At 36.4% G+C, this 72089-nt stretch overlaps 2 protein-coding genes across 5 annotated transcripts in view; both read right to left on the bottom strand.

Annotated features, from left to right (window-relative positions):
• Window positions 1–15053: 15053 nt before the first annotated feature.
• LOC131162252 (protein PIGMENT DEFECTIVE 338, chloroplastic) lies at window positions 15054–45563 on the bottom strand. Of its 4 annotated transcripts, XM_058118552.1 has the most exons (8): window positions 44500–45563; window positions 44090–44164; window positions 43916–43987; window positions 28137–28217; window positions 27915–28012; window positions 22503–22628; window positions 15623–15671; window positions 15054–15518 (listed from the first exon to the last, which is right to left on the bottom strand). In XM_058118552.1, the coding sequence occupies exons 1-8, from the start codon at window positions 45397–45399 to the stop codon at window positions 15342–15344; spliced, it is 1578 nt and encodes a 525-aa protein (XP_057974535.1). In that variant the 5' UTR covers window positions 45400–45563; the 3' UTR covers window positions 15054–15341. The 4 variants fall into 4 exon arrangements, with proteins under 4 accessions (XP_057974535.1, XP_057974534.1, XP_057974538.1 ...); XM_058118551.1 differs by having other exon boundaries at window positions 15054–15671; window positions 44500–45557; XM_058118555.1 differs by lacking the exons at window positions 43916–43987; window positions 44090–44164 and having other exon boundaries at window positions 44500–45557.
• Window positions 45564–63941: 18378 nt separating this feature from the next.
• The window catches only part of LOC131162595 (uncharacterized), a 12063-nt gene continuing 3915 nt past the window's right edge, over window positions 63942–72089 (bottom strand). The window contains exons 4-7 of the mRNA XM_058119209.1: window positions 71261–71667; window positions 69386–69465; window positions 69151–69209; window positions 63942–64823 (exon numbers count right to left, since the gene is read on the bottom strand). Coding sequence (XP_057975192.1) covers window positions 64519–64823; window positions 69151–69209; window positions 69386–69465; window positions 71261–71667 — 851 coding nt within the window. The 3' untranslated portion in view covers window positions 63942–64518. The remainder of the gene's footprint in view (window positions 64824–69150; window positions 69210–69385; window positions 69466–71260; window positions 71668–72089) is intronic.

Below are 72089 nucleotides of genomic sequence, written 5' to 3'. Positions count from 1 at the left end.
TTAATTCAATTAAAAGAATATGGTTCCCTTTACCAATATTTCTCTTTTAAAGAATCTGTCAGCAACCTGACACGCCGATGGGGAGGAAGATACTAATATCATCTCATAAAATTATTCACATCACCTATAAACTAGTGATGGAAACTATGGGATTTATATGTAATCAATTCCCACACCCACTTAGTTATTTAATTCATGAAGGATGCAAATTTGCATGTGTTTAATATTCTAATAAATTTAATATTCTAATATTGGTAACTAAAATACACACAACAAAATAAAATTCCAAATTCCATTTATTTATTTAAAAAAAATTGTATAACTTGGGAATTAATTTTATTCTCTAGTTGCACATGCACAAACCAATATTAAAATATTAAATCTTACATACTAATGACATAACATGAGAACAAAAAACAAGCCAAGCAAACATATATAAACAAGAAATGTCATGCCCCGACCCCGAAAATAGGACTCGGGGGTGAAAATGTAATCTAACATGTCCCTGTATCCAATAAAACATCCAAAGATACAGTACAAAGGATAAGGGTCCGACCCCATGGGGTTCCCAGGCACACTAAACACATCCAAACACAATCATATACGCAGCGGAAAAAGGTCATTCTGTATATACATATGCAGTATCATACCAAAGTCTATACAAGAGCAGAACACGGCTCTATCAAAAACGTACAAACGAGTGCCCAAATACATCTCAAAATGGCAACCCACCAAAAATACAGTCCTAGCACTTACCCAAGTGCTAACCGCAATACACCGGTCACTACGCTCCCTACACTAGGACGCTAGTTCCGATTACTTGAAGGGCCTATAAAAATGTACGTACAACAGGAGTGAGACACCTCTCAGTAAGGAAAAACACAAGTTATATCGGTGTGTGGCGTTTGAGTGTTATCATCATGCAATATACACTCAGTTAAATGCAGTCCAATACTAGTTTATACAGTGCATACACTCACACATACACATGATCAGTAATCCCGGTGTCGTCACACCCATAGGCCCAAAGCCAGCCCGCGACATACGGCGTTGGCCCGTAGCCAACTCGCGAACACGGCGCCACCGACACATGGGTAGTTCCCAACTCCCATGGCATTGTACCAGCGCTAACTGGTGGATCCACACCCTTCAACCTGATCTGCCGGTATAGGCTCACGCCCTCGGATAAAGAGCCGAACACTCTTGCCTATGTGGCAGGCGATAACACACGCCCTCGGATATAGAGTTGGACACTCTCAGTACCTGGAACAATTCGGAACCCCGTTCCTATTAGCCATTTAACCAATCACACACACATGCATGCTCATATAACCAAACAAACCGTACCCATTTGGTAATTTAAATAATGGTTTTCCAAACAAATACAGTTTAAACAAGTCAAGGCACGACCATCCCAATAACACAGTATAAATCACCATATACGTTCGGTTTTCAACAAAACTAGGGATGCAGCCCGTCGCCCCCTTTTTCCCAAAACTGTAATAATGAAAAACTCATAGTTTTCCCTCTTAGATTCCCCCAAATGAGTAGCCAAAACACACATTACCGTGAACCACAGTTCCACCAAGTCCGATTTCAAAAATAACCAATATAAACACAGTTCCCCTTACCTTTTCCCCGAAGAGCAAATCCCGAACTCCAAGGTCTCTAAACAGCGAACCGAGTTCCAAAACCTACAAATCATAGTACAGAATATACTCACAAGATAGTTTCCTACAAAACTACCGGATCAGAAATGAAATCCGAGCCTTACCTCGATTTTACGCCGAAACCCGAAAATCTCCGAAACGGGATTTCGATCTGTAGAACTTGTAGAGAATCCTTCCACGATCCTCGTGGTAACTTCAGATTTTCGATTCCAACAATGATCGGCGAAGAAATCTAGAAAGAGAGAGAGTAAGGAGAGAGAGAGAGAGAGAGAGAGAGAGAGAGAGAGAGAGAGAGAGAGACAGAGACAGAGACAGAGAGAATTTGAGTTTCTTAATGAAAAAGTAAAGGAAAATGATATTTATAGCCCTTTGACCCGAGCAAACTCATCGACAAAATGGTGTCCTCGTCGACGAGACTCTATAGTCCTCTCATCGATGAGACGGGGAATTCGTCGACGAATCCTGATATTCTCGATTTCTGAAACTGCTCGGCTTCTCCTCGTCGACGAGTCTCTGAATTTCGTTGACGAGAAATGCATTACCTTCGTCGACGAACTCTAACTTCGTCGACAAAACTTGTTCAAATACCAATTTTACCCCTCTCTTATTATTTAAGCTTATTTACCACAGTTCGGGTTCTTACAATCTCCCCTCCTTACAAAAATTTTGTCCTCGAAATTTGTCGTCTCTCATTCACAAACTCATATATACAATCAAACACATATATACCACTCTAGAAAAAAACTGGCGACCACTACATCGTAGCCCCATCATACTCATACACATACATACCCTCACTTATGGTGGAGGAACACCGTGGTTACATACACAACTATCCTAGGAGTTCACAATACACACACACTCCCGACAACTAACCACCTATCCCAACCCATAGTAGGATCATGTACAAGTGCTCAAAACAACTGTGGATACTTCCGGCGTATTTCTGTTTCCAGTTCCCAAGAAACTTCCTCAACCTCATGGTTTCGCCACAATACCTTCACTAACGGTATCTCTTTGGTACGAAGCTTCTAAACTTTACGGTCCAGAACCTGAACAGGTATCTCCTCATACGCTAAAGTATCCCCAATTTCCAACTCATCATAACTAATAACATGTGAAGGATCCAACACGTACCTCCTCAACATGGATACGTGAAACACATCGTGGACCCTCAAAAGTGCTGGAGGTAATGCAATCATGTAGGCTACCGGACTCACTCGCTCAAGTACCTCAAATGGTTTGATATACCTCGGGTTTAGCTTGCTCTTCCTCCCAAATCTCATCACTCCTTTCATTGGAGCAATACACATAAATACCTTACCTCCCACTTCGAACTCCAACTCACGGCAGTGAACATCCATGTAACTCTTCTGCCGACTCTGAGCTGATCTAATCCTCTCCCGAATCAAACCCACCTTCTTATACGCCTGCTACACGAGTTCAAGTCCTAACATCTGACGTTCACCAACCTCATCCCTCACAAAGGAGATCGACACATCCGACCATACAAAGCCTCGAACGGTGCCATCTCGATACTAAATTGGAAGCTGTTATTATAAGCGAACTCTACAAGTGGCACAAACCATATCCAGCTACCACCAAAGTCTAACACACATGCTCGCAACATATCTTCCAATATCTGTATCGTCCTCTCCGACTGTTCATCAGTCTGGGGGTGGAACGCTACACTAAAAGTAAGTTTCATCCCCAATGCCTCCTACAAGCTCATCTAGAATTGAGAAGTAAACCTTGGATCTCGATCTGACACAATGGACACCGGTACTCCATGTATTCTCACAATCTCATGCACATACAACTCTGCCAGCCTACTTAAAGGATAGCCAACTTTCATCGATATGAAATGTGCAGATTTCGTCAATCTATCCACGATCACCCAAATAGCATTCTGCCTATGAAGCGCTGGTGGCAAATCGGTCACAAAATCTATGGAAATATGCTCCCATTTCCACGCCGGAATAGGCAAAGGATGCAACGGCTCTGCTGGCCTCTAATGTTCAGCTTTCACATGCTGACACGTCAGACATTGCTCCATGAACTGAGCAATCTACCTCTTCCTACCAGACCACCACAAGGTCTCGCGCAAGTACCAATACATCTTTGTACTACCAGGATATACCGTATACATCGAACGATGCACCTCCTCTAGAATCGTCCTTCTGATCTCATCATCATTCGGAACACATAGTCTGGTCCCAAACCTCAACACACCTCCCTCAGAGATGTTAAACTTCGTAGCCAGTCCCTGCTGTACCTTTTCCATAACCTCTGCCAACTCTGCATCACTAGTCTACGCGGCTTTTATAAGCTCAAATAAGGTTGGTTGGATCACCAAGCTAGCAATGAAAGTCTGATGGTCACCAGACACTAACTCCATGCCAAGGCTTTCCAGGTCTTGTCTGATATGATGTTGAGCTACAACCATAAATACAACTGCAGGTCCTGACTTCCAACTTAACGCATCAGCTACCACATTAGCCTTCCTCGGGTGATAACTGATCGTGCAATCGTAATCCTTGATCAACTCTAGCCACCGTCTCTGCCTCATATTCAACTCCTTTTGGGTGAAGAAATACCTGAGGCTCTTATGGCCTATGAAGATCTCACACTGCACACCATACAGATAGTGTCGCCAGATCTTCAGTGCATATACAACAGCAGCCAACTTCAAATCATGCGTAGGGTAGTTCTTCTCATATTCCTTCAGTTGCCGAGAGGCATAAGCTACTATCTTACCTTGCTGCATAAGCACACATCCCACGAATTTCAGAGACACATCCCTATAAATCACAAACCCACCATCCCTCGAAGGAATGGTCAACACTGGAGCAGTAACTAGTCGGTGCTTCAACTCCTGAATGCACTGCTCGCAATCACTGGTCCACTCAAACTGGACTCCCTTCCTGGTCAATCGTGTCAGAGGTCTAGACAGTTTAGAGAAACCCTCTACGAACCGACGATAGAAACCCGCCAGTCCCAGAAAACTCCGAACTTCCTACACATTCTTCGGCCTTACCCAGTCGACCACAGCTTCAATCTTGCTAGGATCAACTGATATACCATCCCTAGTAACTATATGGCCTAAGAATGCAATCTGACTCAACCAGAATTCACACTTCTTCAATTTAGCATACAGCTTCTTCTCCCACAGAATCTGTAACACTAACCTCAAATGTTCCATGCGCTCTTCCGTACCCCTCGAGTATACCAAAATGTCGTCAATAAATACCACTACAAATCGATCTAGGTACTCATGGATAACCCTATTCATCAGATCCATGAACACCTCCGGAGCATTCGTCAACCCAAATGGCATGACCAAGAACTCATAGTGGCCATATCTGGTTCGGAAAGCTGTCTTCACTACATCCTCAGCTCTAACCCTCACCAGATGATATCCTGACCGCAAGTCAATCTTCGAAAAGACCCGCGTTCCCTGCAAATGGTCAAAGAGATAATTCATACAAGGTAAAGGATAGCGATTTTTCAGAGTCGCCTTGTTAATCTCACAGTAATCAATGCACATCCGTATCGACCTGTCCTTCTTCTTCACAAATAATACTGGAGCTCCCCAGGATGAAACACTAGGTCGAATGAATCCCCTATCCAGTAATTCCTGCAACTGCTCCTTCAACTCCCGAATTTTTACTGGAGCTATCTGATACAGAGCTTTAGAGATCGGTGTCTTGCCAGGCAGCAACTCTATCGTAAACTCCATCTCACGATCTAGAGGTAAATCGAGTAAATCATCTGGAAACACATTCGGGAACTCGTTGACTACCCGAATGTCCTCGAGCCTCAACTCATTCCGCGACGGTTCCTGCACACAAGCTAGGTACCCCTGACATCCGTCCAAGAGTAGCCTCCTCGTATGTGGTACTGAAAAAATCTGTGGCGCTGAACGCACACACGATCCCATGAATTCGTACTCCTGTTCCTTAGGAGGTTTGAAAACTACCACCTTCCTACGACAGTCGATCACTGCATAACTGGAAAACAACCAATCCATCCCTAGAATGACATTGAACCTCGACATGTCATATACAACAAGATTTACCAGTAGCATCTTTCCCTAAATTTCCATTGGGCAGTCTACCAACATCTTCCTACAGAAAGATACACTCCCACATGGCGTAGTAACAGATAACACCTCATTCCTATCTTGGGTTTCAGTCCCAAAGAATGGGTTGTACCCGAATCAAATAAAACAGAAGCCTTATTTGAAAGTATAAAACTCACAGATAAAAAAGAATGGGTTATACCCGAATCAAATAAAACAGAAGCCTTATTTGAAAGTAATAATAAGGTACATGTCACCACGATCCCTGCATGCTCAGCGTCCACTGGAGTAAGAGAATATACTCCGACCGGAGCTGTATTCATCTGAACGGTTCCCCGAGGTATCTGATTGCTCCCTCGGTTCCCACTGAATGCAGGCACATCTCGCTTCGGTGCATGACAATCACGAGCCATGTGACCAGGCTAACCACAGTTATAGCAGTTACCTTCAAAAGACCGACACTCACCCTCATGCCGTCTAAGGCACCTGGTACAACGACCACCAGTCTGGCTCCATTGAAAATCCTAGCACTCGGTATTTTGGTGGTAGCCCGAGCCTTTGTTCCTTTTCTTCCACAATCCTTGATGAGATCTTGTCTAAGAACCAGAAGATAATGTCCTCTTCTTTGATTCCTGATCCACCTTGTCCTCTCGGATACCGGTCTCAATCACTGTGGCTTTATCCACCAACACCGAGAACTCATGGATTTGAAGCATACCCACCAATCTACGAATATCCTTCCTCATGCCCTTCTTGAACCTCCGAGTCTTCTCATGTTCGCTCGAGATCAAGCATGGTGCAAAGCGGGACAGCTCCATGTATTGAGCCACATACCCCTGCACCGTCAAACTCCCCTGAGTCAAAGCATAAAACTCATCTGCCTTCGCATCACGTACAGAAGCCGGAAAGTATCTGTCAAAAAACACCTCCTTGAAACGACTCCACATCATTTCCTTTGAACCAGCTCTCTGCTTCTCCAGCAAACTCACCGCAGTCCACCATCAATCCGCTTCCCCAAAGAGCTGAAAAGTAGCATAGAGGACTCGCTGCCTATCCGTGCATTGTGGTACTTCCAGAATCCTCTCAGTCTTCTCCATCCAGTCCTTTGTTGTTGTTGGGTTAAGTCCTCCAAAGAACGTCGGAGGATGCATGCGTGTGAACCTCTCAATGGTGCACCTTGCAGCAGTAGGAGAGCGCTCGCGTCTCCTCACACTCTGCCCGATCTCCTGTAACATCTGCCTCGTCAAACCTCAAGGCATGGAAGGAGACTCATCACTCGCAGTCTCCTTAGAGCCACTTTCCAAGTCATTATCCTTATGCTCCATTCTACAGCACAATAGGAATCTATCAATATCCCTATAGCACATACAGTTGACACCCGGATCTACACTAATCGTGTCAACTACTCCCTACCAGGTCTAGGCCTGTCCTATCACACCGACACGAAAGTCATCAATAATCTGTCCTGCTTTTACTCGAATCATCATCCCAGGAAAAACACAGAATACCGTCAATAAATCCCAGTCTAGCAACCGAACAACCTTCAACCAACTCTACCCATATCCACATCCTATACTCTGGTATGTACACACAACTAAACCAAACCAAGTCTACAAGATCTAGTAACCTGGTTAACTCTGATACCAAGTTGTCACGCCCCGAACCCAGAAATAGGACCCGGGGATGAAAATGTAATCTAACTTGTCCCTGTATCTGATAAAACATCCAAAGATATAGTACAAAGGATGAGGGTCTAGCCCCGTGGGGTTCCCAGGCACCCTAAACACATCCAAACACAATCATATACGCAGCAGAAAAAGGTCATTCTGTATATACATATGTAGTACGATACCAGAGTCTATACAATAGCAGAACACGGCTCTATCAAAAATGTACAAGTGGGTGCCCAAATGCAACTCAAAATGGCAACCCACCAAAAATACAGTCCTAGCACTTACCCAAGCGCTAACCGCAGTACACTGGCCACTACGCTCCCTACACCAGGACGCTAGTTCCTGTTACTTGAAGGACCTATAAAAATGTACGTACAACAGGGGTGAGACACCTCTCAGTAAGGAAAAACACAAGTTATATTGGTGTGTGGCATTTGAGTGTTATCATGATACAACATACACGCAGTTAAATGCAGTCCAGTACTAGTTTATATAGTGCATACACGCACATATACACATGATCAGCAATCCCAATGTCATCACACCCATCGGCCCAAAGCTGGCCCGCGACATACGGCGTTGGCCTCTAGCCAACCTGTGAACATGGCGCCACCGGAACATGGCTAGTCCCCAACTCCCATGGCATTGTACCGACGCTAACTGGTGGATCCACACCCTTCGTCCTGATCTACCAGTATAGACTCACACCCTCGGATATAGAGCCGGACACTCTTGCCTACGTGGCAGGCGATAACACACGCCCTCGGATATAGAGTCAGACACTCTTAGTACCTGGAACAATTCGGAACCCCGTTCCTACTAGCCATTTAACCAATCACACACATATGCATGCTCATATAACCAAACAAACCACGCCCATTTGGTAATCTAAATCATGGTTTTCCAAACAAATACAGTTTAAACAAATCAAGGCACAGTCATCCCAATAACACAGTATAAATCACCATATACGCTCGGTTTTCAACAAAACCAGGGATGCAGCCTGTCGCCCCCTTTTTCCCAAAACTGTAATAATGAAAAACCCATAATTTTTCTCGTTAGATCCCCCCAAATGAGTAGCCAAAACACACACAGGACCATGAACCACAGTTCCACCGAGTCCGATTTCAAAAATAACCAATATAAACAAAGTTCCCCTTACCTTTCCCCCGAATAGCAAATCCCGAACTCCAAGGTCCCTAAACAGCAAACTGAGTTCCAAAACCTACAAATCACAATACAGAATATGCTCACAAGACAGTTTCCTACAAAACTTTCGGATCAAAAATGAAACCCGAGTCTTACCTCGATTTTACGCCGAAACCCAAAAATTTTCGAAACGGGATTCCGATCTGTAGAACTTGTAGAGAATCCTTCCACGATCCTCATGGTAACTTCATATTCCTGATTCCAGCAACGATCGGTGAAGAAATCTAAAGAGAGAGAGAGAGAGAGAGTAGGGAGAGTTCTAGAGAGAGAGAGATAGAATTTGAGTTTCTTAATGAAGAAGTAAAGGAAAATGATATTTATAGCCCTTTGACCCGGGCAAACTCGTCGACGAAATGGTGTCCTCGTCGAAGAGGCTCTATAGTCCTCTCGTTGACTAGACGGGGAATTCGTCGACGAATCCTGATATTCCCGATTTCCGAAACTCCTCGACTTCTCCTCGTCGATGAGTCTCTGAATTTCGCCGACGAGAAATGCATTACCTTCGTCGACGAAACTTATTCAAATACCAATTTTACCACTCTCTTATTATTTAAGCTTATTTTCCATGGTTTGGGTTCTTACAAGAAATATGATATAATAAAAATCCTGGCTATTATGGTCCAGCAGCTCGCATTATAAAACCGTGATTCCTTACTTGCCATTACGGAGAGCCAGTGGTCGATGCGGGTCTAGTCTGTAGAATGTGGCTACAAGTCTATTTATAAACCTTCCATTTAAATTCAAATACAATTTCAGTTTAAAATTCAATTTCAATTTCAATTTCAATTTCAATTTCAGTTTCAATTTTATTTTCAAATTCAAATTCAAATTCAAAATCAAATTCAAATTTAAATCATAACACTGTTCTAGGGTTTTTCTTCTTTTCCGCCACTACTATGGGCTGCCAACGACCATCTGATCACTATTTTGCAACTAGGGTTTCACCAAGTTTTCGCCACTGCTATGCACCACAACTGTGCCTATGTCTCGGATGAACCTGTGACAGATTACAGAATCTTATGCCTCCATAATCGGAGTTCACATACTACAAGTGCCTCCTTCTCGGATGAGGCTACATCAGATTACTAAATCCTATGCCTCCATAATTCGGAGTTCACATGCTACAAATTTTTAAACAATCGCAATAATAAACCATACATTTGTGTGACCATAATAACCGGGCAGAACGCTACAAAACAGAAGTCAGCACATCCACACGTTCTACCCTACGCATGCACTGGTTCGAAAACTGAAGAACATGGTATTATTATCTGTATATAGTATCAGCTGAGGCTCTGATACCAATTGAAGGGGCCTACTGCGGAATAGCCCTAAGATCTAGCTGCAATGCATACGGATAACCCAAAAAAAAAAAACGATCTTGCATAATCGAGTTAAACAAAAATTTGATCTTTCAAACCTAGATCACAATAAAAATTCAATCTTTCAAATCCTATTTACGTGATTAGGATCATACCTGCGAGATCTCTCTGGTTTGATCTCGAATCTACAAGCACGAAGAAGAACTCTTGAATCTACAAGCACGAAGTGGAACTCTTGAATCTGCGAGATCGAAGAAGAACTCTTGATGACGACCAGGGATCTTCTACTGTATTCTTCGAACACGCCTTACTCCTCAGAGAGTGGGCTCGTCAACAGCGGCTAGGGTTGCTTCTCATGAAGACGTCTACCTTTATGTGTGCGTTTTCTTCTAACACTTGCCGCTGAATGGAGCGTGTGTATATAGGCTACAATAGGGTCCTCTAGGCAAATATGACTAGGGCTTTCAACATAATTAAGAATTCCTAATCCGACCCGAATTAATCATTAATTATGTTTATTACAATTCATACCACTAAAAAATTATAATTGCACTCTCTGTCATATTTGAAATTCAATTTCGAGCTCCTATTATTAAATGCTTATTTATCTCCCCATGTAAAGATTACATATACCTGTCAATTAAATTAAATTACTAACAATTTAATTAATTGACTATTAATTCCCTAAGACCTTTCACTTAACTTATTTGATGTGTCAAATTCAAAATGCACCCGCAAGGTTTGACACAATCAAAACTTATAAGCTTCCTCAATGAGGTATCATCAATCCCGATACCGGGACGTGGATTCCATCAATAATTAATGTTCGTCATACACATAAAGTCATTACCCAACTCACTGAATTTATTGACCCATAACGAATCTCACTCTTCTATGAATCAAACTAATAAACACTGCATGCACGTTTCCAATAATCATATCAGGATTAAGAGCATAAGTACTCATAATAATCATGAGGTATTAATTTTTTATATAGTTAGTATAAAAAAAAATTACCCCAAGACTGTTTTTTCAATACACACAAAGCGTACTAGCACAAGGAGTTGGAACTATACCATTCCCCATAGTCAAGACATACCTATTAAAACTTTGTGATACAGTCCTACCAACGATATTTCCAATTCCATTTAAGACTGTGAACAATAAACTTATATTCTATAATAACTGATAATTTAATCTTCTGTGTATAAGTCATACTCTACATACTAGATTGCCTACTATATAGAATAAAAGACACACATACTTAATCATTAAATATATAATTTCAGGCAAACATTGCTCGCAAAGATTCTCATTAAAATAGAATAACTGAAGTTATTAATAAACAATAAAACTGATTACATAAAGCATGTCTTTCAGTATAAATATCTAACAGTCCACTCCTTTGCTGACATGGTGACATGTGGACGACCCCCAAATGTCCACTTTAGTTCATAACTATTTTGTAGGAACCCATAGGATTAATTGAAGACCTTTTGATTTGAAGACCATCTAACTATTTGGATCGAAGATTTTATTATTATGCTGATTTATACTTGCTTGGATATTTTGGATTTGATATTTTGCTCGGATATGCCATTTCAAGGCTAATTCTCAACATTTTCATTTTTCTGCCGCTGAATTGATGTGCAAATTTCTCTACCAAAACCTTCCCATCTTCAAAGAGTTTGAACACAAAAGTTGTGGGAAATTTTGTTAGCTTTCTTGTGATACCAAGATCGCTTTATTTGGAGCTCTATAAAAAAAGTTATGCCCAAATACTAAATGGTGTTCGCGGCTAAAATTGTCCATCCATCAGCAGTTTGCAGATTTTCGTGAGAGTCTTGATCAGGTCGCGACCAAGACACCATGAGGTGTGACTAGGTCGCCTGCACACTGAAAAATTCCTAAGAACTTTGACCAAGAGTGCGACTAGGAGCCTTAGGGGTGCGACCTAGTCAAAAATACCGTCATCTGAGCATTAAAATAAGCAAGTTTGAGACCCATGTGGACCCTAAAAGCTCTTATGGACCCCACACAAATTGAGCCTCCCTTTGACTTTTGTTTAATGTGTAATATTGAAAGACAACCAAGCTTGCTTGCATGTGATAGTGTTAGGAAGTTGAGTTAGCATTTATTGTGTTTAGTAAGTTGGAGTGTTTGTAAGTTATGTTGTATTTACTTATCTTGTCTCCCATGCTTATGTGGGAATTGTTAGTGTGTTTATTGTCTTGTCCCCTATGCTAGCATAGCTAGTTAATGACTTGTCATCCCCTTTCCCTTTGCTAAGTCTATATATGTCCTGTATTATTGCAAGAAAGAAGAGAGTATTGATATTGAATTGAAAAGGGTTTTTCCTTTGCTGAAACTTGTTAAGTTTTGTCCAATCCTTGTGATTGTGTAAAGAGAGACTACATCGTTCTCCCCGAAGATCAAGTGGTGAGAGACCTTTATTCTATCCAGCGACTTCATCTCCACATATCCCACACTCACCCACACAACCATCCCATCATACACATCCATACAGCGAGCACCAACATACACCCACACAGTCACTTTATATACACAAGCTTGTTCCAAGGATTTTCTGGTGGGATCCGAGTTTGTGGTGAATCGTAATAAGTCATCCAACGATTTCATTGGTAAGATTGTTATTTTTCCTTAAGCCTTATCTGATTTTGAACTCTGGTTTGAAGCCCCATAGTCCCAATTGAAATAGCCTTTGAATTCCTGCACTTCATCTCTGCATCTTGCTTAATCTTGTGTTGGATAACCCCCAATCATCCCAAAAATTTTTCTTTGGTAAGGCTATAAACTTTTTAAGCTCTATTTGATTATGAGTCATTACTCTGTCTTGTAAGCCTTCGATTGAAACTTGAAATTCCATATTTGGTAGGCCCTTTAAATTCAAAGATTGCAATATTATTACTTGCTAGCTTAAAATCAATTTTGGGAATATTGTTGTGCTAAATATAGAATTTTCATTCTTGAAATATTGAAATATCATTTTTTCTGCATTTAACTTGATTCCTTTGTGAAAGAACTCTTGGGACTTATTTTCTGGACAGCATCATACACCATTTAAAAATTCAACATGTGAAATGTCTCCTGATTTATGGTGTTTATGAAAGTTAATTGTCTTAATTTAAAGTGCTTTGAGTGTATGTGATTGTGAGGATTGAACCGTAGGACATAGGTCGACCATTCCCGTCCTACATCACCCATCTTTCACACATGTTTGCACAATTTAAATCTAATAAATAAGTTAGGTAGTGCTTGGTAATATGAATTTCGAAATTTAATTTAAATTTATATATTTTTAAATATAATATTAAATTAAATTTAAAAAGGATAAATTATTATACATAAAAAAACAAAAAACGTACATTATAAAAGTGGTCAGATTCGTGAGAAAAATAAATTTTGAAAAGAAAAAAAAAAACACACACACACACACACATATACATGCATTCACAAAGGTGACACATTTCATAACATAATTAAGAAATTAGCTACTAGAATAATTTTTGTAATAGTATTAGTGATGCGTTTGTAATATATTTTTTAGTACACTAATAGTAGACTATTAGTAACAAATCAAAGATGTCACTAATAATGCATTTTTTTTGCGAGAAATAAATGTTAAAACTATTAGTGATGGTTCTATAAACCGTCACTACTAATGAATTTTTTGGCTGCAAAAAAATGCCAAAAATATTAATGATGATTTATAAAAATCGTCACTAATAATAGACTATTAGTGACAGTTTATAGAAATCGCCACTAATAGTAATGTATTAGTGACAGTTGTTAAAAGGCGTCACTACTAGTCACTACAGTTCATAAATACCGTCACTAATACTCGAAAATCGTTGCTAATATTTTCCCACGATATTTTAAGCGAAAATTTTGGTTTTTAGTAAAGAAAGTATTAGTGACGCTTTCACTTTTGTGACTAAAAGAACATTATTAGTGACGGTTTTAAAAACTGTCACTAATACTTAGACTATTAGTGATGAATTTTATTTGTGTCACTAATGACTCATTATTAGTAACGATTTTAGCTCCGTCACTAATAGTTTTGTCCCTAAAAATTAATTTTTTTGTACTGACAACAATAATAGTAGTAGTTGTAGTAGTAATATAATAACAATTACAATAAAAATAAGAACAATAATAGAAGAAATGATAACAAGAACAGCAACAACAATAGTAATAAAAGTAAAAGCCCATGAATCAAACGAAGACAGGTAGTGACCAACCAGAATTTTAGTTACTATATTGAGAATGAAAAAAAAAACTCACTAACAGGTGTCCTACATATTAATTATTAAAACTTCTTTTAAACACTAACAGTGACGTTGAAATGGAGAACAGCACACCAAGTTAGCAAGCTAGCTTAAACACAATACCTAGAAGGCTAAGAATTACATGTTTAAAAAAGAAAAAAAAAACTTGCCCAAGTAAGCATAGATTTCGGATATTAAATTTAAAATTATCCATCAATCATTTGTATAACAAATAAATGCAATAATCTCATTATGTGTGCAATTCAATTTCAACATCTGCTTAATAGTGACTAATTAGACCATGAAATTAGGAGACATTTTTTCCAACATCTGTCAATTCATGTAAGTTGTCAACCTAAGCATCTACACTGTTGCCCACCCACCAATTTTTCCCTTCTAATGATCTCTCCATGTAAGAGACCTTATTAACATGTGGGTGTTTTTGGAATTGAAAGCTTATTTCATTTATCCCACTAAAAAACTGCACCTACAATCTCAATATGACCTATCTGGCCTCACCTCGATTATGAAATTCAAATTTTCAAATTTTAATCTTGAACATCTGTAAACAGCATTGGAATATGATTGTAAGTATTCAATCAGTTACAAGTTCTAAGTGTATAAAATTAAAATAGAAAAGATACACTTTTTTTTAATCATGAGTTACCCTTGAATATTTATAATTTTTAAGGTTGGGATTTGGCAGCACAACACCCACATTTCATTGGGGAAAAAGAGCTAGAAAAAGGTTCAAAACCATAAAATATTTTATGGATTCAGACATTCAGTAGGACTAGACAAACTACGAATACAGACAAGAATATACTCGATTTGAAGGAAAATCAGGTTTGGGCTGTGATCATCGAAAGCCCTGTTTAGGAAAATTTTACACGAGGCTCAATACGCATTATGAACTAAAGGGGGAAAAGGAAGGAAAAAAATATTTCATTTCCAATGATTTATGATATTTTGCATTCGCTGGCTTTTCTCTCCATGTCAAGGCACCACTACCTTAAAGAGGTAGGAATTATAATAGCCTTGCCACTTCCTAGTCCTCCCTTTCTGAACATTATAATATCAAAGAGAAACCATACAAATCAATCTGATGAACTATGCCTCTCGAATTTGAACCATCTCCAATTTGAATACAAATTTGCTTCACTGTCGAAGGATGGAAGTTCGGTTGAAAGAGGTTCTAACACACGAGTCGCCGCAAGGGCTGGCAGTGTTTGCTTGTACTTCTTTGCCATACGTTCAGCATCAGAAAATACTCTCTGCCCACAGTAAAGTTTTGTTTAGTTGAGTACAGGACAAGTATTGACAACTCAAAACTAGAGTGATAGTAAGCCAGTAAGGCATCTTGCAGAAGGGTAAGCACCTCTTTGTTTGATAGAAATAGGCCAGGCTCACTTTCAAGCTCAGCAGTACTGCAACCCATGAAACCAAAAATGATCATTAGTAAAAATTGTATGAGTGACAAATTATTACTTCAAACGAGGGGTAGGTGTGGGATTCTAGTAATAATAACTAGAATCTTCTACTCCATATTCGAGTAACACCATCAGGTAGATGGCCCACATTTAATTCCCTTCACTAGTACTAAAATAAGTTTCATATGACTCAAAATTTTCTTAATGACTAGTGCAGAGTTCCATATTCAAGAGGCTGTTCAGATCATATACTTCTAAATTTAGTTAGAAAAACAAACTTTCCCATGACATTTGAAAATTTTTCTCGCCTCTCATCTGGTACAATAAGTAAACAAAGTTAACTGACTTTTTTCTGACAATTTTTTTCTCTTCTTGTTCTTGTTGCAACCATGGATGCACTTACAAAACAATTCTCACCCAGTCAATCCAATCAGCACAGCGACCCATTTTTCCTATTTCCTTGGCCAAATGGGGAAAGTTTTCTCAGTTCCTCACCCACCACACTCACATCAAGAGGTGAGCATTTGGTTAGGATGGTAAAATGGTTGTTTCATTTTAAGTTTCTGAATTAACCAAAAATTTCAATTAGTAATGTTCATCAACTGAACCCAGCTGAAAACAAGTATATTAACCTTGTTAGGAATTTATACTGAAAGACATGCTTTATGTAATCGGTTTTAGTATTTATTAATAACTTCAATTATTCCATTTTAATGAGAATCTTTGTGAGTAATATTTGTCTAACATTATTTATTTAATGATTATGCATGTGTGTCTTTTATTCTATATAATAGGTGATCTAGTGTGTAGAGTACAGATTATATACAGAAGATTAGATCATCGGTTCTTATAGAATATAAGTTTATTATTCACAGACTTAAATGAAATTGGACACACCATTGGTAGGACTGTAGCACAAGATTTTAATAGGTCTGTCTTGACTATTGGGAAGGTACAGTTCTAACTCCTTGTGCTAGTACACTTTGTGTGCATTGAATTATAATTAACGTAATTAAGGATGAATTCGGGTCAGATTAGGAATTCTTAATTACGTGGGAAGCCCTAGTCATATTTGCCCAAAGGTGCCTGTTATAACCTATATACACACACTCAATTCAGCAGTTAGGGAGAGACAAGCGAACTCTCACAGAGGCAGACATTTTCGTGAGAGAAGAAAACCCTAACAGCCGCTTACGAGCCTATTCTCTCAAGAGCAAAGCATGTTCAAGGAATATAGTAGAAGAGACCTGGTCGTCTTCAAGAGCTCGTTTTCGTACTTGCGATTCAGGATCAAACTAGACAAATCTCGCAGATATAATCCTAATCACGTAATTGGGGTTTGCATAATCAATTTATTTTTTTGTTATCCATATACATTACAACCGGATCTTAGGGCTATTCCGCAAGTCCCTTCAAACCTATCTTCAACTAATCAAAATTTTGTTTGCAATGACTTCAACTAATGAATGCCAACAAAAAGCTTTTAATCATTCAAGAATTGGCTGCAGTAGGCCAAACTTTATTTCGCAAGGAGGGTAAAGGGATTTTTGGAGGCCCATAAGTGAACCATGAGCCCTTGGCCATGTATAGCGAAGTAAAAGGGAAGATGAGGGGTATGAAATTTATAGCCCCACACCCCAACACTTTTCTTCACCCAACCAAAATAACTAAAAAGTAATTAATAACATTAACAAAATAAGGGAACAGCAAATATAAATAAATAAAATGAGAATTAATTTGAATAAAATTGATAAATTTTATATAAATATTATAAGAGTGATGTTGGGAATTAACAACAAATTCCCAAAACCTGTGAGAAACAAAATAGAGAAAGAATACACGTCAAAGAAAAATCAATCACACGCACAAGACAGTATTTACGTGGTTTGGCAATTTTGCCTACGTCCACGGAGTTGCAGAGATTTCACTATTATCAGGAAGAAAAATACAGAGAGTGCGGCGGTACAATGCTCTTTCTCTCGCGAAGTGTGACCGTTTATCCTAATCACCCAAAAACAATCATTTTATATGTTGCACACAGGGTTCCGAATGGGCTACAAAATGGGCCCAAAAAATTTTCCCGCGAACCCCCATGAGTATGGCTTGGGCCACGGCCCAATCCTTCGCTCCATGGACTAAGCCTTAGGATAGAAATCTCTCATTAAAGAAAGGTCCGGGTCATCATCCAAATTTAACGCAACTAGGCTCCACAAAAGCCCAACAAGTGAGTGCCCATAACATTTTAGTTAGGCTGACTATTAACCAAACAAATAATTGAAAATCAAAAATTAAAATATTGTCTACCAAACCAAACCAAATTAATCAGTTATTCGATCTGAATTAATAAATTTATTCAGTTCAATTATTTCACTAAAGAGTTCTTAGCCCTTATTCTTCTCAAGTGCAATCCATTTGAACTCTCACAAGAGTCGGTGGCTCAATGGAAAATACTGGACAACCCAAAGGATTGTCGTTGTAGGTTGATGTTTGAGGGACTAGACTGGAAGTCGCATTTGTGTGAATACTCTTTTTGGTTAGAGAGGCCCTTTAATGTACAATAAGTCAAGAAGGCAGTAATGTATAGGGATAAAACTTCAGGTCCTAATGGTTTTACATTGAGAAGTTCTGCAGCTCAAAGAGGATATTGTTGAGGTTTTTTGGGGAATTTCACCATAATGAGATGGCGGAAATAGCATGAATTCTGCCTCAATAGCCCTAATTCCTAAGGAGGGGTCACTTAGTCTAGTGACTAGTCTTTATAAGGTTTCAACTAAGGTCTTGTCCAACAAGCTTAGAGAGGTTTTGTAGGAATGGCTTTCACTAAATCTGCTTTATTAAAGATAGACAAATTTTAGATGCTGTTTTGGCAGCTAATGAGGTGGTTGAGGATGTTTAAAAAAACAAAAAAAAAGTGGGAGGGGGCAGGAAGGGTGTTCACAAAAACAAAAACAAAAACAAAAAACAAAAAATACGAAAACAAACATACAAACAAAAAAATAGGACATTGTGAGTTGAGGCTTTCGACACAATGATGGTTAATAAGAATTTCGGGCCAGTGTGGAGAAAATGGATAAAGGGCGTTTGAGTTCAACAAATATGTTCGTGGTTGTGATGGACATCCTAGGGAGTGGTTTAAGGCATCTCGGGTTTAAGGGTGATCACGGGCTTATTTTTTGGAAGGGAGGAGGTGAAGGTGTCCCGCCTTCAATTTGCCAATGATACCATATACAGGGCACCACTAGCAAATTCCAAAATAGCCTTAATTTGTCAACAACTTTCGAGAAGATTTCAAATTGAAGATCAACATGTCCATGAGTGGAGTGACCAACATTAGTTTGGATCATACCGACTTAAGAGAAATTCAAGGGTTTAACTTGATGTATTTCTCTGGCTTGGCTTAGTCCTATGGTCTTCCTTTAGGTGGTAACCTTATGTCTGCTTCTTTTTGGGACCATATAATTGAGAGAGTGTTAGGATGTTGGAGAGGTGGTATTCATGTGACTGCTTCTTTTTGGGACCATATAGTTGAGAGAGTGTTAGGATGTTGGAGAGGAGGTATTCATGTGACTCTCATTAGTGCTTCTCTTTCTAACATCCCATATATTTTTTATCACTCCTGGGGTTCCCACAAGTGTAGCCAAGGTTATGAAGAGGCTTATGAAAGATTTCCTTTGATCCGGTACTAGGAGAATAAAAAGGATCATCTTGTTAGCTGGCATGCAATAGAAGACCCAAGTCTAAAGGTTGTTTGGGGCTCGGCAACGTGGTATCTAAACACATCTCTTTCATTGGACAATGGTTATAGAGGTTTCCCTTGGAGGTTCATTCCCTATGGCACAACGTAATTAGAGGCAAGAATGGAGTTCATCAAAATGGATGGGATATCGGGGGAAGTGGCAATGATCCTTATGCAAGTCCTTGGAAGTTTGTTTCCCAGGTTGCTTGCTTGTTCTTTCTTCCTACTTGGTTCAAAGCAGGTAACGATAATAGGATTCAATCTTGAGAGGATTTTGGGTGGGAGAGGTTCATTGGAGCTTTTGATGCCTCGTCTTTTTATCCAATGTTCACAATGCACCAGTTACAACTTCTCTCTCTTCGTAAGAGGTTTTCTTTCTTGGAATTTCCACTTATTTAGAAGTCTCAAAGAAAGAGAGGTTGATGAGCTCACTACTTTACTGAGTATGTTGAATTCTTGTGTTTCCCAAAATGAGGGGATATCTTTGGGTTTGGTTAGGGAATTCTTCAAGTACCTTCGACCTTCAACCCCAAGTTCTTTTCTGTTGTATCATGTCGTTTGAAAGGCTAAGGTTACTCTTAGGATCCGGGTTTTCATCTGGACCTTGACTCTTAATAGGACCAATACAAATAACTTTTTACAACTAACAAGTAAGATGGCCCTATAACGCCAACAACCCAGATATTTGTATGTTGAGTGGAGAGTCAACTTTCTAATGCTTTTTCTCTTGCTCTATAAAGCATGGGTAGCTCCCCAAAATGTGAATGATTTCTACTAGCTAGATTAGAGGAAGTATAAAAAGGAGGGATTTATGGACGCTATGGTATATGCTATTTTTTGCACTTTATGGCTTGAGAGGAGCATGAGAAATTTTTAGGCTCTGACAAATCCAACACCACCACCATCACCCTGGCCGCGGCGTGGGACAAAGTAAACTTTCTTGTTTCTTTTTGGGCGCATGCCTTTGTGATTTTTGAGGGATTTCGCTGCACAATCTTCATAGGGATTAGATGACAACATTATTGTAGCTAGCTGATTTTTGGAGGATGCCTTGTCCTCCACTTATTGTAGTTCAGTTTTATTCAATGGAATTCTTTTTCCTATGCCATATATATATAATACTCTTTTCTCTTGCTCTATGAAGCATGGGTGGCTCCTCAAAATGTGAATGATTTCTGCTAGTGAGATTAGGGGAAGTATAAAAAGGACGACTTTATGGACGTTATGGTATATGCTATTTTTTGCACTTCATGGCTTGAGAGGAGCATGAGAAATTTTTAGGCTCAGACAAGTCCAACAACACCACCACCACCCTGGCCGCAGCGTGGGACAAAGTTAACTTTCTTGTTTCTTTTTGGGCACATGCCTTTGTGATTTTTGAGGGATTCGCTTTCAATTTTATTCAATGGAATTCTTTTTGCCTATGTCATATATATATATATATATATATATATATATAGAGAGAGAGAGAGAGAGAGAACGTGTCAAAAGGGTGTGAGAGATCATAAGGCTGCAACAACACCAATGAATTGCCAGCACCAATTCTACATTCTCTTCTCTTCTCTAGATCCGATCACTCAAGTAAACCCATTCTGGCAATAACACCTCTGTTTTTGCAGTGGCTCACCATAGCCCTCAATTCACCAAGCTCCCAGCCATTGCCATGCAAAACTCTTTATTATCCTACCTAGAACACAACTGCACAACAAAAGAAATAGAAAATCCACTCCAAATATGACTCTAGAACACCCAACATCAGCCACCCAACTTATTCATTGGCTACTTGGTTGGAGAGAATTGCTATAGAATATAAATAGAAAATCTGTTTCTTTTTTTGGAAAATTTCAGGGATGAAATTCAGATGCATGAAAATTTTGATATAGAGAGAGAGAGAGAGAGAGAGAGAGAGAGAGAGAGAGAGAAAGAGAGAACGTGTCAAAAGGGTGTGAGAGATCATAAGGCTGCAACAACACCAATGAATTGCCAGCACCAATTCTACATTCTCTTCTCTTCTCTAGATCCGATCACTCAACTAAACCCATTCTGGCAATAACACCTCTGTTTTTGCAGTGGCTCACCATAGCCCTCAATTCACCAAGCTCCCAGCCATTGCCATGCAAAACTCTTTATTATCCAACCTAGAACACAACTGCACAACAAAAGAAATAGAAAATCCACTCCAAATATGACTCTAGAACACCCAACATCAGCCGCCCAACTTATTCATTGGCTACTTGGTTGGAGAGAATTGCTATAGAATGTAAATAGAAAATCTGTTTCTTTTTTTGGAAAATTTCAGGGACGAAATTCAGATGCATGAAAATTTTGATCAGCTGATTGAATAATCACAGTCCTCAGCATAATGAAGTAGAATCATCGTCATGAACAAGTGGGCTTCTCCAGTTCCATTCCTTCGTGAAGGCCAACCAGGTCGCCAGCAAAGACTGATGGGCAAAGGGAAATTGGTCAAAATTCATATGATTTAGATTCATGGGCAGGCAGCCACTTGGCATTATGCTGTCTCACATCCAAGAAATATGTGCAGATATTATTATTTAAGATCTCATTAAATGTACCTCATATTCATTGTTATCAGAGTAATTAATGGTCCAAAAAACCGTTGGCATCTAGCCTCGTTAGAAGTGAGGGGGAGATTGCTCCTTTGGGGTCTCCATCCAGTCCATTAAGCACAACACCACAGTGCACAAAACTCTAAAGCTTCATTTTCTCCCTCACCAATGAGATGAGGGCTAGTTACATAAAATGTTATTAACTTGCATAGGGAGGTATGTTAAAAAAGCAGACAATGATGATGATATCATATTGCGTCCCTAATCCACCTATAGTCAAATGATGGAAGGATAATAACCAGTAAGTACCAACAAAATTATACCTCAAGGGAAGTGGGTGTAATTTTTCAAATATCAAGGGAGGTTTCTATCTTTTTCAATGGAACTCAAAAAACATTAATGTATTTTGCCCGAAAAATTACCTTCAAATAGAACCTAGACAACATACAAAGCAGAGTGATTTTCATTAATCAAATATCCATTCCCTGAACGTTCAAGACCAAGCGTTTCATTCAAGCTTACCTAAGAGATATTTTTCCAGGAACTGTAGAACTCACTACCAGAACTTTAATCTTCTCACCAACTGTTAGCAAGCCACCAACAGAAGTAATTTTACCCCGAGTGATGTTTCTGAGATGCAGCAGCCCACTGAAAGATGTTCAAAAGATATACGTCATTTCCTCACCAGTGCCCAGCTAAATAAATGATCAAGATAAATTTAACATAAACAGCCAACCTGCAATGTCTAAATATATGCAATTTGATGCAAAATAATAGAAGTGAGGGGATTACAGCTTTAACTAGAGAGAAATTTGGGTATATCTTCCAGTTTAATTTGGAAAGAAGACTTCACAGGATGTTGTTCACTATCAAAGGCCAAATAGATATTTCATATACCTTGTAATTATTTCTTCTAACTTCCGCAAATAAGGTCCAGATTTTAGTATTTTGAAATTCTTCTTCATAATTTTACTAGCATTCAATATAAAATATAAAAGAAGGAAAAAAGAAGCCCTGATAAAAACATTCTTCAATTTGTGTTCAGATTTTTTATTATTCATTTTAACTAAGACAGGACCAGCTTAAATAAAGCTTCATGAGGATTTCTTTGCAGCCAAACTTTCAAGCACTTTTTCTCTTTAAGCAATTTTAAACCTCTTCCTCCCTCATGTTTCTCCCCTACTGCCACATCTAATTTGAGGTATAATGCTTACTAAATAAAGCATCTTTTGAAAGGATCTTGGAGATTTTCTGACTTCTAAAGATGAAATTTTAAAAATAACAATAAAAAGGCAAGCAAACAAACAAAATTTGGGGAAGGAGGTCCATACTTCAGGTGGGAAAATGGCTTCTTCCAGGAATCAACTTCTCAGGTAGTACAGGTTCTGGTGCCTGACAGGGCAGAAAGGAAGAGGTGGTGGTGAAGGAGAATTTAAGATTCACAGTTCTGCAGGGTAGAAGGAAGGAGAAGTTCTGTGCAGGCTCAGGTATGGTTAGGCCATTTTCAACCAGTGACAGGTCCTGTTGGGCATGGATAGTAAAAGATGGTTTAGGTGTTCGGGTGATTATGGATTTGAGCCATCTGCAAATTCAAAGATAAAAGGCCTAAAAAAAGTAGCTGGTGTGGGATTAAGGAGTAGCAGTTGTGGACGGGACTTTCAGGTTTGCAAGGCTCTGAAGGAAAGGAAGGAGTAGGGGCAAGTCACTGATGGGCTCACGACATAGTGTGCGAAGGGCAAAGAGCACGTGGAATCTTCAAATGGACCTCCTCTTAACAGAAGATCATTTTTTTGGGCTTGGCCGAGACTCAGCAGCCACAGTCAGTGTCTATAGCAGCTGGATTGTAATTGCAAATCCATTGACAATGCAGTTGTGTGGATAAAGAGATTAAAGAATTGTAGGTAGGCATGGCGAATGTTTTAGGTGTTTAAAGAATTGGTTTAGGGTGCCTATAATTGCAGAGCACTTGTACAAGTGGGCACTGAGATGCAAAACGTGCTTCAGGAGAGAATAATTCTGATGCGAGAACAACTGAGTCTATAGAGAGGGACAAAGATGTAGCTTCCAATGGAGGTGAAAGTTGTCAAATGAGAAGCATAGGGTAAGGAGCAGATAGAACTTAAAAATAATTGAGGTGATGCTTCTAATGACAACTGTAATTAAATTAGTCAGTCTGCTTGTCACAGTGGCTTGTTACCCTGGGTACAGTTCAGATCCATTGGATGTATTGGGTGAAATTTCCTAGGTGTCTCCAACCAAGTCAGAAGGTCTAGAAGGTATTCCTCCTTGGAGATGAGGGGTTGGGTAAAATAAAGTGAATGATAATAAACAAGATGGTATTTTGCCAACCACAGCATCAACTGTGAAGGAAATTAGTAGAAAGGACGGAAGCTCAATAACTGATGGACAAGATGGAAGTAAGGCAACAAAAGGTCGATGTTAGTTAGCTAAATCAAAATGCTCAGTTAACTATGACTGGAAGGGGTTTTTTGTCTTGAGTGTGTTAGGTTTTCCCTTTCATTTTTTTTCCTGATTTATTTTGGCTGTTTGTGTGAGGACTTCTCGTCCTTGTGATGACCATAGTTTCTCTTTTTCCTCATTATTAAATTTATTTTGTTATCTTTATAATTAAAAAAAAAACATAAAATAAGACAAGATAGGCAAAAAAATCACACTTCTTTATATATTTTAAAATACATTTCGAAAAGAAAAATGTTCATGTTTTTCTAAAGCCATGAAAAGGTATTATGGCAAGATAACGTTTATTTCTTGTATCACCACCATCTCAAACACATCAACATCACCATTCCTACCTTGATTCCATTCCTCCCTTGATTCCTTTTCTGCTTCAATTTCATTCCGCAAACCAAACAAGGGGTTAAGACATTCTGCAAGAAATCAAAGCAAAAAACATATCTAAACAACCTTTCACGCGCCACGCATGGGGCTTCCGATAGCGATGAAACTTCATCACCCCCTAGATTTCTATGGCTATATATGGGGTTGGTTATTCAAAGGTGTTCCTGAGGATTTGAAAGGGCAGCACCGTCTAGGAATTTCTGGCGACTGTTGTGTTTTCCGAAAACTTTAGTACCTGTTTCTAATCTCTAATGTGCGGATGATCGTCCAGTAGAAACAGGTTTGTGTATGATTATTAGGTTTAGGTTTGAATTGGTGGTGTTTATGCAATTAGGGTTTAGGTCAAATCTTGCTTTGATGCCATGTTGAAGTATTGGGTAAATTGAAGATCTAATCACAACGATAGGTAATAAAATATGTCAAGTACATCACAATGACCATAATACCCTTACTAACATTAATAATACTAAATAAATAGTAACAATTTATTTTAATTTCTAATTGTTCTAAAATCAATCACTTTGTTTAATTTACTTTAGTCGAACTAATATTTCCTTGAGAACTAGCCTCAATCTCCATCCTCACACCATTGTTCTCTATTAAGGCTTGATATACATTGTTAGCCCACAACTGTTATCTTAAGATTTTAGGTGAACTGGTAGTCTAACATTCTTAAGCAATAGATTTCTGTCTAACTGAAAAAGGGGGTCACTCTTGAAAATCTATTCACTTATGAAAGTATGCAGAAATTTATCTAGCAAATATTGCTCGTTTTCTTTCCTTGTATTAAGCACAAAGTAAGGGATGGTTCTTGGTTCTATTTATAGGAGGATATTTCAGTGGGAGAGCATAGTTCTTTTGATGCTTTTCCTCCTCTTTTATGCATTACTTTGTACCCAAATGCTCCTATTACTTATTTTCAGATCATCAATGATAGTTATATTTCTAGGGAATTTCATTTTTTTAAATATTGACAATAGGGAGCCTAGGAGCTTTCTATGCTTCTTCATTTGTTGGACTCTTTCAGCCTTCCTATGGAGGGGATTATGTGATTTGGACTTCAGGCAGTGTGTCCTCCGGTAAATATTTTTATTCTATTTGATTCGGTCCTCTAATTCCGGTTATCTTGCCATTTTTTTGTGGAAAGCCAATGATTGTTTAGTTGTGGAAAACATTTCCAATTTCTAATTTTCCAAAAAATATATATATGCAAATTTTTCAGTTTATTGTTTAATTTTTCAAGATTAAAAAAAATTAAAAGCAGGGTAAGGTTGCGTACACTATGATGACCCTACCTCTAACCTCGCAAAGCAAGGAGCTTTGCGACCCTTTGACACTCGTTATTTAATTTTTCGAATTCATATTCAAAGGAAGAAAATAAAGATCTTGTTTAAACGTGCAAAATAGTTTTTATTTTTATTTCTAAATTTCAAAATAACTACAAAAAAGACAACTTGTTTTTCATTTTTTCCAAAAATTATATAAGGAATCATGGATTTTGGGACTTAGATTTAGATTTGCGCGGATTTGAAAGAAACTCAATACGATTTTATACAATATTTTGTCATAACCACAAAAATTCAAAACTTACATAGAAATTTCATGCTCCCAAACATGAAATAGAAATTAGAAATGTAGAAAACAATAGAAAGATGTTTTCCAACTTTTCTATACAAATATAGAAAATTGGAAAACAAGGTGGAATTTTTGTAACTGTTTAAAAAATAGAAAAATGGAAAATAAAACAATTTCCACAAGCAAAATGGTGTCAGCTTTTTATTGTTTTTTGGATCTTATATGCAAATGTTGTAAACCTGAAAACTTAGCTAAGTTTCTTGTAATTCTTTGGAAAACTAAAACAGAAAATGAAAAATATTTTTCACAACTAAATGGGCCCTAAGGTTCCCTTTTGGTTAAGGCCTTTGCATGGATGATCACTCATAATAAGGCTTCACAGGCTTTGTCATGTGATGTTCATATGTTTCTTCGCTGCTTCGTTGCTTGGGGCCTACAGAACCAGCTCTTTGGTTTATTTGGTGAGTATTGGGTATGTCCCAACTCTTTGGAGGCTTTTTTGTTGACTTCTTCTAGAGGTTTTGGGAGGCAAAAGGAAACAAGAAGATGATGGCAGTATGAACTTTTTTCACTATTCTATAGGTGATTTAAGAGACGTACTCGCATTTTCCATTATTGACATAAATCCATTGATTTGGTTTGGGAGATGAGATAATCTTTTTAATCACTATAAGGTCTTCTCATATGATTTTTTTAGGTTATTTGGTTTATTTGATTTTCAGTTGATTCGTTGGCAGTGTAAATTTGACCCTTTTGTACTTTTTTTCTTTTTTGGTTGGTATTGTCTCAGATGATTTCTGGTCCTACTTGTATATACTTCCTTCTCTCAATAAAGTCTTCTTTCCTATCAAGAAAAAGAGGGAACAGAGCCTCTGTAGACATTTTCACAAACAACACCAGCCTCTTAATTTGAAGCCAATTAAGTGAACCAGTCCCATTTAGATAAAGACCTATCAAACACCACTTATGTCATGATTCTAAAATTTTACCAAATAAAATAGGTACTATGGTAAGTTGTACAAAGAGTAAAATGGTAAATATACGTGGTTAACACTAAATTTTTTCACCATTCTCAATTTTGCCAGAACTCAGAACAGTCTTCATTTTTATTTTTTTTTGGCAACCTATCCCCACAAGCACTGAGAAAATAAAAGGTGATGGTAGATGAGAATAAAAAGCTCTCAAGGTGGTACAAATCACCCATTCTTGTGCATTTCTTGTCAGTGCTCTGTATGCTGATTTGTTTTTTCAATTCCTGTAAAATGCATTACATTTCCTTCTTGATTTTCCATTTTATATCACTTTTATGCTATCTCAATCCAAGAAACAGTTTCATTAATTTCCTTGTTTCGCTGTTCTGATTTGTGCTCATTCTACACTTTCACAGCTTCCCTTTTTTCCCCGACTCCTTTTCATTGGCATCCAAGGTCAAAAACAAAAACAGTATATATGCAACGTAGGAGGATAAGTTAGTAAATTACATTGCAGATCATGCCTCACCTTCTGTTAGATTCCCCTATCCTTATCTCAGCTCCAAAAGGGAGAATTTTTCTAACAGTTCCTTCCAAAAGTGTCCCCTCCTGAAGGTGTAAAATCTCCTGCAAGAATAATATAGTAAAAGTCAGTAGGTCTTTTGTTCCCCACTTCAACAAAAAATGGGAAATAGAGAAACAACCTAGAAACCCAAAGAGTTTAGAGAAAAATTCCAAATGACCAACTGACCCAAGCTTCCTTCTCACTGAGAATTACATCATTATTAGGTTCATCTATTCTAGTAATCTTCACATGCATTCTGTGTCCCACCTGCATCAAGAAACAAACTATCTTAGAAATTAGAAGATTATAACATAAGTGAATTCCAAAAAAAAAAAAAAGGCAGAAGAAATGAAAAGACGAGAAAAGAAGAAAGAAAGAAAATTACAGGACTAAATGATCAGAGTGGTCAAAGACTCAAAGGGGATAACCAAGACAATGACCTTGCTTTGACTAAATTAACCTCTGGCCAAGATTTAAATAATAGCTTGGCCATTGACAGCATAACCCAACTGAGCAGCCATGCAACTACCAAAAGAAAGGCTTCTTCAGATCCTTCTATGGAAACTAGTTTTCAAATACATCAAATTCTTGCTTTTTAATATTACTAAATAACATTATATAACTTTGTTTCTTGTCATTCAAAAATAAAAATATTGAAAATTTAAGCTTATTTGTAACAATATCTAAATCAATCAGAAAGAATAAAATCATAAATTTGTTCACATACTATTAATAAAATTTTATTTTAGTCCGTATACTTTTAAAATTTTAGAATTAAAGACCTGTAAATTTAATGCAATTAAAGTCATCGTTCAAAGCAATATAACCAGTGTTTATGAATTTGCTAAGGTATATATAATTTTTTAAATCATTTTATGCTAAGCCGACATCATTTTAAAACTTGAATTCTGGTGCCTGGGATGACAGCTCAGAATCCAACACATGCATGCAGGTTGATCAAAAATGTCAATTAATTAGGTTAAAGCACATTATTCAAATTAATGTCATTAAATTAAATTTGTGCCCGACTGCCATGGTGCACAATCTGGCTCAACTCGATGCTCCTTGACCTGAACTCAAATCCAAACTCCACACAAATCCGAACCAGAACCAGGTCGGGATCCAAATCTAGACTCAACCCAGATCCAAAACGGTATTCTTTTTTTTTCAGTTTTAGAATAAAAAATTTATTATTCTTTCAAGCAGAGGAGGCAGAACATTTTAATGTTCTGTAGATTCCTCCATTCCCACCTTCATAGCCCATCTCTCCATGCACGAAATTGGCAGATCATTTATTAAAATCCTTAACTTTCTTATCCCATGTTTAGAAATCCCTAACCAGACATTGTGAGTGTGCTTCTTCACTAGCCAGTAATACTCACATTTTTTGCTACAACCACTAACATTTGGATCCATCTTTATTTCATGATTGTATGACAGAATCCCACCATCATGAACATTGAACTATTTGCTGGTAAGATGTTTGAGTGCCCCTTTACTAGCAATGAGAAGCCACACTCACTTCACAGCTAAAACTTGTTTTTCTTTTCTTAAGGCTAGGCTCCTAGCAAAAAAATGGCAATACAACGTAGTGCCAACTCAGCATTATATGTACATCTCAGCAAGTTCCACTGAGATCATTAAACTTAATTAGATGACGAACAAAATTGCATGAAATTAGTGACTAAAAATCTTTAATTTATTAATTATAAGTAAATGACAAAACTGAGTCTCACTTAATAATACTGAGGCTACCTTATCATTTTATTCAACTAGGAATAAGTAAAATGGAATAACTATATGACAAATTCTTAATAGGGACGGGAAAAGAAAAAAAAAATTAAGAATTAAAAAAATATTCCATGCAAGTAGGTGCAAGAGTAACAGCCAAACCCAAAAATAAATAAATGATAGACAAATTCTCCCGGTATTAAATGATAATGGTAGCCAAGGGCTCTTCTGTTATTTGGCTCTGTCAATTACATGTTCGAGGTCTGTTTTCCCTCTATAACAATAACAGCATGAACTGCATTTCAGAAGGGCCACAAGAATAGAAGGCAGTTCTGAGTTCCTTTGTGTTTTGGAATAACTTATACGACTCCTGTTGTGATTCTCTCGTGCTCAGAACTCCCACTCGAAATAAATATTCAGAATTTGAGCATTAAGTTGTGTTTGTGAGCATGGATTTTGGGCCTTGGATTTGGATTTATGATTTAGTACGAAACTCAATACAATTTTGTACTGTGTTTTGTTCAATTCCACAAAAATCCAAATATTCAAGGAATGAACTCCCAGCACCCAACACTGGGTAAGTTCCTGTATCTTTAATCTTAGCTTCTATTTTTAATAGGAATGAAGCCATTAAAGAAAACAAGACACAATTTCAAACCGTGCAGAACAAGACATCCTCTAGCAATCAGCTAAAAGCAATCACAGAAGTGCAGCTCCCATTCCCTTTGGAGATCAGACAATGAGATCCCCAAAAAAATACACAAAGAAGGTGCCCAAAAGAATAAATCTATCCCATAAAAAGTGGGAAGGTGTTGTTTTGAGATTGAAGATCATCACATTTCTCTCAACCCACAAAATCCAAATTATATCATGCACTGCACTAGTCCATTAGCCATCCCTTTTTGCTTCCCCAAATACCCCAAAACAAGCACCAGCCTATCCACACTAAACCAAAAGTAGAGAAAGTGGTGGTCCAAAGTTGTCTCGCCACCAACAGTATAGAAAGACATGTGCATAATTCTCATTAGACTCTAGGCACATCATGTAAAAATTTAGGCCAATGGCCTTACAGGGTCTTCTTACCTGTGACAAGTCATTTGTATTAATCCTATTTAGAGACAATGTCCAAATGAATGCCCTAATCTTAAAAAGACTATTAGCTTTCCAATGGCATTATCCAAAGGAAAAGAACAAGAGGTTGAAGTCTTCAATAAATAAAAGAAGAATGACAGGAAGAAAAAAAAACGTGATGAACACCCTAGCCACACCCTCAAATCGCACCTCATAGGGAACAAAAGAATTAAAAACTCTCAGCAAAGTAGTAAGCTCGTCAACCTCTCTTCCATTAAGACTTTAAAGAATAAAAATGGCAAAAAATAGAGCCCCTCTCCGAAGAAAAAAAAAATGATGTTATTCAAGCTTTTTTTTTTTTTTAAGGATGATAATCTGAAAAAGAGAAACATCAGAGCCTCCAACAAGACTTCTCTCACCCAAAAGATCCTCCCATGATCAAATCTTATTATCATTATCCACTTTGAAGCAAGTAAAAGAACAAATGAGCAACTTGAAAAAAAGAACTTCTAAGGGCTTGCATAAAAAACATTGCCACTACCTCTAGTCTCCATCCCTTCTAATAAACTCCACACTTACTTCTTATGACCTTGTGCCAAAGAGAATTAACATCTAAGGGATCTCCATAAGAGTTCCCTAACTAAAGAGATGCTTTTTGACATGAAATCACCAAGTATCGAACCCTGACTTAGGTCTCATAATCACATCCCAACTAACAAGATGACACACTAGACCATAAAAACTCTCTCACAAGCCTCTCCAAAGCCCCTGCTACACTCATAGGAACTCTAAGAAAGGTGTACTGTGTGTTATTGCTGTGTTAGTAAGTATAATATGGCCATTGTCATGCACTTGGCATAAATTAATAGAGGGAGAGACCTATTCATTGTGATTGAATCTTCCAATTTACACAATTCTACAAAATGGTATCAAAACAAGATCCCACCAAACACTAAGTGCATAGCCCCCATCAAACCAAACCCTAAACCTCATAATCCTGCACAAACTTGCCACATTAGGAGGATCATCGACACCACCAAAGACCACAAACAACTCCATGGTTCACTGAGAAACACAGCCAGAAAAGTTTTGGGACGTCACTGCCAAATTGGATTCTCAAGAATCCCTTCCGATTTTGCAAAATAAACCCAATATATAGTCACAGAAACTGTCGATCTATAAGCCTGCAAATTTTATAGCTAGAAAGGCCCTATGTGCCGCCATGCGCGAACTGAAGGCTGACAGCTCCAACTCCGCACCAACACATGAGAGTGTTGTGAGAGTCTTTTTGCACTGATTTCTTCCCAAATGCCTTAAATACTTACTCCATAATAACAAGTTATTGGTCATGTCTTTTGTTAAAAGATCCAACCGTTTTGGTCATCCACTCATAGCACTCTGTTATTGGTTGTTTGGTACATTAGGGTTGTGTGTTAGTTACTTAGGGAGGGCCGTGGCTGTTTTATGCTAACTTGTTTCACTCTTTCATTGTTGTTTCAGATGTTCACCTTGTCCGTGGTTGTTCCAATCATTGACCCTGTTCATTTGGTCTCGTTTGTGAGTGCTAGGATGGAATCTACAAATCCCAAAAGTATGTTTCCCTCATCACTCACTTGTTCAACTAGGTGGTCAGCATACTATAACCATATGAAAGGATGAGTATTCAAGGTTCCTATGATATCAGGCATCCCAACAACCATCTCATTAAATTGCATCTTTTGCTCAAAAAGGTAATCCTACAGCCCGTATAGGTGTCGTATTTCTATCAATAGTCATTGGGTTATCGATTCTGCTTCCACTAAGCATATGACAAGTGTAACAACTTTTCTCCTGCAATGTTCTAGAAATCTACCTCAACTTACCTTGTTGATAGGTCCATTACTCCAATCAAGGGGATAGGAACAGTAAATCCTACTCCATCAATCTCTCTATCATTTCAGTTTTGTACATTCCTAAATCCCTCTTCAGTCTCACATCTATTAGTAAGATTACAAAAGTTGGTAAACAGTTCTGTAAATTTTGTTTCCTAGTTGTGTTGTTATTGACAATTGGCACCGGGCATGAAGCTGGATGACTATACTACTTTGAGTCTCTCTCTCCTCTTACTGCCAGCAACACTGCTGCTGCACCACATCAAACCCATCACTCCATTGGATAAGTTAAAACAGTTAGTTCCCACTTTAAGTTATGTACCTTATCTTAAACGTGAGTCTTGACAATTGGGAAAGCACCATCTTGTTATGTTTGCTTCTCAAGACATTAAATAGGCACTCAGACCTTTTATGTTAGTCCATTCCAATGTTTTCGGTCCCCATAATTTCACATCAAAGTTAAGGTTCTTATACTTAGTTACATTTGTAGATGACTAGTCTAAAATGACTTGGTTGTATTTAACAAAAGATCGAGTTGTTTAATATCTTTTGTGCCTTCTATTCTCAAAGAAAGACTCAGTTTGATCTACCAGTCAAGATATTTTGTAGTGATAAGCAGTTCAAGACCCAATTCACCACATAGATGGCTAACTCTGGCATGATCCATGAGTCATCTTGTGCCCATACTCCACAAGAAAATGGAGTTGCAGAGCAAAAAACAGCCATATTCTCGAATTCATTTACACTATTGTATCAAATGATTGTCCTCAAAATTTTTTGGAGAGATGTCGTGCCCACTACTCACTCTCTTATCAATAAAATGTCATCCTCTATCCATGGTGGTAAAATTACATATTCAGATATCTTATCAAAGGGTCGTTTGTTCTCTCTTCCTCCTAGTATTTTTTATTGTGTCCTTTGTGCATCAGATAAGTCTAGGAATGGGTTAGTGTATTTTCCTAGACTACTCTTGTACTCAAAATGGATATAGATGTTATAACCCTACTTTACATTGATTCTTTGTGTTGACGCCACCTTTTTTTGAGTCTACACCATATCATTCTGATTCCTTAGTCTTGCTAATCTTGATGATCCTAACCTACTATCTTTGCAGTCCCCCTGCATCTTCATCAAGTATGAGTCCTTCTCATCGCTTAGATCATCCTAATTTGCACGTGTACACAAGACGACGACTCAATGGAGGAGAGCCACCTTCAGCTTCTACCTTTACACCTCTAGTTCCCTCATCTAATGATCCTATTTCCCAAAATGTTGATGTTCCTATCATTTTTTTGAAAGGTAAAGGTACTTGTACCCAGCATCCAATCTCTAACTTTGTTTGCCATGATTTCTTGTCACCCTTATATTTTCGTTTTGTTAGCACTATCTTCTGTTGCTCTTCCAAAATCTCTTTCTAAAGTTATATCCCATTATGGATGGATGACAGAAATGGCACAACACAGATGCATGGTTACAGGAGAATGACACTTGGGAACAGATATCTTTTCCTCCTAGGTCTATGGCTGGTTGTCGTGGGTGTATGTTATAAAAGTCAACCCAAATGGTGTTGTAGCACCTTTCAGGCCCTCCTTGTTGCTAAGAGATACACTTAGGTGTATGGTTTGTATTATTCCAACACACATTCTCCCTGATTGCCAAAGTTGCCTCAATTCATTTGTTAAGTCAATCCAAATGGTTTTGTAGCTCCTTTGAAGGCACCCTTGTTGCGAAGAGATACACTTAGGCGTATGCTTTGGATTATTCCAACACACATTCTCCCCGATTGCCAAACTTGCCTCAATTCATTTGTTCATATCCCTAGCCACCACATACTATTGGTCACTACATCAGTTAAATATGAAGAATGCCTTCCTATATGGTGATCTTCAAGAGGAGATTTATATAGAACAACCACCAGCCTTTGTTGCTCATAGGGAACGGCAATTAGTGTGTCGTCTCAAGAAATCCTTGTATGGTTCTCATTCAGTCTCTCAAAAGTGTGGTTTGGTCAATTTAGTGCCTTAGTACTTTAGATCACTTGTCATATTGCTTCTGGTAGGATTCAGCTCAATGTGTATGTGGATGATACAATGATATTGTGATTACTAATTGATCCAGCGGTTGAAGCATTTTCCACAAACTAAGTTTCAAATCAAGGATTTAGGGCCATTAAAATACTTCTTGGGTATTAAAGGATCCACTATCCAGATCTTATATGGACCATTTGGTCATAGAGAAAGTATGTCCTAGACCTTTTAGGTGAAACCAAGTCATTAGGATCCAAACATGTGTGAAACACCCATGGATCCTCATAGCAAGTTAGTGCCAAATGTGGGTGGTTTGATGGCTGATTCTGAAAGATATTGGAGACTCGTTGGGAAGTTGAATTATCTTAAGAGTCACATGACCCAAAATATCTATCACAACAAGTGATATGAGCCAATTTCTTGATTCTCCGAGAACAAAACATTCTGATGCAGCCATTTGTATCTTAAGATGCCTCAAAGTGTACCTAGGAGAGGTCCTTTATATTAGGACTAGGGTCACACTTATGCTCAGGAATATTCAAATGCATATTGGACTAGGTCACCTTCCGACAAAAGATCCACAATTAGATATAGTGTTTCAGTTGATGGTAACTTGGTATCCCTAAAAAAGTACGAAACAAACTATGGTGGCCCAGTTGAATGTTGAACCAAGGTATCAAGCCTTGGCTCACTCTACATGTGTGCTTATTTGACTAAACATGTTAGCCTATGGCGTTAGTTAAGGCTTGATATACATTTTTGGCCCACAAGGCAGAACCTAATAGCTTAAACTTTTAGGTAGAGTCACAATCTAACATGGTATCAAGCTATGGTTGCTAAGAGGTCTTGGGTTCTAGTCCTGTTTCTCACATTTAATTTAAGTTTGTAAAAAATTATTGTGTCCTCAATATGGGTGTTAATCATTGTTTGCTTATCTCCTCCATGTGCGGTCGAGCTACACATGCAAAGGAGTGTTAAGGCTTGATATATATTGTTGGCCCATAACCTCGCATCTTAAGCTTTTAGGCAAGTGGAAATCTAACAGAGTATGTGATATGATCAAGTTTGTATTCATATTGCCTGCAACGCATTCTTCTAGCAAAAAAACACATTGAAGTTGATGGTTGCTTTGCTCAAAAGAAACTTGCACAAAAGCTCATTACGACGACTCATGTGAAGTCTGAATTTCACTAAAGCCTTTATTTCTTTTTATATTTTTTATTTTTTTAGAAAGGAGAGGTTGGGTTTGCTCTGTTTAAGGCCATTTGTGCCTAGCTAGTAGCATATGATATCGATGCTCCAAATTGATGGGGACTGTTACTAGTTACCGTAGTTGTTAAGTATTGATATTATGTTATTGTTGTGTCAATAAGCGTGAACTAGTTAGGGTAATATGGTCATTGTTATGTACTTGGTATATATTATAAGTTTCCGTGTTAGTAACCCAATCAAATCTTAGAAAATATATTATATTACTTTCATTGATAATAGCTTAAAATATCAATGATATGTTGTTACTTAATAGACGTAAAGACCTATTATTGTGATAAGGCCTTCCAATTTGCCCAATCCCTTAACAAAAGGAAAAAAATATAAATAGGAATATTGGAAAGGATGTACTAAAAAGAGACATACAACACCTTAAGGACAAAACACTCCCTCTTCCACCCCTCCAACCATCTACCACTCTCTTAATAAATGGATCCCCTAAGAACAAGTACTCTAAGTTCAACCCACCATAGGACCCCAAAAAGCAACAAATTCAGACTATCCCCTAAAGGAAGACCCAAATAACACAAAGGCTAAGGCAAACAAATACAGCCAGCTAAAGCCATGAACTCCTTTAAATCACCATGTTCCATACAAATACATGCCACCCCACTCTTCGAAATCTTCTCAATATTTCTTAGCAAAGTAAAAACCTTTTGAAATTTCTTAACACTACCCTCAAGAGAAAAAAATCCACTTAACACATCAACCGGCTAGATAAACAAGAGTGAAGAAACGGGAACCCCTTTTGCCTCAAACCCCAAGAAGCCCTAAAGCACTCCCTAGGTTGTCTGGCAATGGAAAACAAACAACCTTTAATCCAATTCCTCCATACAAACCCAAAATTGTTTCTAACCATCCCCTTATCATGTCATAGGCTTTTCAAAATCCAATTTGAGAATGACACCCTAAACTCCCCTCCTTTTAACATCTACAACCACCTCATTAGCAACCAACACCACCTTTAATGAAAGAAGACTAAGCCAAAGTCAACATATCCCCCGAAACTTCTCCAAGCCTTTTAAACAAAACTTTTGTTAAAATCTTATGAAGACTAGAATCTAGACTCCTAGGCCTAAAATCTCTTACCCTCTGGACCAATCCTTCTTAGGAGTAAGTTCTATAAAGGTAGAATTCACACTATTTGCGCCACCACCCCACTATGATAAAACTAACCCCATAACATCCTCCTAATTACCTCTCCTTAACAAAAGTAATAATAAAACCACAAGGTCCTCAAGTTGAGTATTACTCATCTTAAACACCACCCCTTAATTTCATAAATCATATCTGAAGGCATCTCTAACCAAAGAGCTTTATCCCCCCCCCCCCCGACCGGGAGATATAAGACTCCAATCCAATCACTATGTCTACAATCTTCTCTAACAGTCTAGTAAAATTTTGTAATCACCTTGCCAAATTTGCTTGTGATCCTTGACAAACCAATCCAAGCCTACTCCCAAGTTCTTAATAAGGCTTTTCCTTTGCATCCCATTGGCCACCTTAACAAGCAATCTAAAGAATCAGACATTGATATAATTATGGTGATTGTTTCATAAATTAGACCACATCATCAATACAATGTATTTGTCAATTAATGAATCATTGATTTCTTATCTTGTACACTACCATAATGAGTAGGAAAACAAACTAGGGAAAGAACCCAACATCAAACACTACACTCATCACCATAGACACATCAATTGTTTTCTAGGCAATGCAATGGACTCATTTTTGAACAAGCTACACATATATCATCATGAGGCATGGTACAAATCATATAAAACTAAACAAGCTTCCCAAATAAAGTTCAAACAAAAGTATTGCAAAGAAGCAGTTAGCATATGTGAGAACCACTGGCTTGCAAGGCCTATTATTGATTCTTAAAATGATGGGGGTTGGCAAACTTATTACTTTATTCTTAAGAAAAATAAATAAAAAATCAAATAAATGTATGTATGTATGTATGTATGTATGTATATATATATATATGAAAAAAAATTCCAACAAAGAGGCCACTCCAATTTATGCCATAATTTCATTCTTTTTTAGATTCCAAAACTAGGTTATAGAATGGTGAAAAAGTTAGGCGTCCACCCCCCATTGTTGGATTGTATTTCCCTATTGTTCTAGGAAACTAATAAATCAAACTAGAAAAAGGAATATTGGAATTCCTAAGAAACTAGGCTTGGCTTTAAGATAAAATCCTAAGTGCCCTAGACATTATTAAGGTCATTTTCATGAATATATACTAAAAACGTTTTCCTAAAGAGTGTTTAAAAAAACGAGAATTTTCAACAAAAACTTTGACTATAAAGGAGAATGAAATCTCAATGAAAACTTCAATAGTTTAAAATCTCTTTCTTTTTTTTGTGCAATTTTATTATGTGAAAACAAACTCATAAGTAGCTTGGGAGCTTGGTTCAATAAGAACTAGTACTTGTTCAATGCATAAATGAGCAATTCTCAAGCCCAGTTTCAAGGCTCATAACATGAGCGAGCTCAATGCTCGTGAGTGGCTCAATTATAGGCTTGGTTGGCCTCGTTTAGTAAGCCTGTTAGGCAAAATTTTTTAATAGGGTCAAATTAGGTTCAATTGACCATAGTAGACTTACTTAGTCTAAAAGTTTGGGTTGTTCGGGCATGGACTTAACTAACCCAAATTCCATAACGTGAATACAATGATAAGGCCGAGACCCAATGTTAATAGACTAGCTTGGCAAGGGGAAAGAAACCTATACTATTTTCAAAGAGTCCCTTTTCATATTTTGCCTATCAAAACCCTAAGATCCTCCCGCATCTCACAATGAGAGGTTCCAAAAGAACCAAACCATTCGTGAGCATGGGTTAGTAGGGGTTTTTCTTGTTAAATGAACAAGCTTGAGCAAGTATATTCAAGCTCAGTTTAAGCTCAGCTCGAGCTCAAGCCCTATTAAAATTTTAATAAACAACATTGAACATGGTAAAGCTTAGCTTGGCTCATTAGCCTTACCTTTGGGCCACCGAAGGAGTGAACAAGAATTTTCTACATTTTTTATTGCACTTTTCACCAAAGCAGCGAAACCTTGAAGCTATGACACACCTCAAAAAGAGTGTAGAGACTTAAAGGATTCAATCTTTTAGTGTATCGAAGGGGACAAGATAAGTCGTCTATTTCCCATTAATCAAAGGGATAGACTTAAGGGTGTGATGATCAAAGGGTATTAAGGGATTAACCTTTAATCAAGCAAGCAAAGGGCTAAAAAATTTTCACGAGATGATACCAACACTAAATACTCACAAAATTAATTTAAGTCTAGATTGGTAGTTGATTTTTGATAGCTTGAGAGTGTTAAGACTTGATATACATTATTGACCAATAAAGGGAGTATCCACAGTTCCCAAGAAGGATGCAATTGTTCATACACCTAACGTTATAAAGTCAACAAACGAATGGACAATGCTAAGGCTATGGCAATGACAATGATAAAGTTGGCATAAATAGTTACAAAGCAAAATCTCTAACTTGGAATAAAAATCAGAATGGATTCAATTCAAGATTTAATAGATGAAAAATGCAACTTGTGACGATGCTTGAAGGAGATCAATGTAATATCCCAGCTTCAAAATGAAATAATACTTCTTGATGAAAAAGACATTGGAGGTACAGCTGGCAAACTTACTAGGAATTGTGAATACAACTCACTGGGCTCAAGCTCCAATTATAAGGCATCCATTATCTCCTACACTGGTTCTTCAATCTTAATAGTAAATTCCTTAATTATCTCAAGGTTGAAAGGAATACCTACCTTCCAATTCACAATAATTAGGATCAATGATTGATAATAAAAGTGCCAAGAATAGAGTCAACCTTGCTCATCTTAGAATTGAACTTTTTCAATGCCAATTTAATCACCCTTTTATTCTTAAGAATATGACCAATTTCATGCAACTCAATATGGTCTTATTAGAGGTCAAGTTGACTAAAGTGAACTAGATTTTACAAATGCTTCATTGAATGGGCTGGCTTCTTTAATCAAAGCTTCAAAATTTGAATAACGTAGGGTTACCATAGCGATTAGGCTAACAAGTGAAGACCGGCAAGGCTGATTTGACGAACGACAATTGTGAGGCTCTACTGCAACAACAACGTTGTAGCCAATGCTCTTTGATGGCAATGAAGTATCAAATGACGCCACTAGATTGATGTCGTCAGATTAAGACTCATTGACGTTGACAATTGCAACGATGTTGATGGCGTGCTTAATAGCAATAATAGAGCTCCAATCACGTCTTGTTGATGGTGATTCAAGTATCTGATGACTATGATTCAGGCTCATTGGCATTGGCAACTCAGAGCAATGTCCTCTCCTCCTTGACAAATGTTGGTGATAAAGGCTAGAACTTGAACATTAGTCATAGACAGCGTCACTAATTGATGACAACTTCAAGGCGTCAATCAATTAGAGATTTGCTATTGTGTTTCATTAATTAGGGACAGGGATAGGGATTTGCTATTATGCTCTAGAGAGTGTATAGAGATTGTTCCCTTATTAGTATTAAAAAAAAAAAGCCTATAAAAAGGCTTGATTTGTCATATTTGTATGTTTAAAATGATATTATATGGTCTAATTTGTGCATGAATTTCCATAGTGTGTAGAATGAGTTCGCACTGTGCACACTATTTTTAACAGCATCTATTTCTAAATGGCAAAGGTAATTATTAAAGTTGATATTATCTGTATTTCAATAGCATCTATGACATGTACCTGTGAGTGTTCTAATAATATTAATTGTATTTTAGTTAATCGTTCTTCAACTTTATAATTATTAATATTCTCTGACTTTAGGTGATTCAATGAATTTTCCTGATACTAATCAGCAGATCAGCTCAACAGATTGAACCATCAATGCACTATCTGTTAGATTGTTGATTTTATATGAGATAAATAAGTTTGAAATTCTCTGGTCTATGGAGATTCATTGCAGAACTATATTCGAGGCTAGGTCCACAATTGCAGTTCCTTTAAGGATGCTGGGAAGGTTGAACAGCAGTCAATTCTCAAACACGAGTTGGATTCAACTTCAGTTCAATTAATTGGTTTGTCATAACTTTCTTAAAACAAGTGCAAACACAACAATATGATGTTGCATCTAGAAAAAACTTAGAAATAACCATTTGCAGCTTGGGCTACTTCTATGCTTGAGTCTTTCTGCATCTTTTAGCTCACTATATGTCTGCTTAATCCCTAATATTACATATTACAAAAGTTTAATATGTTAAGAAAGCAAATAAATTTCAATTATATATATCAATTAAATAATACAAGAAATGAATAGTTATCATAAAGAAGCTAAATAGTCAGGGAAGGAAAAAAGTAAAATTAGAATAAAGCTAATAAAATTGAATTATATATCAGTTAAATAATAGAAGAGATGAAAAGCTATCATAAGGAAGCTAAATAGTCATGAAAAATTAGAAGCTAGTTGTGGTGCAGCAACAGTACTTAGCATTGTGAATCCCTTTCTACTTTAAAATGCAAAGTTTGAACACCAGTGATCTACTCAGCAAGGCCACTGAGTCGATTGAGTCGAACTGGTGGATCAATGCCTCTGTGTGTGTGCACACGCACATGCATAAAACTTACTTTTTCTTTTGAATTTTTTGGAAAAAAGGTTGTGGGTGGTGAAGATGATGCCAACACAGAGTCAACCATTTGAGCCCGCTCTTTGCATTGAGTCTCCCAATTTTCCACTAGGTCACACCATTTCTAGGTTGTAGCAGTCACCCCAGACAGGTGCCCCATTCTAGTCGAACCCGGTTGAATTAACCAGCCAACTCAATCCGGATCCATTTTAAAATGTTTAGAAAGTAATTTTTAGAACCATCAACAAATTATATATAAAAATTTAAAACAATAATTTGACATGAGGCTTCTATTTGCGAAATTTTAAAGCATAAAGTATTTGGACAAAGACTCAACTTGGAGTTTAGGTTTTTTAAAATTGGAGAAAATAACAAGAATATTTGTAAATCAAAATTAACACATAATTCTTTGTTTTAAATTGTAGAGAAAATTTAGTAAAAAAAATAATATGTAATGGAGAAAGATATACCTTGGATAAAGAAAGTGACAATGAAGAGTCTAGATTTTAGAAGTGAAAGAGTCCAAGAGAGCATACTAAGCATTGAAGTTGCATTTGATTTGCTTTTGTTTATTGTAGGAACTGGTTTGTTCTACGTTAAATGCTTTGAAACTTCTTACTTTTTATTTTGATTAGTTAGAGTGGATATGAGTTGTTTAATCAATCAAATGAAGGTAAAGACATTTGGTAAGCAGATTTTTTTTTTATTCTCTCTTTTTTTATCAATGCTATAACTGAATAAGTAGTTGAATAAAGCAGAACTAATTTTGATGTTATTGTATTTTTTTTCTCATTTTAATTTTTTTCATTGGTTGGCATTTTCATAATGTTATGTTATAGTTGATTTTCTGTAATTAAATGTGGTTGCTGAAAATTTTGTAGCATTTTATGATAATCTTGGTCAATTATTATGATACCCTACATGAATTATGTTATGATACCCCAGGTGGAAAATGGTTGACAAACTGAAGATAAATTTCTTTTAGAAGAAATAAGTAATAATCAAGGAAGAAGTGGAAAGTTCATTTCATGTTCACCATTGATAGATTCACGAATTCATTGTTTGGGCAACCATGTCGAATGCTATGTTTTTATACGTCTAATGTTTTGAGTAAGAGCATTAACTACTCTTTTTTCGGCCTTGGTGCCTAAAAGTCCAGATCTATTAAAGCTGAGGATTTTAGACCTATTACCCTTGTCTCTAGCGTGTACAAGATTATCTCTAAAGTTTTAGCTAATAGATTGTGTGTTGTGCTCGTCAATACTGTTTCTAGCGCTCAAAGCACATTTGTGGGGGGGGGGAGGCAAATAGTGGATGCTATTTCAGTAGCCCACTAATGTGGTGGATGTTATTTTAAACTGGAGAAAATAACAGAAATATATGTAAATCAAATACTAAAACATAATTCTTTGTTTTATATTGTAGAGAAAATTTAGCAAAAAAATAATATAATGGAGAAAAAAATACCTCAGATGAAGAGAGTCACAATGAGGAGCCTAGATTTTTTAAGTGAAGAATCCAAGAGAGCACACTAAGCGTTGAAGCTGCATTTGATTTGCTTTTGTTATAATGTAGGAACTGGTTTGTTCTTAGTTGAATTCTTTGAAACCAGAGAAGCTTCGTACTTTTATTTTGATTAGTTGAGTACATATGAATTCTCTAGTCAATTAAGTGAAGGTAAAGGCATTTAGTAAGCATATTTATTTTAATCATCCCTTTTTTTTATCCGCGCTATATTTGAACAAGTAGTTGAATAAAACAGGACTAATTTTGATGTCACTGCATTTTCTTTTTCATTTTAATTTTTTTCTTTTATTGGTATTTCATAATGCTGTATTATAATTGATTGTCTATAATTAATGTGGTTGCTGAAAATTTTGTAGCAATTATGATACCCTATGTAAATTATTTTGATACCCTACATGAGTTATGTCATTATACCCCACATGCAAACTGATGCTGAAGATAATTTCCTTTTAGAAGATGCAAGTAATAATCAAAGAAAATGTGCAAACTACATTCCATGTTCGTCATTGATAGAGTTAGGAATTCATTATCCGGGCAACCATGTCAAATGCTATTTTTTATTCGTCTAATATTTTAATGACAGTAGATGTACGGAAATATTATACATAGAAATGCCAAAATCGCCTACATTACAATCAAATTTTATTCCTGGTGTGAAAAACTATAAGATGAAATGTTGTCAGAAGCAATTCTACAATTTAGATAGCTTCATAACAAATTGAGAAGGAAAATTATAATTTATTCAGAACACCTAATCAGGTCAAAAGCTCTTACATTATGCAATCCATGCCCTTATATAGAGGAAAAGCAGATCCATGGGATGTTATGGAGCTTTTAACTTACATATTCCTTCAACTCAGCAAAGTTTCTAACTCTATTCATCAACTCAGTTTTAGGAAGAAAAGCTCGCAAACCCTGCATATCCAAATCCAAAATGGAATTATTTATGTAACCATAGAGATTGGTTGGGAGGGAGGGTGTTAAAGGGGAGAGGAGTGAGAATAAAAATATCAAAACCTCAATTCTTGTAAGGAGACCACCAGTATTCCACTCGGTGATTCTAACCTCAATGGGTTCGCCTAGTTGTTTTATCTGCCCACAACATCTAAGATCATATGACTTTACAGGAAACCATCGAACAGAATCATCTGACAGAGATTACTATTAAAAATGAAACTGATCACTTGCAGCAAAAAAGTTGCAAGGAGGAAAAAAAAAAAAGGTTTGTAGAAAGATGATAAATGTTCCTTTCTGGTTCCTGTTTCAAGAAAGACTCCAACTTGACACTCCTAATCTGAATTATGCACAAGAAAGATGGCGTGCTCCCAAAAGAACACCAATAAGAAGATAGACAACAAGATTGCAAAATCATCAAGAAAATCACCAAATGCAGACCATCATAAGAAGGAAAAAGGCAAGGAGAGAACCTGCCTGACTCGATGCCAAGCAACCTTGCGAAAAAGCCGTCTTGGGGAGAGCAATGGTCTCCCACTGAGCGTCCTTCCAAGAACCTCGGCAAAAAGCACCGTACCAGCGTCAACAACAGGCCTCCCAGACGCAGCCTCACCACTCAGAGCATCATCATTCTTCAGAATTCCCATCTTCCCACGAAGCATAAAGTCCTCAGCATACTTCCCCGCGTCGCACAGCAAGTAGTCCATTTCCTTGTCATACAATGGGAGCACCTCCTTCGTCAACATCGTTCCCAGAAGATCCGCTCCAACGTTCACGTCAAGTTTATTCTCATTACCCGAAACGACCACACCCACCACGAGATCACCCGGTTTCGGCTCATAATACTGAACAGAAACCTTATCCGATGTCTCGATTACGCTATCCTGCTCAACTTCCTTAGAAATTTCTGATTCGCCTCCATCTTTTTTTCCTTGTTCTAATGAATCTCTAGGCTTGAAGAACTTCAAAAACGGCGCTAAAGCCTCTTCTTTGTTGTCTACTTTAGAAAAAGATCCATTGTCCACCGGAACATGAGAGGGCTTACCCAGCAACTCAAGTTCTTCACTCTCTTGATTGCTCCCATTTTGAGGCTTCGCGGGCAATTGGGTACTCGAAAATTTTTCGGAAACGTCACTGGCAGAGCAAAAGGGGACGTGGGTACTTCTGCAAAATGGAAAATCCTCAGCCAAAAACAAGCTATTGGGAAGAGACCCAGTAACGGAGAAGCTGAAAGTTGAGGTTTTTGATAGAGGAAGATTGGGGGGAAAAGAAAAAGCTTTGCCTTGGATGGCGTTAATGGCAACTGCACATATCGAAAATGGTGGAGAAGAGTTGAGAAGAGGGAGGGAATTGAAGGAATGAAGGATTTGCATCGTCTCGTTATGCCACGCAGCTCATGAGCGCAGGCAACAGCGTAGGGAACTGATTGAGTTGCCGCGGTCTTTCCTGGGTGTTTTTTCTGGACACAGTGGCAGGGTTATCTAAAATCTGAAAGGCTCTCCTCGGGGCGAGTCACGTCACGTGTCCGCGAGGAACGAATTAGGGGTTTGGTATGAGCATGCTCATACGGAGTGTTTGTTGTGTTGAGAAGAGTGATCTGACTGTGACAGGAAGTCCTTTACGATCATGAAGCATTAAAATGAGTCAAACAGCACCAAAATGAAAGTGAGTATAGTCTTCTCTAATCCATTAATTGATCAGATCTTAATCTAACTCAAGATCAACATATTATTCTTTGGAGGAGACTGGTATGAGACACTTGTCAAGAACTATAGTTTAGACGAACTCCTTGACTTGTGGTCAAAGAGACATTCTCTCATTCCATCAACCCCTATTTCTCCAAGATCTCCAATCCCAGCAAAACACTTGCCCTCTGAGCCTGCTGATCATAAACTCAAAAGTCCACTACTATCACCTGATCAATCTCCATCTTTCATTGCTGACTTTGTCCCTAAAGCACCCACTGATGATAACAGTGATGTTTCCACTGAAATATCATCTTCCTCTTCAGATCAAGAGATTACTGATCTCACCAATATGTTGATGGCATCTCCTACTATTCCAGGATCATCCAGAACCCAGGAATTCCATGAAGAGACCGACACCACAATTTCCATTGTGGAAGAACCTTCTGAGGCCACTTCAGCTACTCCTCATTCGGTTCCCCATCATTCAACCAATGGTTCTTGGTTCTCCTTTGATGGTTTACCTCCAACTAAATGGAGAGATCGAATTGGTGAATTTGGTGCATGGATTGACCTTCAACTTTCCTAGCATGGGAATACTTTAGAAACAGTTCTCGTTGAATTCACATCCAGATTTACTAGAACTTTAAGAGACTGGTTTCAAAGTCTTGGTGAATACAGACAAGTGACATTCATTAAATCCCAGACTGCCTCTTATGCTTTGGGAACACTTTACAGAGAATTCGTTGGAGATCCAGATACTCATGTCAATGAAGTTAGACAATAATATTTTGAAATGAGATGCTGCTCCTTAAAAAGAAAAGATCTTGATTTTCACTATCAAAGGATGTTCAGGCGATATTACCTTCTTAGTGGATTTCATGATGATAATCTCAGACAAGTTTATATTAATTCTTTACCAGAAGATATCCAGCCAGATTTACAGAGAAATATTGCATCTCTCTCACTACCACTCAGAGATATCTCATTAAGAGAAATTCATCAACTAGCACTCTCTGCTCTTGAGAAATTGTGTGATACCCATCAGTTATTCTCCAGAATGCTGAAACGGAATCATAAGTTCACAAAGCAATGCAAGAAACCTTATTTGCAGATCAAATGCAAAGAAAATGATTGCATCTGTAGTCCTAAGAAGAAGAAACATTTCAAAGACTATGGTTCTAACAAGCGTTTCAGGAAAGATCCCAAAAAAAGGAAAAAGTTCAGATTCTTCAAAAAGAAGTTTCGACGAGGACATGACAAATCTCCTCATTGTTTTATTTGTAAGCAAAAAGGCCACTATGCAAAACAATGCCCAATGAACAGGACAAAACCTGCAAAGCTTGCCTAACAGCTATAGAATGAAGAACTCGATGCAGATGCTGAATCTGTTCTTTCAGAACAAGAAGAGATGACTGAAGAAACTATTCTCGTCCTTGCTAATTCAGAAAATTCTGATTCAGAAGATGATTATCATTCAAATGAAACTTTCCAGATTCAACATATTCTCTCTTCTCAAGATTCCCAAATAAGTCCTCATGTTCAAATTCAGCTCCTCCCTGAAAAGTATGGTAAACTCATTCCTGCTGTTGCATTCATTGATACGGGATCCCATAAGACCATGGTTAATCCAAAAGTTCTACCATCAAATTGTTGGTCTTCCCATATTCAATTCTTTAGAGCTGCAAATGATCAAATTTTTACTACTACTTTGATTTCCAAAAGGAAAATTGGGATTAAACTTCTTCCTAATTGCATCATTTGGACTCATGTCATCGGCAGTCTGCTTCCTTAGAAAGATGTTTTATTAGGTTGGGATGTTTATTGTCTTTCGAAAACCTTGAGGATTCTTCCCACTGGAATTAAGTACAAAAGAGAATTCAAGCCTTTTACCCAGGCAAACAAAATCTATTCTCTTACGTATTCTCCCCCAAATTTCTAGCCCATTCAAAACAAACTCCTCAAGTTATGTGCAGAAAGTCATGACCAGTTCATTCATGATCATCTACTCTGGAAAAACCCAGACTTTTTCATTCACATTCCCTTCAAACTCAATTAAGATATCAGCCCGACCAAGGCCTCTCATCCAAGAATGACTCCATTAGATCTTAAACTTGCCAGAGAAGAATGTTATTCTTTATTAAAGAAAGGTCTAATTGAACCAACCAATTCCTCTTGGGCTTGTCAAGCATTTTATGTTGAAAAAAGATCAGAAAAGATCAGAGGAAAAAAGAGATTGGTTATTGATTACAAGCCATTAAATGTGTTCATTAGGGATGACAAGTTCCCTATTCCAAAATCCAGGACACAATTCATCCATCTTGCCGAGGCAGAAATATTCTCCAAATTTGATTTAAAAGGTGTTTTTTGGCAACTTGGCATCCATCCAGATGACAGATTCAAGACAGCTTTCTGTATTTCAAATGAACAGTTCTAATGGACAGTTTTGCCCTTCGGCTTAAATATCGCGCCATCACTGTTTCAAAAGGCGATAACTAGGATTTTCAATCCTATCCTGCATAGTACTTTGATTTATATTGATGATATTCTATTATTCTCTAAGAGTCTTGCAGATCATCATCACCTTCTTGAACATTTCCACCAGTTGGCATCACAGTACGGGATAATGCTGTCAGAAAAGAAAAGCATGATTGGACAACAAGAAATTGATTTTCTGGGAATGAAAATATCCCATGGAACTATCTGCCCAAGTCCTCATCTTGTAAAACAATTATTGCAGTTTCCTGATGATAATCTTTCTGTCAAGGAAATACAACAATTTCTTGGCATCATTAATTACATCAGAGACTTTATCCCCCATGCTAGTCATTACACCAGCTCCCTGTCACAGCTGTTGAAAAAGAAGCCACCCCCATGGGCCCTAACCAGACACAGGCTGTCAAATATCTCAAAAAAGCTATAAAGGATCCATCGCCTCTGACTATTCCATCCACAGGAAATCTTATCCTCCAGTCAGACGTAAGTGACCATTATTGGGATGCCTTACTGCTTGAAGATAAGGATAACAAAAGGTCCTATTGTGGACACGCCAGTGGAGAATTCAAAGATTCTCAAAAGCACTACCACACTGTATTCAAAGAAATTATTGCAGTAAAAAATGGAATTCAGAAATTTGACTTCTACGTCAAATCAAAGCACTTCACAGTTGAAATGGACAACTCATCTTTCCCAAAGATGCTTGAATTCCGGATCAAGATTCTCCCTAATCCACAGATTCTCAGACTGAAAGACTGGTTTTCCAGATATGACTTCTCTATGAAGCATATAAAAGGCGATCACAATGTCCTCGTTGATATGTTATCTCGCCCTCGGAAAACATCCTTCCTCATATCCAAACACCGAGCCATTCCATTAATCCTCATGGCCTCATCCTCATCTTCACCACCAAATATCATCTACCTTGGTGCCTCTACCCAGATACACTTCCCTCCAGAAATGTACCCTGAGATCAATGACCCATCCAACATCAAGTCTTATGCAAAAACCTTCTACGGCTACTATGCTAACCTGATAAACCATCACCTGACCTTCCCATCTTACCCATTCCTTAATCCTTACATCATCAAGCCATCATCCTTTAATACTCATGTATTATGGTATCTATGGTATATCTCTGTTTTGCAGGTACATGATGTATTCCTCCCACTACAGCAGACGTACGCTCATCTTGATGATCCAGCCAACCAGAAATCTCTGTTCTGGACTTTCCTCCAACTGTTTGATCCTCTGTTCACATGGAGAAAGAAGCTGACTACCCTCATGGGTAATCACAACCTTTGGAAGATGGACCCAGCTGAAGCAGACGCAGTACATAGTATCTTCATTCTACATAGACCGTATTTCTACAATCCAACCAGGAACCTCTTATGGTCCCAGAATCAAGTCTACGAATGGGATATACTGTATAACTTCCCTAGTACATGGCCAAGCTACAAGCCTTCACTGTTGAACCATCTCTGCAAAATGAATGATCTGAAGTTCTGCTCTAAACTTGTCAAAGTCATTCCAGACGAGATTCCTACTCCCAAGCCACCTGACAAGGACCCTCCTGATTAGGATCCTATGGAAACAGATGAAGACGATCTTTGGAAGCAAAAGACTTACTACCATCCGATCTACGGAGAGATCACGGATGAGGATTACGTCAACCTCAACCTCTCGCCATCCCACCGAAGTCCATAATGGCAGGCCACTTTATATATTATTGTCACCAAAGTCCACAATGGTGGGCCGTCTTATGTCTGCTTGTGTAATAAGTTTGCTTAAAGTCAAAAGTTGTTGGCTTAGAGTCAAAGTTTGTTGCATAATTAAAGGTGGTGGGTCACTCCCGTACAAATGCAGCCGCCTATGTGCTGTCACCTTTTAATTTATGTTAGCTGTCAGTCAGTTGTCAATAGTCGCTAAAGTCTTCAACCACTTTAACTTTATGTCATCGTCCACTTTATGTCCCTATCATATTTGCTTTAAGCCCCTCTCAATGTTTGCTTAGCGTGTTAGCTTTGGGGTCTCAGACCTCTATTTAAGGGATTGCCTTCCCTTTTGTAAGGCAGAGCTAGGACGGAACTAGGACTTGAAGAAATAAAATTTCCACTTTGTGTTCCTATCTTCCATGGCTTTCTAAGTTCTCTCTTCCCCTAAAGGCTATTTGTCCAAAGGGCTTCTATCTCCCACTTCTATGAGCTTGTAATATCTTTATGATATTATAAGGGATATCTTTACAGTGGATACCCGTAACCTACCGAGTCACGGTGCTGGCGCAAGGCAAACCTTTGGTTTAACGAAACTGTAATGGGTTCCTTTGATGATCATAACATAGCACTGAGTATGCTCTGTTCTTGCCTCTAAGGAGGATCCTGCACATCAGAAAGGTTGTACGGTCCCCGAGGACCTCCTCTGGTAAAGGATTTGGTTGAACGACCCGAGTTCTCCGTTTGAGTGACCATGGGAAGGCCTGTGTTGGAGATGTGGTCCTAGATTGGTTGCTTTCCTTTGGACGGTCTTGGGGCTCCCGACTCTGATGTTAACATTTATATTTAACACAAGAGGTATTAGGATCACTCTTCTCAACACAAAATCCTAGTCATCGCCTTTCAAATCCACTATTCCATAAGAAACAAGTTTGTTAACATTTATAAAAATAATATAAATTAGAAACTCGATTAAAAAATACTCATTTTTATCTTTAAATAAAATAATATTATAATTCAAGACTATTATCTAGAACATTATCTAGAATTATCTAGAAGTATGAGTCTAAAATCTTCAAGATCAATTAGACAGCCTAATTGGAAAAGTATTTCAAATATTTATACTAAGCCTAATGAATATTGCAAGTTTAGAGGAGTAAATTTTGATTTTGAAATTCCTCATTGTTATTATCAAGAAGAATATGAAGAATCATTTTCACCAACTATAACTCAAATGTTAGATAAAAGATCAAAGGAAAAACTTATTAGTCATTAATAAAAATTTTGAAATTGATATAGAAACCTTAAGAAAAGACTACAAGCATAATCATTAAGTTTATTTGGCTTGTTATCATCAAAATAAGATTTTAAGGTCAACGGCAAGAAATACATCTTTGTATCATGTAAAATCTGACAATTTTCACAACTCTATCTTTCAAAACAAACACCTAAAGATTACAACAGCAACAAGAAATAGCTATTCCAAGTGATTTCCTGAGATGGGATTCGCTTGGTTCATGTAGACCCTCAAGGTTCGCCACTGGGTTCACGCCCTTGCAGCCGAAGCCCTTGGATTTGATCATTGACATTGAGAGGGCCAAATACCGCTCACTTCTATTTGGGATGATGTAATGTCTTCTTGTCCTCACTTTTCTATTGAAATTTTGCTGAACATGCTATATCTAAAATGGGTTTTTGTTGATTTGGTAATTTAATGAATTGTTTGAAACAAATTGACTACAAAAATATAATAATATGTATGGATAAAGATAAAGTATATAATAGGATATGATTGAATAATATAATATAATATATATATATATATATTATATTATATTATATTATTCAATCTTATCCTCTTATATATATTATATTGTTATTTTTTATCTTTATCCTTTTATATTGGCCCTCTCAATATCAATGATCAAATCCAAGGGCTTCGAACCCAGTGGCAAACCTCGAGAGTCTATAGGGACCAAGCGAATCCCATCTTAGGAAATCACCTGGAATAGCTATTTCTTTAGCTTTTACTCTCCAACGAAAAAGACAAAAGATAAAAAATGTAAATTAGTTATATTATTATAAAAATTAAGAAATAAAATTCCTATTTTATGCATAAAAGTATAAAGATATTAATAATATTTTATAGGATGCTAGTGGAATTTTAAAAATATTTTATGATCATGGTTTTGTTTGTGACCATATTAAATTGCCAACCAGGGGCCTGGAAAATTTGCACATTAATTTTCATAATCTAAAAATTCAAGAATCTCCAAGAGTGCAAAAAAGAGTAAAGCTTTCGACAAGTAACGAAGTTGAAGCAAAAATCATACCTCAAGGAGTGTAGCCTCCTCACTCGCAACTCTTCTCGCCCCATCATCTTCATCTTCGTCTTCATCTTCTTTTTCTTTCCCAAAGAATCTTTTCACAACTCTATCTTTCAAAACAAACACCCAAAGATTACAACAGCAAAAAGAAACAGCTATTCCAGGTGATTTCCTGAGATGGGGTTCGCTTGGTTCCTGTACAAAAGTCTCCTAATTCACCTCTATTTTTCTTGAATTCACTTCTCATTTGTGATTGAATTTTGAGTTCATTGCATAATTTCAATCTTCATGATTTATGACATTAATTATATGTCCATAGGTTATTGTGGCGTAAATAGTTCCTAATGTATCTTTAATCCTTTGCCTAACTCTTTGTGCAAATAATTTTGGAAGACCTCCAATGAATTTTTCTTTCCAAAAACCACTCCTTCCATCAGGTCTCCATAATACTTCTGCAAGAAAAACATCTTTGTACCATGTAAAATCAGATAGTTTTGGATAAGTTAGATTGACTAAAATGACACTATTTTTTTCTAATGCATTATCTGGTTCTCCTATAAAAGCTTTAAGGATTGACCACTGTAATGCTAAAACAACATCACTTACTTGAGTTGGTTGACCATTTACTTCTTCAACTTTTACTGTACCAAGATTTCTTCTTTTTCACACGAAGTGAGATAATTATCCCACCAAACTTTGAGTGATCCATTAAATCTTTGAGAAATTATGTGAGTTATATCTGTTTCACTATTTTTCCTAAATTTGTACGCGGTGGCTGCCAAAGCCATTTGTTAAACTAATGTAACTATTTGATACTCAATAAATCAGTCTATATTCCATTCATATAATGAATTTCCATCAAAACTTTTTTCAGTTTTTAAAGGTTCATCTTCAAATAATAAGCTTGGAGGTGTTGGTCTATAATAATAGGGTCTTGTACTTTTATTTTTCCATGAATTAGAATTTCTTAACTTATTCATTTCTAAATCACTACTGTCTTGGTTAAAACTTTTCTCGAGGTTATAAATGGCTTCTTCTTTTGTTAAAATATTAACATTCTTTTCTTGATGTTCTTTTCTAAGTATGTCTAAAATCTTTTTCATATCTTGTTCGTTTTGAGATTCCAAATTAAATTTGATATTGTCTTTGATTGTAAAAGGTTTATGAATAGGTTCTTGCTTTTTAGTCTTGCTTGATTCACCCTTTTCAAAGGTACTATTAACTTTGATATCTATTGATCATTCTAAAAGATTTTCAATTCTTGTGGACTGATTTGCTATTGTATGTAAAATTTGATTTGTATAGTTATTTTGACTAATTATTTGATCAATTCCATTATTTACTTCCTTAACTTCTTTGTATGGCGAGGCTTATACTTTTGTTCCTTTATAATCAATCTTTATTGAATCTATTGGTGGATGTAGAGATGATAAGTAATAATTATTTTTTGCAAGTTTCCAACTTTTTTTTATTATCATGAATAGTATTTATTGATTGTCTATCTTTTAAATATTTAAAGAATAAAATATTTCTTTGAGTTTTTTTGCATTTCTTCTAGCGATCCAGCTTTTCTTTTTTCTTTTCTCCTGAGCAATCCTGCGAGTAGTGGTATCAGAGCCTATTTCTATTCATCATCCTCTTTTATTTTTAAAATTACTAGTTGAATTTCGCTAAGCGCTTTGTCAGCCTGTTAAATCCGCTTGGTCAACCCGATGAGTGAAATAGGGTGGTCTCGGTTAGGAAATTAAACACTGTTAGAATAAAATCGAAGAAAGATAATGGATAAATTGGTTCAAAGTATCAAACGAAAAGGGAAGTTTTTAGGAGAAAACAAAACGGATCAAAATGATTCAATATCAATGGACAGATCAAAGAAGAAAAAACTTCAAATTTCATTAGGCAAAATTGAAAAGAGATTAGCAAACTGGAAAGGTAAAGATTTACCTAAAGCAAGATGCAAAAGAAATTTGGAAAATGTCCAGATCTGAATCTCAAATAATTAAGCAAAGCGGTTCTTTAGAAGTTAATGAAGAATATATCATAAAATTGTTAATAAGTCAATTTCCGTAGGTCAAAATGTGATAGGATTCATATCGAGATGGTCCAAGTAGGACTTTTCCCTTTAACAAGAGCAGGTCTTAATAAGTTAGTCTGTGTCTTACTTAGAGACGCCAGACATCATGAGTTCAACCATTCCCTTTTAGGAATGTTAGAATCCAACATAGCAAAAGGTCCAACTTATTTCGAATGTTATCCAAACATAAGAGTCAATTTACATGATGAGTCAATATACAAACTTTTAACATTAGATATACAAACAAAAGGGTATAATATGGATGGTAGATCTTCAAATTTAGAAATGATTTGTAGGATTTACTATAAATTAACTACTTCAACAGTCTTCCCAAATGCAATTAAAGAAAGTCCAAAAGGACCAACTTTATTATTACAAGCTAATAATGAGCGAATGAAGGTCTTATGAGAGGATTGAAACAGTTTTGGAAGATGAATTCTCTCAGAAGTGGCTTCTTTTGATGAACTTTCTTTTGAATAATAATCACTCGGCCTTTGTCTTGACATTTTTCCCTTGAAGAAAATCTCTGGTTAGAAAATCTAGTAATGAATTTGAAGTACCTTTAATAAATTCAATTTTAAAATAAAAAATAGATAGTGAGCGAAAGGAGCTAATAATGAGAGAACCTCATTGGTATCTCAACCAAAGAAACTTCTTTAGCATGAGATTCAAACTAGGGGAGAATGGGAATGTAATGAGCTAAATAAAAATATCAAAGATAAAATTAGTGTTAGATTTACTGTGATCCCAAGAGGGGGGGTGAATTGGTATTTTTAAAATTAATGCCCTAGGTCAGTATCCTAACAACAGTATTTTCACAACCCTAAAGTCAATATAGTGCAAGTAAACTAAATCAGTTGTAATATGTAGCAGAAATTAAATAATACAATGTAATCAACTAAGCATGCACCAGAAAACAGTAAAAGAAGTGACACCTAGAAGTGTTATTGAGGTTCGGCAAATTGTCTACGTCCCCGCCTTGGCTAACAAATACAAAGATTACCACTATAATGCTCACTTAAACGGGTGGAGCGACACCTAAACAATTAGGTCAATTAGCACATGGCTGACCTCAACCTTTACACACAATCCTTACCGGACTAGATTACCACCCCCTCAGGCCACGCCCGAAATATAACAGTATTTTCTTAATGAACTAGTACAGTGATTATGCTTTCATGTAAAACAGATATGTACCCAATATGCGCAGTCACATACACATCAATGATATGGATATAGTGTAAGCTCAGTGATGCAAATAGTTGTGCTATCAACACTCAATATGGTATATTCAGTGAAATGCTCAAGAGTGTTCAATACAAGCAATATCTTGGAATTTAAGTAAAGCACGGTTTAATAGCAAATCAATATTCCAAAGATATCAACCAGATATTCAAATTAGTTCAAGAAAATTTTCTTCAATGAAATAAGCACACTACTAGTTTGAAAATATTTTGCTTGTTGAAAATATCTTTACACAACAAAAATCAAAACTATCAGACACTTGCAATAACAATGCAAATATTCTAAGCTTACTAGTTTATCTCAACACAAGATTTATAATATTAAAATCTGTAGGATAAACCTAAGCTAAACTCCCCAAAAATAATATCACAATCAAACACACAAATGGGAGTTTGTAGCAAAATCTAGCAATCACAAGCACTCTAAATATGCTCTCACAATCTCAGAATGTATCAATAAAATAGAAATTTGAGAGTATTCGGACAAAGAGAGTATTTTCAAAAGAGAAGATTTTTGGCTAATGAAATTGTTAATTAATTGCTAATCCTTACAAATGAGTCTATATTTATAGGCAAGGGTAAGATTATAACCATTTGGGACTTGTTGGGAATTCTTATAAAAGTTTCAAATTGTTTAAACACAATTAACCCAACTTAACCCGTATTTACCTCAGTTAAAAATTTTTTAACCCGACAAGATTCGAGTGACTGAATCGTGGTTCGATCGCCCGAACAGACATAATAATAAAAGCCTTTAAAATCAATTCGGTAGCTCGAGTTACAGTTCAGTGGCCGGAAGCAAAGTCAGAAACATTTCTTTGGATTTTTGGGTGTTTGGTCATAGGTTCGGTAGCTCGAACTTGTGTGTTTAGTCACCCGGGTCTCAATTTGAACTAAACATCTCGGTAGCCCGAGTTGGTGGAATGTTTTTTTCAGGTGGTTTGGGCGCCCGTAGACGGTATGCATAAATTTGGTCGGTCGCCCGAGAGCCTAAGTCAACTGTTGACTTCTCAATAGTTCGGGCGCCCGAGGAGTTTTGAACTCCTGGGGTAGGTCGCCCGAGCTCTCTCAATTTCCCTGATAATATTCAATTTAAGTGTATTTTTAACACTTCTGTCTTTTGTATGATATATGTGAGAGTGTTGGAACCTAGAGTCATACTATGGTCTTACTGAGCTTACCATATATCCTTTGTGCATGATATGCAAGTAAGTAATACAGACCATATCCCTAGTTACTATTACAGACCCATATTACATTAATTGAAATGACAATACAAATTAAAATCTTCAGGATCTTCATATCTTGCTTCAAGTGTCATTGCTTGAGATACTCATCTAAGCTTGCATAAACACTTAAAAACTATCAAATACCTAAGTATTTGTCATTATCAAAACCGGGTGTGGCCTATAAGGTCAACAATTAGTTATTAACAAAACTTTTGTGCTAGTTGCTCATGCCCTGTTCGATACAGGAGCCGATATGAATTGTGTTCAAGGAGGATTAATACCCACTCAATACTATGAAAAAACTACAACACAACTTTATGGTGCAAACAACACAAGACTGCAGATACAATACAAAATTTCAGATGCTCACATTTGTAATCAAGAGATTTGTTTAAAAACAACTTTCATACTTGTCAAAGATATGCAACAAGAAATTATACTTGGAACTCCATCCTTTAGATTAATTTATCCTTTTCAAGTAAGTAATATTTGAATTTATTGATAAGATGAAAGAAAAAGAAATTAATACGTTAAAAGATTTGGCAATGAAAAGATCAATCTAATAAGACAAAAACAAAAACATGTAAAGCAACTATCAAAAGAAATTCACCATAAGAAGATTAAAGAAAGAATTCAAACTCCATAAATTAAAGAGAAAATTGAACAATTCAAACAAAAATTGGAAATTGAAGTTTGTTCAAATTTACCTAACGCTTTTTGGTCATGTAAAAAGCATATAGTAAAATTAACTTATATAAAAGATTTTTCAGAAGAAAAAATACCAACAAAAGCTCAACCAATTCAAATGAATCAAGAGTTACTTGAATATTGTAAAAAAGAAATCAAAGATTTGTTAGATAAGAAACTGATAAGAAAAAGTAAATCTCCATAGAGTTGTTCCGCTTTTTATGTTCAGAATCAAGCTGAAATAGAAAGAGGAGCCCCAAGACATTACAAACCTTTAAACAAAACTCTTCAATGGATTAGGTATCCAATACCTAATAAAAAAAATTTATGGAGTAGATTATTCAAAGCCTCAATATTTTCAAAATTTGACATGAAGTCAGGATTCTAGCAAATTCAGATTTCCGAACAGGATAGATATAAAACAGCATTTACAGTGCCATTTGGACATTACGAATGGAATGTAATGCCCTTTGGTCTGAAGAATGTCCCTTCAAAATTTCAAAATACCATGAATGAAATTTTCAATCCTTACACAAAATTTACAATAGTTTATATTGGCGATGTTCTTGTTTTCTCTAAATCAATAGAACAACGCTTCAAACATTTAAACATATTCCCTGATATAATTAAAAGAAATGGATTGGTTGTCTCACAGCCAAAAATCAAATTAATTCAAGCTAATGTTAGATTCCTTGGACATAACATTTATCAAAATACAATTACACCAATACAAAGAGCTTTAGAATTTGCAGATAAGTTTTCAAATGAAATTAAAGATAAAAATTAGTTGCAAAAATTTTTAGGGTGTCTAAATTATGTAGCTGAATTTATCCCTAATCTTAGAATAATTATTAAACCATTATTCAAAATATTAAAAAAGAATCCACTAGCTTGGACAGAAGAGCATACTGAAACAGTTATTAAAGTCAAAGCTTTAGTCAAAACCCTTCCTTACCTTAGTCTTCTAGATCCAAAGGCCTTTATGATAGTCGAGACCGATGCCTCTGATGTTGGATTTGGAGGTATTCTCATACAGCGAATGAGTTCAAATGAAGCCTTATTCGATTCCATTCCGGTGGGTGGTTAGGGCCACAAACCATTATTCCACAGTCAAAAAATAAATTTTATTAATTTTTTTTGTGTATACAAAAGTTTCAAGATGATTTATTTAATAAAGAATTTTTACTTAGAATTGATTGCAAAAATGTAAAAGATATTTTAGAAAAAATGTTAAAAATCTTGTTTCAAAAAAAATCTTTGTCAGATGGCAAGCCATTCTATCTGTTTTTGATTTTCAAATTGAATTTATTAAAGGTACTTCAAATTCATTATCAGATTTTCTAACTAGAGATTTTCTTCAAGGTAAAAATGCCAAGACAAAGGCCGAGTGATTATTATTCAAAATAAAAAGAAGCCACTCCTGAGAGAATTCATCTGTAAAACCGTTTGAATCCTCTCATAAGACCTTCATTAGCCACCCCACAAACTTCATTCAAAGAAATCATGGAAGGACAACAGTAGCAGAGTTCTTCATCACCAAAGAAGACAACATTCGGTTTTATTAATAAGCAAATCTTTGAAGATTTGTTTCCCATTGAACCCGAATGAGATTATTCTTCTCCCTTCGAAGTAATTCAAAAGTATTTCTTCAGAGGTTGTCATTTTGATACTCTTGACCCTATGAAGATTCAAAAGTTTTTTGAGTTAATTTGGATTGAAACAAACTCCGTTTTCATTTATCATAACTATGACTTAAAAGATGCATCAAAAATTAATTTCTCCAAAATTAAAATTTTAAAAGTTATTACTCCTTTCGAGTGGGGTCAGCACCCACGTGTCTCAAGACGGTTTCGAGAAGTTTTTTGTCCTCAAACCTACACTACAAGGACGACATCCTAGCTTGGTTAAATACTTTATTCGTACAAAATTTCAACCATTCTTAGCTGATTCACTTCGATCAAAAGATTTAGAAAAACTTTCCAAAATGGTTTTTGAATTGGTTCAAATTCTTTAGTCCTGAGATCTATATTTTCTCAGAAGCAATTCAAAATGATACTGAGTTGTTTTAAAAGAATTTTCATCCTCAGGATTTTTCTTATCGTTCTTTAAAACTCCTACTATTTTGCTCATATTTTATGATAACATGGATCTTTTGTTGGGATTATATCATTGTCTATCCTGAAGAAAGCTCAATCTGTTATTCAAAAACTATTAGAAGAGTTTACAGAGTTCGATGGTGGGAGAAGTTCACCATGCCAGAAGGAAAAGTACGAGCTTGGCTTGCACAAAGTTTTGGTGCTTGCCTTCCTGCCTTCCTTGAAGGTTCATATTTGAAATCAAAAGACAAGAAAAAGGTTTTTGAAGACGACACCATTTCATCAAGTTCAAGAAAGTCAAAATCAAACAATATGAAGTCAAAATTGATCAAGATGATCGCCCAGTTGGAATCAAACGACTCTAATTCATCCTATCAAGATTCTCTTAAGTCATTAGATCTTACAAGTATTGTTAATTGGTATGAATTTCTTGAGAAGGAGCATCATGTTCAAAAGATTGATTTTTCTTCATCAAAAGATAAAGCTCAAAAGAAGTAATTTGTAGTTGTCAAAAGTTGCGGCTCCGGAATTCAAAAGAAGGGGACTATTTCAAAAGTTTGCCTGATAGCCATTCTCAAAAGAAGACAAAGTCTTACCTGATATTTCAAAAGCATGTCTGCCAATTCCAAAGACTGATAGAGACATTTACCAACCATTAGGTCATTTGTCATTAACTTTTTCAATGTAATTTTACAACTGGAAGGTTTTTTGCCCCAGCTCTGTATTATTCTATGAGTGGATAAGTTGAGAGTTTAATGACTGTCCTACTTTATGGCCAACATTGTAATTTTTAAATTATTAAAGTAAATCAAGTGGTAGTGGTTCATCCAACCAAGGGCAGCCGCCCATGTGCTGTTACCACTTTCTCTGCTTTAATAATTTTCATTTTGTCTTGTTGCGTCGGTTGAGGTCTTGTAAGGAATTTTGATTTGAGTGTCCGATGGGGCCCAATGAGCACCCACACTCACTTTATGGATTCCAAATGGTTTGAAGTCCGACCTTTAGTGTCTATAAATAGATGTTTTATTCTCATTTGTATCTTGCACCAGTTTGAGGGAAAAAGATCCTAAGCTCCAAGCCTCACTCAAACTCTCTCTCTCTCTCTCTCTCTCGCGTGCGCGCGCCCAAATTCTATCAATGTAAAGAAGCAATATAATCAATAAAGATTTCAAATTGTTTTATTATTTGCTTTCAAGTCATATTACCTATTTTCATCATAAGTATGCTCTGCGATTGCGACTATTAAGTCGATCCTTCGCATTAGAAAAACTGTTTATTCTTTCCTATTAGAAATCCTGCGAGTTGTGGTATCAGAGAAAGTTACTATTCATCATCCTCTTTGATTTTTAAAATTACTAGTTTAATTTCGCTAAGCGCTTGGTCAGCTTGTTAAATCCGCTTGGTTAGCCCAAAGAGTGAAATAGGGTAGTCCCAATAGGTGGTCCCAGTTAGGAAATTAAACATTGTAAAATTAAAATCAAAGAAAGATGATGGATAGATTGGTTCAAAGTATCAAATGAACAGGAAAGTTTTTAAGAGAAAACAAAATAGATCAAAATGAATCAACATCAATAGACAGATCAAAGAAGAAAGAACTTCAAATTTCATTAGGAAAAATTGAAAAGAGATTAGCAAACTGGAAAGGTAAAGATTTACCAAAGCAAGATGCAAAAGAAATCTGGAAAATGTCTAGATCAGAATCTCAAATAATTAAGCAAAAGAGTTCTTTATAAGTTAATGAAGAATATATTGTCAAAATTGTTAGTAAGTCAATTTCCTTAGTAACAAATGAGGCAAGACAACAAAAGAGATTGTTAAACCCAGAAGATTTAGCAGCCTACAGGTCAAAATATGATAGGATCCATATCTGAATTGTCCAAGTAGGACTTTTTCCTTTGGCAAGAGTAGGTCTTAATAAGTCAGTCTGCGTCTTACTTAGAGATGTCAGACATCATGAGATCAACGATTCCCTTTTAGGAATGTTAGAATCCAATATTACAGAAGGTTCAATTTATTTTAAATGTTATCCAAACATGATGAATCAATGTACAAACTTTTCACATTAGATATTTAAACAAAAGGATATAATATGGATAGTAGATCTTCAAATTTAGAAATGATTTATAGGATTTACTATAAATTAACTACTTCAACAATCTTTCCAAATGCAATTGAAGAAAGTCCAAAATGATCAACTTTATTATTACAAGCCAATAATGAGCGTGCCTCGTTGGTATCTCAACCAAAGAAACTTCTTTGGCACGAGATTCAAACTGAGAGAGAATCGGAATTTAATGAGCTAAATGAAAATGCTAAAGATAAAATTCGAAATATTCACACGACAGTTGCAACACGTGTTATTCAAGATCCAAGTGGAAACGTCAAAATAAATTTTCAATCGTTATTAACTAGAAGTAAAAGCTTAGGGCAATCAAGTTCAAAAGGATCTGAAGACTTAGGAAGAAAAAGTATTTCAAGCCTTTACATAGAACCAAACAAATATTATAAACTTAAAGAAGTAGACTTTGAATCTGAAGTCCCTCAAGGTTACTATCAAGAAGAATTTGACGAATCAATATCACCAACCATGTCTCAAGCATTAGATGAAGACCAAAGAAAAGCTTTAGAAGAAAGTCAAAGAAAAAATCTATTCGTCATAAGTAAAACATTCGAAACTAATATGGATATTTTATAAAAGATTATAAGCATAAACTCAATCAAAAAAATAGAGATGATTTTTTCAACAATTATAATAAGAAAGAAAGAGAAAAAATAAAAGCCGAATGGCTAGAAGAAATGCAAAAAACTCAAAGAAATATTTTATTCTTTAAATATTTAAAAGATAGACAATCAATAAATACTATTCATGATAAAAAGAAAAGTTGGAAAATTGCAAAAAAAATAATTATAACATATCATCTCTACATCCACCATTAGATTCAATAAAGATTGATTATAAAGGAACAAAAGTATTAGCCTCGCCATACAAAGAAGTTAAGGAAGTAAATAATGGAATTAATCAAATAATTAGTAAAAATAACTATACAAATCAAATTTTACATACAATAGCAAATTAGTATACTTTTTATTTTCTTTCTTACTTTTCTTGATAATCAACATAAAAAAAAATAGACTTCTTTGAATTTTCCTTTATTTTTTTTCACGTTTTTCAAGTTTCAAACGAGGTCTAAGAAAAAAAAAATGTAGAGCTAACATTTTTTCTCTTAATTAATAATTTAGATAGATATAAGTCATCCAATTTGGATTGCATGATGTAAATAGGAGAAAAAAAATAGACCATTTATTTGAATTGCAATTAGATGGAGAGACAAATAGATTAACTCTGTAATGAATTTTTAAAATTTAAAAAATTTCTTAAGAGAGAGAAAAAAAAAAGGATTTATCCATCTTAGTTAAAAAATAAAGATCAATTCAGTAAATTACATTAAATCCCTTGTTTTCTATTCTAATATCCAAACACAAGAAATCGCTTTCTTTTCTTTTCTTTTCTTAATTATCCAGACAAAGTGTGCATTTAGAGGAAAAATTATGCCCCAGTAATCTTGAATATCTAGACAAATTATGGTAGGATTTTCAAGCATTTACTAACACCCAAATATTATTTTTAGGAGGATTGGAGGTTTAGTCAACAAGGTCAACAAGGTTTTAGAATTTAATACTACATATGAATTAATCAATCGTGAATGACCATTCTAAACTTAAAAACTTAGAAAATAAATTTTATCTTTTAAGATGTAAACATTTCCCATTCTTTAGGGACATTCCAAACCGTCACATTATGAAATATGCATGTCAAAAATTTTAGATTTTAATTAATCTCAAGATTTTGTGTTTAAAGATTTAGTATATTGCTACCTAAACCCAAGAAAAATAAATGTGAATAAACGTTAAACTATATAAATAAGAGAGAAACGGTGAATCGTTGTGCATGTTTCTGAGATTTTTTTATATACCTTTATGATACTTTTAATATGTTCAATTTAATTGTGTAAGCAACATTGTTAAGCTATTACAATCATTATATTCCTTTATGACTCATATTTACAAGGATTTATTTCCTTAAATTCTATTACAATTTTGGAAGCTTTGCGCGCAAAGGAGTCTACTCAAACTAAGCCCAATATAAGTGCATCTAGGCCTACTTGAAATTTATTTACTCGATACAATATAATATGTTTGAATTAGGAAATAATGCAATTACAATGTCATATGAAAGCATTTTTAAGATTTTCACCTGAGAATCATATTTACTTATTTGCAACCAAAGGTTAAAATCTTTAAGACAATTTTTGTTTGCTGAGACTGAAAATTAGACAAGGATTATAGCATAGGTACATTACTGAATTACATGAAGTCATTATATTCTTCTATTTTGATGCCTCTTTTCATTTTACTCTATATATACATAATCTGATTGCGGGATTTCACAACAAACTTGATTCTTTTACCTTTGAAGTATAATGGCAAATCAAAATATTTGCGACCGACTTGCTTTTTATGCATAGTCTAACAAAGTGAACCTTCAATAGAAAGACAAATACATCCCATTTAATGATGATTCTGGCCTGACATGGGCCGTATATGGCAATGTACTTTGACAACCAGATCAGCAGTCTTTAGGTTCTCAGACCAATAATTGAATGATGCTCTCATCCAAAATGTGGAAGCTGGGAAAGGATTGCATCCAGCCAAGAAATCCCATTTATCTGCTGCTCATCAGCTACATGCATGAACCAAAATTTGTGTACAGAACCATAATTAGCGAAACACAAATTTGGAAAGAATAAAAATAAAATAAAGATGTGAGAAGAAATTCCCATGTCAATGACCTCGCACCTTTGATGCTGTGATTCTCTTTCTTCGAGCAATCTAGCACATATTGTCATCCAACCGAAGCGCTTCTCGTTTAAATTGACAAAAATCACAAGATGGGCATGTCCAGAGCCTGTAAAACTTCCTTAAACTCAAATTCATGCGTCTGCTTGTTGAACCGTTCAACCAGTTTGTACCTGGCATCATTCAAATAAAAGGACTGAGCAGTCTCCAATAGCCATTTTGCCTCTGAATCACTAAGCTTGCTTGTGAACACCACATCTCCTGTAATGAGCACCAAGTCTTTGCTTTTGGCAAATTCTGGGTAATAAGATACCGTCAAGTATGGGGCAGCTTGAGTTCCTCTTGCTTTGTAATCTTCAAGTCCTGTGAAAAGCATGTGTGGCATCTGCACTGCAAGTAAAGAATAAACATATGCATTACACATTTGCATTAACAAAATGTTTGGTTTGCAGAATGGAATGGAATAAGGAATGGAATGAAAATTTGAATGAAGGACATTACGAAATTAAGTGAAAAATTTGATTCCGTTCTTGATTCCATTCCATTCCTGTGTACCTAAGAGGATGCATCATTTCTTACATGACATATACTAAGAAGCAATTATAGTCTTTTAACAGAAACATTCAAGGCTACACAACAGTCATTATTTCTCTAAACATCCCTTTCAAGCCCTAGCAAGAAGTACCATACGCCAGATTTTGTAAAACCATAAATCACAAAGTGTTGCCTACTGCATAATTGATTTAATTACCAAGGCAGTCAGTAACTGCCTTAGGGTTTCAGTAGGAAGTGATATCCAGGCTGTCCGCTAATTTATCGATGAAATATTTAAAAAGCACACGCAATGAACAGACAATGATTTCTGGCAAGATGAAATTTTGTTATTCAAGTTCTTAAAATATAATTTCAATTGTCAGACCGATGCTACCCTAAATAGAACAGAATGCCGAAAATACATAATATAGCCAACCCAATCAGAGGGACTTAAGACTTGACTACAACTTCTTGTCACTGTACTCCTCAAAAGATAACAATTTGCAATTCATAAGAAATGCTTGCACGGCTAGTTAATATATAGCGAAGTATTTCCTGATAGAAAAAGAAGATTGTAAAAGAGACAAAAGAAATGTGAGAAGAAAGAAAATTAGAGGATTTCGTGAGCAAAGAGGTGAGAGCCATGAGGCAGCATCAACATGCCACAGATTCCATGTATTTTGAAAGAACTCATGCTAAGATCACTTTGGCATAGACTGATTTCTCACTTGAGTTCTTAGATAATGCTTTCAGAAGTGTTTCACTGACAGCAGGGAGTCTCTTTCTAGATGGGGTATCATCACTCCTTCAGGGTGGACCAAAAAGTAAACTTTGATAGACTAAATACAGGTCTGTTCGCATCACTAAATCGCTGGAAAACATCCATATTTCCTAGTTTTAAAACATGGTTCAACTACAGTGGGTCCTACACCAAATTACTGCATCTTTGTCTGGACCACTGGACAAAGGTTCTGGTTTTCAAGAAAATGACTGTTGTTCCCTTGACATGTAGTACCTAATATATAAAGAATAACAATATTTTCAACACAAAAAATTACTAAAAATATGTGCTTAGTTAAGTCTATGTCATAAAATTCTCAACAAACATAAATTAAAAAAAAAGAAAAAAAAAAGAAACCAATACATAAATAGTCCAATTAACCAAAATAATTGAGATTATATGGTGTCCAAGTATTAATATTTATATTATATTATTATAACACAATAATAATATTACTTCCATTTTATTAACAATTCATTATTTTAAATGCAATAATAGTCCAATAACACTAGATTATAGGAGCATTGTTGTCCAACTCGCAAAAATAGCAAAGGAAATTTGGTTCAAAAAGTATGATTTCCATGGGAATGAGTCTTTCATGAAACTTCCTCATGGGAGGACTGTCAGAACCTTTCATTCCTGGGACTGTTAAGATGATTGCCATGTTGGATACCCATGCCCAAACAAAAGGTGGTATTGCGGGAATGGGATGCCATGGACATCATGTTTCCCAAGAATGTTAAAAGATGCCGTGAACCAAAAGCCCCCTTGAGAGATATTCCTCTAGCTAATGCTCGGTTCACCCGGTTTGCGGCTGGTAATAGGTCAATAGCTACTAGGATTGACAGATTACTTTTTTCTACAATTTAGGAGGATGCTTTTCCTGACCTTTCTCAAGAAGTGCTTCCTTAAGTGCTTCTGATCACTGACCCTTAGCACTTGAATTTTACCCTAAGAAGTTGGGTTCAACTCCATTTCATTTTGAAAATGTGGATGACACACCGCGACCTTTTCATTTTATTAGTTGGCAGAAGTTTCTGAAAGATAAACTTGGAACTTGGAATGTGGTGGATTTTGGTTCTAGAAAAAAAAAATTCTACTGGATCTAGCTGTCATAGAACAATTAGCTAGGAAGGGGCCTCTCTCAGAAGATTTAGGGAGCAGAAGGGTTAGTTGATTATGAATTTGAGCAGGATATTTTGAGGGAAGAGATTAATTGGCGGAAGAAGTCTAGATTGAATTAACTTAAAGAGGGAGACTGTAATGCAAGATTCTTTCATCTGGTGGCAAGTGGGAGGAGGAGAGATTTTATAAATGAATTAGAGGATGATAGGAGCATGATGACCAGCGATCCTGAAATTGGAAGTATGATTAATGATTTTTAAAGGAATCCTTTTTCAAAAGGAGGATGGAGGAAGGGCTATGATCGAGAGGGGTTGGATTGGTGTCTTATTCCCATTGAGAAAGCAGAGTGGATAGAGAATCCTTTTGAGGAGGAGGAGATTAGAAGCACTACGTTTGATGGAAGTGTGGGTAGTAACATAAATTCTACTTTTGTTAACCTAGTGCCTAAAAATGACATCGCTACTGGAATCAAAGATTTCAGGCCAATTTGTGACCAGTGTGTGTAAGATCCTAGACAAAGTGTTATCCAAGAGATTGTCTAGTGTCTTGGGGGATACTATTTACCATATCCAGAAAGCATTCATTGGTAATAGGCAGATTATAGACGCAACTTTGATAGCTAATGAGGTCATTGAAGATGCTTTCAGAAGAAATACAAGGGACTTGGTTTTGAAATTTGATTTTGAGAAAGCCTATGATCATGTAAGTTGGGTTTCTTGGATAGAGTGCTATACAGAAAAGATTTCAGAGCTGGATAGAGGAAATGCATGAGGGGCTGCCTCTAATCAGTGGCCTTGTCTGTTCTGGTGGCTCCCCTTTCCTTTTCAAAATTGTGGCTAATGCTTTGAGCTGAATAATTCATAGAGGGGTTGATGATAGAAGCTTGGTGGAAGGGTTGAAGGTGGGCAACTTACCCATATCACATTTGAAATTTACATATGATACCATTCTCTTTACTTCAAACAATACGAGTAGGTTTTCCAATCCGTTAACAATTCTCCTAGGGTTTGAAAAAGTGTTTGTAAACTAAGGATTAAATTCTCTAAGAGTGGCATTGTGGGTATTTGGATCAACCGAGCACCCTCGGTGTTGGTTGTTGTGTTATGAGCTGTTCTATCATCTATTAGGTCTTCCCTTGGGTGGTAGCCCTACCATGGATTCTTTTTTGGACCTGGTTTTTGAGAGAATTTCCAGGAGGTTGAATGGGTGAAGAGTGGTTTTTCCTCTCTTGAGGGGTCACATCACTCTTATTCATGCTTGTCTGTATTCTATTCCCGCAAGCTACCAGCACTTCTCAAAATTCCTATGGACGTAGCTAACAGGGATTCCTTGTGGTTAGGAGGTGAGTGAAAAGTGACTATCTTGTTAATTGCTCAAATGTGAGTTGGTCCAAAAGAGGGGGAGGGACGGAGGGTTCAATCTAGGTAACTTGGTATCTGAAAACATTTCTTTGATTGGGAAGTCATAGTGGGACTTCCCTTTAGAACTTCTCTCTCTTTGGCACATGGTTATCTGGAATAGATTTGGATTATTCGCTATGTGTGGGACACTAAAGTTGGGTTTATACTGCCTATTTGGATCCGTAGAAATTTGTGTCCCATATTTATCATTTGTTTTCCGCTCATGTTTGGTTCAATGTTGGTAATGGGGACAAAATCTGATTCTGGCAGGAGCATTGGACTGGGGAGGATCATTGGATTAGGGAGGCTCCTTTGGCCTTTTCATATCCTTGTATCTTTCATTTATATTCTATTAATAATCCCCTATCTCTGCCTTCTTCCCTGTGCTAGAGAGTCATTCTTGGGATTTTCATTTAGTGAGGAACCTTAATGAGAAAGAGACTAATGACCCTGCCCTTTTGGTTCATTGGCCTGATAACAATGGGGAATACAAGGTTACTTGTAACTATCAAAGTCTAAAAGTCATAAACTGAGATGAGATTTGCTCAAAATAAGCCTCCACCATTGTTCAGCTCAGCATGATGATGGCCTCTAATTCAGAATTTTTTGGTTCATTGGCCGAAGATTCCTTTTCATTTTTTTAATTGCTAAAAGAAGTCAGCTATATTAATCAGAAAATTAAAAAATTCGATGAACTATCGCTACCTCGCTTTATGTCAATGTGTCTTTTGTTATTGGTTCTTTGGTTTCGTAATATTAATCAACCGAGATAGTTTAGACAAGGAACAAAAACTTCCTCATTAGATAATCAGGTTGCATGCCATCCCTTCTGTACAATACAGTATGTTAGATAAAAGCAAGTAACAAAAGACCAAACCTTGAGTAAACATTGTTGTGTAACCGCTTCCTCTCCATAAAGGAATGACAAAATACCGGCTACCAAGGAAAAAGAAGAAACAAAAACATTGTAAGAGAACCAGTGTGTAACTTAAGGAAAGCACGATAACCAGAATAGAATGAAAGAAAATAAACTAGTAAAGACATAAAAATGGTGTGACTTAAGGAAAGCAGACATATATACAATATAAAATCATCTGCGATGGAAAAATTACCACTGTGCTGCTCTAAGCTCCAGCAAATGATACAGTTTTGCCTTCATTGATGCACCAATATGACCCCTTCCCAGATGATACTATTGTAAGACAAACCCATTCAAAAACTGACGAATGAAATACAACACACACACACACACACACACACACACACACACACACACACATATATATATATATGCATATGCACGTATTATATCCACAAAAGGCCAAAAGCTGAGGGTATTAGTGCATAACTGCTTCAAAACACAAAGTACATCTAATCCACCATGACAATACATATACCACAATATCACGATCCTCGATCACTATGCAAAAAATGTCCATTGGACACATATAATGCATCAACTAGAGATGCATAAGCCGGTAACAAATGTGGAAGGAAACTTTCAAGAGGTTAAGAGTAAAATCAATTTCTTCAGTTGCCATTCTAAGAATTCCACTTAGATATTTGAAAGATTCAACTTATTTTGTTATGCATGCTGTGCATTTGGCTGGTTGGTTTAAAAAGGCCAAAGAGCTACATGATACATTTCTAGTAATACTCTACGATGGAAATTTCCTTTGCTATTTACTAATTGTAAATAAATTGATCTAAAATGCAACATTGAGCAAAAGAAGCCCTCAAACTGTGGTCAAATGATACTTAGAGACACTGTCAAGATAGATCTTGCTTTACAATTTTTATTTTCCTCTGATAAACTTATATTCCTTCTGGTACAAAGGATTTTGAAGTAAAATGCTACCTAAAGTTTTAAAAAGTCAAAATATCATAAATCTTTGGTGTGCCCACAGTAACTCTCATTCATCAACTTACTTTAAATCAACATTTCTCTTATTTTGCTCAGCAATTAACTTTTAATTAATAAAATTTGTGATTCTTATTAATGATAAAGCAGTTCCACTCAATCCATTTTTTCCCTTCCAAGGAGCAAATGACGCAGCACAAACATAAGGCTGGAATTGAAATCTTGGGTTGAATCAGTCTCTCTTATTTCGATCACATAAAGAAGATTAAAAATGTGTTCATTTGATTCAAGATATTATGATTTTGGCATGTTTTGATGCAAAACTTTTTGCTTCCAATTTCCAAATTTCTTTTCCACTTCATCAAATGTATCAATAATTCAAATAGATTGGTGATATTAGTCACAGTATGACATTAATTTTTTTTTTTTAGAAAAAACAAAAAAATTGGACTGATCTTTTGTCACAAAATCAGTGGACTGATATCAAACAAAATAAAGCTGATGTTCATATTAAAGCCAATGATACCTATGTTTGACATGATTCAATGACAGAGATCTAAAACTAGCTGCGTTATGACTTATGCCTCTCATAAGCAATTTGCTTGTAGGAGCCTGATTCCTTTCAAACTGGTGCTTTTCCTTGAGAACCCGTGCATGTGCATAGTGCTAATATTCCCACATATCTAGCTACCAAAATACATAGAAAATCATGCATTCGCTTTCCAAAAAACAAAAGTCCTCAGAGTGATGCCATTATTCCTAAATTACAAAGGAAAGTATTAATAAACGATTCTCATAACTCTGATATACCTAGTAAGCGAGTTTCTAATCTGCATTCGTGCTTCAGTCTGAAAATAAACTGGAAATGCATATAAAAATATCTTACGCAAACTAGACATTCTACCTATATTAATTCAAAAAACTTAAAAGGAAAAAATCTTCTTTCTCTAAGCAAAAACACATCCAACAAAGTATTCATGAAATACTGTTTAGTGTGTCAGCAAAATATTCTTGCAGTCAATTTGTTTCAAACAATTCATTAAATTATCTAATCAACAAAAACCCATTTCAGATATAGCATGTTCAGCAAAATTTCAACAGAAAAGTGAGGACAAGAAGACATTACATCATCCCAAATAGAAGTGAGGTCTTCGGACGAGCGGTCCTTGGCCCTCTCAATGTCAATGATCGAATCCAAGGGCTTCGGCTGCAAGGGCGTGAACCCAGTGGCGAACCTCGAGGTTCTACAGGAACCAAGCGAACCCCATTTCAGGAAATCACCTGGAATAGCTGTTTCTTGTTGCTGTTGTAATCTTTGGGTGTTTGTTTTGAAAGATGGAGTTGTAAAAATATTCTTTGGGAGAGAAAAAGAAGATGAAGACGAAGATGATGATGATGGGGTGAGAAGAGTTGCCAGTGAGGAGCTACACTCCTTGAGGCTCTCGCTGACAGACGTAGCATATCTAATCCGCGAGAGTTCCAGAGGCAATGTTTGCGATTTTTGCTTCAACTTCGTTACTGATCGAAAGCTTTACTCTTTTTTGCACTGTGCAAGCTGCCAATTGACAATTTAATATGGTCACAAACAAAATCATGATCATAAAATATTATTAATATTTTTATACTTTTATGTATAAAATAGGAATTTTATTTCTTAATTTTTATAATAAAATAACTATTTTCTTTTTTTTTTATTTTTTGCCTTTTTCGTTGAAGAATAAAAGCTAAAAAAGTAAAATTTGTTCTCAAAGTAAATGTGTTTTCTTTTAAATTATAACTTTATTATTGTACAATTTTCAACTTATGAAGATATTTGAATCAATTTGAAGGTTATTCATTCCAAATATTAGAATATGAAATCTTTAATATAACTTCAAAAAAAAAAAAAATTCTTTAAAAAAAATGATCTATTCTTATTTCAAAAAGGACACTCGTCTCTCCCCTTATTTAAATTG

The sequence above is a fragment of the Malania oleifera genome, chromosome 8 (genome assembly GCF_029873635.1).
Source record: "Malania oleifera isolate guangnan ecotype guangnan chromosome 8, ASM2987363v1, whole genome shotgun sequence".
NCBI lineage: Eukaryota > Viridiplantae > Streptophyta > Magnoliopsida > Santalales > Ximeniaceae > Malania > Malania oleifera.
This window is presented reverse-complemented; position numbering and strand designations above follow the sequence as displayed.

Excerpts from the sequence above, each read along its gene's own strand:
- LOC131162252 (XM_058118551.1), bottom strand. The coding sequence starts at position 45,399 with ATGCAAATCCTTCATTCCTTCAATTCCCTCCCTCTTCTCAACTCTTCT. Across the intron at positions 43,988-44,089 it reads GTCTCCTTACAAGAATTGAG|GGTTTGCGAGCTTTTCTTCC; the intron begins GTTTTGATATTT and ends TTGGATATGCAG. Across the intron at positions 22,629-27,914 it reads ATAGGGGAATCTAACAGAAG|TGGGCTGCTGCATCTCAGAA; the intron begins GTGAGGCATGAT and ends AACATCTTTCAG.